The sequence below is a fragment of the Juglans microcarpa x Juglans regia genome, chromosome 1D (assembly GCF_004785595.1).
Source record: "Juglans microcarpa x Juglans regia isolate MS1-56 chromosome 1D, Jm3101_v1.0, whole genome shotgun sequence".
Classification (NCBI taxonomy): domain Eukaryota; kingdom Viridiplantae; phylum Streptophyta; class Magnoliopsida; order Fagales; family Juglandaceae; genus Juglans; species Juglans microcarpa x Juglans regia.
In genome coordinates this window covers 19,657,624-19,718,571 of record NC_054594.1, presented here as the reverse complement: position 1 = coordinate 19,718,571, position 60,948 = coordinate 19,657,624, and the positions used below count along the sequence as shown (strand labels likewise).

At 35.5% G+C, this 60,948-nt stretch overlaps 4 protein-coding genes across 9 annotated transcripts; 2 read left to right on the top strand and 2 right to left on the bottom strand.

The window, feature by feature from the left end:
• Window positions 1-1,812: 1,812 nt before the first annotated feature.
• Window positions 1,813-9,985, top strand: LOC121265956 (protein TRIGALACTOSYLDIACYLGLYCEROL 2, chloroplastic-like). Of its 3 annotated transcripts, XM_041169646.1 has the most exons (7): window positions 1,960-2,047; window positions 2,132-2,169; window positions 2,261-2,823; window positions 2,938-3,267; window positions 4,916-5,031; window positions 9,368-9,458; window positions 9,561-9,985. In XM_041169646.1, the coding sequence occupies exons 3-7, from the start codon at window positions 2,305-2,307 to the stop codon at window positions 9,651-9,653; spliced, it is 1,149 nt and encodes a 382-aa protein (XP_041025580.1). In that variant the 5' UTR covers window positions 1,960-2,047; window positions 2,132-2,169; window positions 2,261-2,304; the 3' UTR covers window positions 9,654-9,985. The 3 variants fall into 3 exon arrangements, with proteins under 3 accessions (XP_041025573.1, XP_041025586.1, XP_041025580.1); XM_041169639.1 differs by lacking the exons at window positions 1,960-2,047; window positions 2,132-2,169 and adding an exon at window positions 1,813-1,926 and having other exon boundaries at window positions 2,192-2,823; XM_041169652.1 differs by lacking the exons at window positions 1,960-2,047; window positions 2,132-2,169; window positions 9,368-9,458; window positions 9,561-9,985 and adding an exon at window positions 1,813-1,926 and having other exon boundaries at window positions 2,192-2,823; window positions 4,905-5,037.
• A 19,497-nt stretch (window positions 9,986-29,482) lies between these two features.
• Window positions 29,483-36,827, top strand: LOC121250835. Its single transcript, XM_041150067.1, is given in 6 exon segments — window positions 29,483-29,893; window positions 30,017-30,613; window positions 30,616-31,226; window positions 31,769-32,104; window positions 32,637-32,728; window positions 35,680-36,827. Coding segments are annotated over 5 exon segments (2,232 nt in total). The 5' UTR covers window positions 29,483-29,893; window positions 30,017-30,288; the 3' UTR covers window positions 36,548-36,827.
• Window positions 36,828-39,961: 3,134 nt separating this feature from the next.
• Window positions 39,962-41,789, bottom strand: LOC121250845. The gene is made up of 3 exons (XM_041150078.1): window positions 41,290-41,789; window positions 40,954-41,207; window positions 39,962-40,590 (listed from the first exon to the last, which is right to left on the bottom strand). The coding sequence occupies exons 1-3, from the start codon at window positions 41,434-41,436 to the stop codon at window positions 40,200-40,202; spliced, it is 792 nt and encodes a 263-aa protein (XP_041006012.1). The 5' UTR covers window positions 41,437-41,789; the 3' UTR covers window positions 39,962-40,199.
• A 910-nt stretch (window positions 41,790-42,699) lies between these two features.
• On the bottom strand, window positions 42,700-47,948 carry LOC121250810 (protein FAR1-RELATED SEQUENCE 11-like). 4 transcript variants are annotated; one of them, XM_041150035.1, is made up of 7 exons: window positions 47,732-47,948; window positions 47,366-47,627; window positions 47,211-47,286; window positions 45,874-46,881; window positions 44,822-45,265; window positions 43,228-44,730; window positions 42,700-43,192 (listed from the first exon to the last, which is right to left on the bottom strand). In XM_041150035.1, exons 2-6 carry the CDS (start codon window positions 47,395-47,397, stop codon window positions 43,873-43,875), a joined length of 2,418 nt encoding a protein of 805 aa, XP_041005969.1. In that variant the 5' UTR covers window positions 47,398-47,627; window positions 47,732-47,948; the 3' UTR covers window positions 42,700-43,192; window positions 43,228-43,872. The 4 variants fall into 4 exon arrangements, with proteins under 4 accessions (XP_041005969.1, XP_041005986.1, XP_041005992.1 ...); XM_041150052.1 differs by lacking the exon at window positions 47,211-47,286 and having other exon boundaries at window positions 47,732-47,947; XM_041150058.1 differs by lacking the exons at window positions 47,211-47,286; window positions 47,366-47,627 and having other exon boundaries at window positions 45,874-46,860; window positions 47,732-47,947.
• Between the last annotated feature and the right edge of the window lie 13,000 nt (window positions 47,949-60,948).

Below are 60,948 nucleotides of genomic sequence, written 5' to 3'. Positions count from 1 at the left end.
TCATCAAATTGATATTCAAAATGTATTCTTGCATGGCAATTTATCAGGGGAAGTGTATATGTCTCAGCCTCATTGCTTTCTTGACCTCAGTAGTCGAACCATGTCTGTAGATTACAAAAAGCTTTTCACAATAGATTACAAAGGGCTTCGTTTGCTTGACTTACTAATAAGCATTCTCTTTGTTGATTTATATACCTTCCTCAGTCACTATATTTATGCTTATACATGTAAATGACATCCTTATCGCCAGCAACAAACGTCTTCGATTGATGATTTATTATCTACTCTGCATCATGATTTTGTTGTAAAAAATTTGGGTCCTTTGCTTCTTTTTTTTTTCCTTGGTGTCAAGATACTTTTGAATTCCAGGGGACTTATTCTTTCTCGATATAGATACATTATTGATATTCTAAAACATACTAACATGCTTGAAGCAAAGCCAATTAGTTCCCCAATGGCTACCTCTACTCGGCTCCCCGCCCGTGAAGGTGAACAATATTCAAATCATACACCCTATCACAAGAATAACTTTGAACTACAGTAACTTGGGATCTGGTGAGTTATTGTAGTTCAATTAAAGAGTCGTGCTACACCCACCAAGGATGAGTCCCAATAAGGCCATTTGGCCTTTTTATTTTTTTCATTCATTTTTTTTTTACATCCTTACACATTTTTTAAAAATTTACAACTTCATTAAAAAATACTTCCTTAATTATTAAGTAAAAAAAAATAAAAAATTTGTTGGGACAACTAACATTTTCCTTAGGGGTGGGCAACGGGGCTCCTCACCTCGTTGCCGAGCCCCCGTTCGCCCCACCCAGCATCTAGCCTCCCTAGCGGGGGATGGAGGTGGGCAAGGCCCAACCCCGCCCCACATTTCCCCCACTCTGCACTTATATATTTTATTATATAAATATATATACTATACATATTTATAAATATTTATTATTTGTACTATATATAAATATAGTAATATGTTTTAAGTATAACGTTTACTTAATATTTTGTGTAAATTGTAGTGTAGTAGGGTGACCTTTTTATCAATTGCCAAGGGAATACAAGAATCTCATATTGCTTAAGTGTAAGAATTGTATTGTGAATGTAATCTATAAAAAGGCCACCCTACTACACTACAATTTACACTAACAAATTTAAAAACCACATAGTTTTAAATTATAGTCATATTTACAAATTTAAATTTACAATTTAGATCCAAAAATATGTTTTTATTACTTTTGGATCTAGGAATAATTTTTAAATCTAATAGATTGTAGTCCATTATTAAAGTGGACAAGACCGAGATGGATTGACAGTTTACCCCGCCTCCTGACATGCGGGGGCGGGGATGAAAACCCCACCCCCGGCCCATGCGGGCGGGGGACGAGAGGGGCTACCCCAGCACCCCTAAATTTTTCCTTCAACCAAAAACTTTTTTATCATGGCAACCATCCAGAAACACTCTCTCTCTCTTCCCTTGAATTTTCCGCTTATGTTTTCCACTTAAATAGTTGTTTTCAGTCGGTTTCTTGCTCCCTCGTTTCCTTTTCTCTCCCTTCACCCTCATCTCGTAGCATCTCCGTTTCCCCCTCGATTTCTTTCTTGGCCTACGTCCCCCTCGATTTTCCTGTGTCTCGGTTTCCTTATCTCGGTTCCCCCAACAAATTGAAACAAATGAACCTGGAATGCATTAGTCCATGTATTCAAATACCAAACCATATGGGTGGCCCCAGTTTGAATATACTAATAAATTGACTAATATGCCCTTCGACATCTCCTAAATAGACGTACAACATTTTGTATATTTTGGTAAAATTGGAAGCTGGGTTGGCCTTGTTGTCCCATGTGCGTGAAACAAAGCCCATAGAGCCAGACCTGGAGAAAAAAAGTGGCACAAGAGAACTCTCACTCCCCAAAACCTAGCTCAAGGTAACCTTACCTCTGTTCAGCTGATCTTATTGCTATTGATTTGCTAACTTTATGCCAGTTTTTTAATGTTGGAAACAAGAACAATGGAATCTAGTAAAAATGTTGCATATAATCTTAGTTTCGATATATTATTTGAATCTCCGTTGTTTTTCGCATATCCTTGTTGCAACTGTTGATATCCCCCCCCCCCCCCCCCCCCCCCCAACATTGATTTAGCTTTCTTGAGGTCTCATCACTCTTGAGGTACAATAAAACTCCTTTTCAGGCTGTTAGAAGTGATTCAAGAAGTCTGCAGTGAGCATAGGTATTGCCGAGAAATTTTCTGCTATTGCAGTAGGCTATTGGTGAATCATTTCTCCGTTTGAAATTTTGCAAAGAATGGTTGGGAAAATTTTGGTTCAGGTCTCCACACGCCCAACAGTGCTTTCTTCATCATTAATTACCCTCCCGCATGGTTCTTCAAATTGCTTGCCTTGTCTTCCATCAAGACCACGAATGAAATTCACAAGGGTAAGAGCTATGTCTTCTGATGCAGCACATAGCCAGCCATCCTCTTCTTCAGATAAAAAGAATCCGCTTGCAGTTGTTTTGGACGTTCCTAGAAATATTTGGAGGCAAACATTACGGCCTCTGAGTGATTTTGGGTTTGGCCGAAGGAGCATTTGGGAAGGTGGGGTTGGGTTGTTTTTAGTGTCTGGTACAGTTCTTTTGGCACTCAGCTTGGCTTGGTTGAGGGGTTTCCAAATCCGATCCAAATTCAGGAAGTACTTGGCTGTTTTTGAATTTTCCCAGGCTAGTGGTATTTGCACAGGAACACCGGTGAGGATTAGGGGCGTAACTGTGGGCAATGTCATCGGTGTTAATCCATCCTTGAAAAGTATTGAAGCAGTTGTTGAGGTTTGTATCAATGCCATTTTGTTGTTATGAATATGTAATTTTTCCTCTGTTTCCATCTTACAATTAAATCGGTGATGTGGTCCAGATTTCTATTTATCTTATTTTATTTTGTAGGTTGATGATGATAAAATTTTTATTCCTCGAAATTCACTGGTTGAAGTGAACCAGTCAGGTCTTCTCATGGAAACTATGATTGATATTACACCTCGAGATCCAATCCCAACACCTTCAGTGGGGCCTCTTGACCCAGAATGTGTCAAAGAGGGTCTTATTTTATGTGAGAGGCAAAAGATGAAGGGATATCAAGGAGTAAGTTTGGATGCATTAGTTGGGATATTTACCCGTCTAGGACGGGAAGTGGAGGAAATTGGTGTTGCCAATACTTATTTGCTGGCCGAACGAGTATCTTTAGTTATTGAGGAGGCAAAGCCATTGCTTACAAAGGTGTGATGTGCCCTTGTGATTTTATGTTCAATTTATGTGTGCCTATTCTTATGCATAAATCTTTGAATTGGATAACCATATCCTGTTGAAAATGTCAATCAGGTTGTAAAAATGGGAGGATTTGTTAGTAAACATACTATTTATTATGAGGTTTTGATTGTCTTTGTTAAAATGTCAATATATGATATTCTTCTTTTTTTTTAAAATGGCGTTATATGAGAACATGTTTATTTGGGTTAGGATGTAAAATAATTGATTATATGAAAATATGTTATACACTGTTTACCTCTGTAAATACATGATATAAGTACATGCTTGTTATCATAAATTTGTAAAGGTACAAATTACTTTTTATTTAATCGAAAAGCTTTGGTGACAAATGATTAAAAGTGGGTTGATCTCTCAAACTCAAGTTCTGTTGCTAATATATGTTGCATCACAAAAACTAAATACAAGTTACATGGCAAAAAAGTTATAGAATTACTTGTTACTTGTATTATCACTTTAATCATAATTGTTTCCCATTTCCATGAGTGATACCAAATGCAAAGTCGAATAATACGTTAAAAAATTATAAAGAGCGTAACAAAGAAGAGTGGGCCATTTGGCATCCAACATAAAGTATGGCCTTTCCTTAAGTTTGTACAAATGTCAGAAGGTCTTGGAAAATAAAAGCAGCAGCTTATTGTCAAATCACAAGCAGTAATATTCTTGAAGTTGTGGATCTATCAAGTAGATATGCGTGTCAATTTTGAATGCTATCTAAGTTTATAGTCGAGAAATAACCAAGTAGATATTCGATTATTTTAAGCCATATGCATTTATTCCTGCACTATCATTTTTTAGCAAAAACTGAATTCCTCTGGAAGCTTTCCTTGTTAATTTGTTGCAACTTAATATGATGTTTGTGGAAGAGGCAGGATTCAAACCTATGTAGAAAAACTTCTACAGATTACAGTTTGTTGCTTTTGACCACTCCGCCACTCTCCCCTTCCCGGGCTGAGCCCCCTCAATCGATGGGTTCTAAGAAGGATTCACATGTGTGTAAATTTTGCTTTTGCAAGAATGTGGGATGCCTTTTTTGCAGTTGGTTTAAAGCCAAAAGGAAAAAAACTTCCAATTTTTTTTTTATAAGTAAAAAAAAAAAAAATCCAAATTAAATGTAAGAAATTCATTTAGTCATGATATATGCTGGGAAAAAATTCAAATTTTATGTATGAAGCTCATCTAGGAAGTTTCTTTAACTAAAATTTTTAAGCTAGATGCAAACCCAGTAGGTGGTTTGCCATGTTTTCAAAGTTTTGACTTGGAGAAATATGAGTTCTCAGTTGACATTATTGGTCAGAGTAGGTCCCATGGATATTTAATTCCTTTTGATCTGCTTTCACTTTAAATTAACATGGATTTGAGCATACATTTTCCTCCTAAACCAACATCCAAATTTGCTGGAAGCAGCTCCATGTCATTGGGTCAGAGAGAACCACATCATGTCATAGTTTCCCCATACCTCAGATAAATAGATAATGTAAGTTTAAAAGGTTCCAAAGATACATGTACATGCTATGTAAATGGGGTTATATTGAATTTTTTCTAGATACATAATGTATTCTCATGCAGAATTATTTGATTTGTTGTAGTGATGTCTCAGATCAAAGCCATGGCTGATGATGTTCAACCTTTACTGGCTGAAGTTCGTGACAGTGGTCTGCTAAAGGAAGTTGAGAATCTTACTAGAAGCCTTACACAAGCCGCTGAGGATCTAAGGTGAATTGTCACAACCTCTGATAGCCATAACTTGAAGTGAGCATAGTTGCAAGGTTTGATATCACATCGTTGCATCTTACAAGGTGTCAACTGTCAGTGCCTCTCCACACCCTCCGCCCTTCCCCAAACACACCACACACAAGGAGGGAGAGAGGAGGGAGGCGGGAGAGAGATAGATCTTGACTCGTGAGCTCAACACTTTCATCACTTTCTTTAGTATGATTCCACTTGTCATGCTAGTACATGATTGATAAATTTTATGATAAAGTCGTCAATTGAAGTCAGGTTCGAAAATGAGATAAAATTCCATTCTGGATTAAACCATTGCTTAAGCCTCAAAAGAGACGCTTTTTCAGTCTCTCTTTTCCTCTCATCCATGCTATTGCTGCCACCAAAAAAATTCATGAAGTGATGACCCACAAGAAAACAAAGAGTTTAACTATGGTAAGCTCACCCTACTTCATGTATTAGAAGATCAATGATCTACACAGCTCTCCATGACCTAAATATGTGAAACTTATTTAGCTTTCCTTGTTCTGCTTGGCTGTAGACATAATTCATGAGCAGCTAATTCTTGGTTTAATTTTGAATTACATATCAAGTTAGTCTGATCTTCATTTCGTTAGGGGGTGAGTAAAATATCACCTGGTCTGCCTGACCCCCAAAGGGTATTGGCCGAAACTGGTCAATTATCAGATTGGTTGATTATCAACATGTGGCATGTTGTCTAGTTTTGAAAAGCATGTACCAACAAGGGTTGATAATGAGGGTGGGCAATTTGACACATGATATCTCAAACAACCCCTCCACCCCCATAGAAATACTTCGCACTTCCTACAAGTGTCCCTAATCCTCTCTTCTGCTTTTCATTTCCTTCTGCTTTTCATTTCCCATAGTTGTCCTTGGCCTAACCCATACTAGACACCCTCCCTCTCTGAACCTTGCCTCCACTTCACACCTTCTGTCCTTCTCTTTCCCTAGCACGCTGATTATCTTGTCACCTAAATCATACATGGTGTGCTTGTTGAACTTGGAGGTGGTATCGGTGACGGAATGTGGGTCTATCTAGATTTAGAGCAACTCACCTTTGATGACCATGGTATCTTCCTATACGGACACCAATGGCCTTTCCAAAGGCCTACATGAGGGCTTTGGTCTTGGACACCCGGTCACTACTATGGGCCTGTTTGGGATTGCTTTAAGGGTTTTAAAAAGTTTTTAAATAACCTTAAAAGCCCTTTAATGATAAATTAGGTTGTTTGGGTGTTACAGATTAAAGTACTTGTCAATCTCAAATAAGCTAAAAAGTAAGTTTGATTATTTTCCTTGAACATGTTTTTCTGGATAATGCGGAACGTAGTTTCAATTTTGAAAAAAGATTGTCCATGGGCAAAAATACCCATAAAACTTTCAGATAAATACAGCTTTGTTCTTTGATCTTATCACATGCACGACGCTACAACTTTCAAATGACCTTTTATGTCATTTCTGCCTCAAAAAGAAATTTTTTATATTGTTTCCAAACAAATGTAACATGTTTTAAAGTGCTTTAGACATATGGCTACTAAATAGTAAATAACTTTTTAATAGTAGAGCTTATTACTTAAGCTCTACAACTATAAGCCTTGAGCTAAAAGCTATATTACCCACCGCAATCCCAAACATGCACTATGTGCTACTATGCCATGCCATCAAAGGATCACCCATTTCCACCCCAAATCTGTCCCTCCAATACAATCTGAGAATGGATCGCCCAAGAAAGTCAAGGGAAACCGGAAAACCTAACTTGTCGACCAGCCAAGCCAACATGAGGCAGTTTTTGTGATTCAGCTTGGTTTGGTCACTTAGGTTAGTTGCAGCAGGTCAGAGGCGGATTCTGTCTATTCGCCCTGTCAGTTCTAACGTTGGAAACCGGCTGATACAATCTAAGGGGTTGAGGCTCACCCCTATTAATTTAATGTAGGGTATCACAATGGATTGGGAAGCCCTCTCCCAACCACTAGTCCATTATGATATCTTATCCTCAACCCCACTTGGGTTTGGGAAGTGCATCCCAAACCCAGTCCCATGTAATATAATATTTAGAAACCCAGAAGCAAAGTACAAACAAATAAATTAAGTGAAAAGTACAAACAAAACAAAATTGGATGTGCAAATCCTCATTCCATAGAATTTATTTGAAGGGAAAAGAAACTATCAAAAAATTTGGGGGAAGTGGTAAAGAACTGATGAAATGTAGCTTACTTTTCTTTTCTAAGCCAATAATTTATAGTTTCAGAGTTCATACCAATTTTGAAAATGTGAACATCTGGGGATGAAATTGGTTTGGTTCCTTCTGTTTTTGAGCAATTTCAAGACTGAAACAAACTGATTTTTTCCATGTTTATGAACCCCGAAACCAACTGAGAATTTTTGGTTCAGTCTATATTTAGTTTTCAAAATTCGGTTTTACTGGGATGATTCGGTTTGGGCTTTTTTGTTTGTCATGGTTGGTTTTGCGGCCCAAATGTATAATTTTTTAGCGCAAATATTAGTTGTATAATATATATAGTATATAAAAATATTAAAAGATAAATAATTACACATGGTTTGGGTTCGGTTCGATCCTTTCCAGGGTGAAAAATACATTCCCCAGACCAACCCGAACACTTTGAAAAAAAAAAAAAAAAAAACTTGAAATGTAAAACAAAACCAACTGGGCTAGGTCAAAAACTGGACCAAGCCATGCAACACCAGTCTGTCTGTTTGGTTTTACTGTTTTTATGAACAATCCTACAAACATCTATAAATGAAAAAAATATTTAATTATTTTAAAAATAAGGAGGAAAAAGGTCTCCTAGTTTAGAAGAGGGCACAGTTGTGGCTTTAGAAGAAGTTCGCACAAACTCATGCCAGCTGCCAAAGCACAATATGTATCATTGGCCAAAGGAAGTTAAAATTATAAGGATAAGCCTAGTTTTGTTATGTAATAGTAGTAAAATAACATGAGCGATCTATCCATGGTTTTGTGACGTCGCGTTTGCTCTATTCTCTTAACTCTGGGCTGTAAGTATAAATATAATTCACTTTTGTTTTGAGCACCTTATGGTCTAAAGCCAAAACCTGCCACAACCGCAATTAACCTATTGATATTGGAAGAGCCAAAAGATTGGAAGAAGCTCTAGGTTTAGTGGGAAAAACTAAACTATTGTTGGTGATGATATTAGCATTGTGCTACGCTAGTCTAGCAGTGAAAAGGAAAGGTTGAATAAAATCTTAATGAGTTCACATAAAATGTGTATTTATCTATAGGAGCACCTAGAAGAACTCTACCTATGTGTGTAAAGCCAACCGGTTTTGTTAGGGCTTGGTAAAGCCACCTATAGCACTCATGAAGTTGGGGTAACGCATGTGGCCAATAATGTGCAGTTGGAAAAGGAAATAGAAATATATATGTTGATATGCGTTAGTTTGTGAGTTCTATCAATAAGTATGATAGTTCAAGGACATAATAGTTGTAGAGCATAAGTAATAAGCTCTATTATTAAAAGTTATTTACTGTTTGGTAACCATGTCTAAAACACTTTCAAACATGTTACAATTGTTTGAAAACAATATAAAAAAGTGTCTTTTGAGGTAGAAATGAAAAAAAGGTCATTTGAAAGTTGTGGTGTCGTACATGTGATAAGATCAAAGGGCAAAGTTGTAATTATCTAGAAGTTTTATGGGTATCTTCGCTCATTGAGAGTTTTTTTTTTTTTTAAATTGGAACTACGTTCCACATTATCTGAAAAATCACGTTTAGGAAAAGTAACAAAATGATGTTTTTTCTCAAACGGATTTTTTAGCTTATTTGAGATTAAAAAGTATTTTAATATATAACACCCAAACAAACTAATTTTATTGTTAAAGAGCTTTTAAGCACTTTTTAACCCGTAACGCAACCCCAAACAGGCCCTAAATTTTCTCAAAATTGTTCCGCTTCTTAACCAAGTTTTACAAAAGAGTATAATACTTAACAATATAATTATTAGTAGGAATATGACAAAGAAAATAAAATTATTTTGGGAAATCTAATCCTTTTGAGTTGGATTAGATAACAGGGGAAACCCGAGCTTTCCTGTCCTTAGTTTTCTGCTACTTAGCTTTGTATGATATTGTCCAAATTTTACTCTTAAGCTTGTTCAAATACCCATCTGATTATAATAAAATGAGAGTTCTCAGCATGCCCCAGATGAAGCAAGGACTTATCTACTGTTATATTATGAAATTTAAGATTTCAATTATGTTCTCCACCCCCCACCTTCCCTCACTCACACACGGTACTTATGATGGTTGAGGTTATATGTTTCTGCAGAAGGGTGAATTCATCAATTATGACCCCTGAGAACACTGAGCTGATTCAAAAGTCCATTTACACCCTGATTTTTACCTTGAAGAACGTTGAGGTAAGATCCTATTCGCGCCACAGTTTACTTTGCTAATTGTGGAAGCCGAGTAATTTTTGTGCAAATCGGTTTTCCATTTTTTTCTTCTTTTAAACAATGCAGAATATAAGCTCTGATGTTTTGGGATTCACGGGTGATGAGGCTACAAGACGGAATTTAAAATTGCTTATCAAGTCCCTAAGTAGGCTATTGTGAAGACATTTAGGTGGTGGTGGAAATAATCTTGTAGCTTACAGCAGTAAATTAAAAACGCTATCCTCCATTTATCATTGTGGAGAGAAACCGTAGTGTTTGCTTCTTATGGCCTTTTGTGTATCTTGTTCGCACGGAAGCGCTCAATGGTATTATTCTACATGCAGCAATCTCTTGTCTCGGCGGAAATTTTAATACAGTTTTTGTTGACTGCTTTTCTTTCCTTCACTAGAATTAAAAAGGTGGATGACTTTCTGAGGAATCTGTGTTGCTATATTAAGAAAGAAACTAGTGGTGCACTTGCACAATATGCAGTAAAAAATTATCTTTTATTTATTAACTTGATTGTGAAGTTGTTTGCACATGATTTCTTTTGCTACTAATTTTAATATATAGTGTATAAATGGAAGATTAACTGTTTCAACCTTTAAAAGTATTTTAGATTTATGGTCGCTAAATACAGGAATGGATTTGTCTCAAAAGGAGCAAAAAAATTATTGCTTCAGAAATTATCTGTAGAGGAAAGAATACAAATGTTCTGGACATTATAAATTTATGATAATCTTATGTGTGATGAGAATTAAAGACCTTTCTCTCAAAAGTCTATCAAGCTCTCTCTCTCTTTGACTTCTCTCTCTCTCTCCTTTCTCTCTCATCGTGCTTCCTTCGGGCGAGACTGAGATGGAGGGGTTGGGGCAAGAACCAGTTCACTTGTTAGTGAACCCAATTTGCCACATAGGGTGTAGAGTGTGTGATAGTAAAGAGTGGCTGATGGGTGGATTAATTAGATTCCTTTCAAATTATGTATTTAACTCAACAGAGAGAAAACGAAATGTTATGTATGCAAGGAAACAGAGTGTTCTTGGTCTTTCAAATTCCATGATCTCTTACATTATTTTAAATTTATGATTATTTAACATGTGAATGGACAATGTGGCTCAACAGAAACATAGTTGCAAAAATTATAAATCTTATAGATAGATTGGCAATAGGTTTAGCTTGGAGGGACCGTTTGTTTCCAGGTGTTCCACTTCCGTTTGATGAAAGCTTATGGATGTTTCTCATGTTAATGGTGTCTATCAAGTATCAACTGTAGTTTAAGATTGTGACCAACTTGTAGCCCTACAAAATTAGGGAGGCTAGATAGTTTCTACACTACAACTTTTATGAACTCGTTAGCTGGCAAATGTGTTTTTGTGTTATCCGCTTTCCCTTTGTAGGCTTTGTTATCAATGAAGAATGCTTCCCACTTTGGCAATTTTTTTTTTCCCCAAATATATTAATAAAAAAAATTATTTAAATTACTAAAATTAAAATTAAGTGAGTTATTAATGTGGATTATGTAACTAACTTATTAAAAAAAATATTTAACTATAATTATATTTATAATGTTGATAGTTATTATTTACTAATTTAGACTTTAGTATGCATAATTATTAAAAATTTCCTATATTAAAAATTAAAATTCTAACATTTTATATATGGTTAATGAATATCAAATAATTTAATTGTAAATAGATTATTTATGCTTACTTACAACTTAGTTATTTAAAAACAAATTACCTAATTACTTTAATTAAGTGTAAATAGTAGAGTATGTATGAAGGTATTATGTATTTACATATATTATCATATGATTTATAGTACATTATTAATTGATAGCATATATTTTTTAACATTTTATATGGTCGGTGATAATAGATAATATGAAAATTACATAATTAATTTATACAACTACTATATAAAAAAATATATTATATATATATATAAATATTTCAAAAAATATATACACTAATTCGGTTTGTTTCGGTCCAGTCCAGTCCAAAAATCACAGACCCCTGGACCGAAACTGACCACAAGAATTTTTCCTGTCCGGACTGAAAATTCTTCACCCCTAGTTGTATGGATATTTTTGCTCATTGAGATAGTCTTATTTAAGATTGGAACTACATTCTGCATTATTCAAAAAAGCACGTTTGATGTTTTTCCTCAAACGTATTTTTTAGCCTTTTTATATTAAAAATTACTTTAATATGTAAACCAAATAATCTAATTTTATCATTAAAAAGTTTGTAAGGTTATTTAAACACTTTTTACTATTCCTAACGTAACTGATCCAAATAGGCCCTAAGTTCTTTAAGAACCACGGTTTTTTTTTTCTTTTCTTTTTCTTTTTTTTTTTTTTAACCACGGTTCTTGAATGCAAGAGAGATGGTCATGCATCATATGCATAGAAGAAGTCTTTGTTTCTGTAAGTGCTTCTACATACCCTATTTTATTGCTTGCGTCATGGCCCTTTTGTGGTTCTGATGCTTTGACATTAGCTGATAGAGATCAATAGCTAGGATTGCTACTGCTATTTCAAGAATTGGGTCATGAACGATTTCCACAAAGAGTCCTGCAGGGCCATCTTCCTCCTCATTATAATGATGGGAGAGGAGCCATCCGGTCTCAACGACGTGATCATGTCGCAGTGGACAGATTTGTTGGGAAAAAAATTATAGAACAACGGGATGTTTAACTGATAGAAGAAATGGAAGAGATGGATCAAGAGAGTTTTATTGATAAAAGTGGTGAGAGTTTTATCAATATGATAGTAGACTATACATGTCCTAGCCTGTTTGAACGTCTATCATACTTATTGATAGAACTGGTGAACTAACACATATCAGTACATAGATTTCTATTTCCTTTTAACTCATTTTCACAGGAAATAATCATTTTAACTAAAAATAACTGACAACAAATAAGTAATTTTCTTGTAGTGCATGTTATAAGTGGCTTTACCAAACCGGTCTAACTTTACACAGGTAGAGTTCTTCTATTATTAATAAACTTGGACGGGGCTGCTATGTGGGTGGCTACTAGTTCTTCTTTAAAAAAAAAGGATAAATAAAAAAAATAAAAAAGGTAGAGTTCTTCTAGATGCTCCTCTATGTAAATACACATTTTATATTATGCAAACTCATTAAGAATTTTAATTTGCTCAACCTTTCTTTTTCAGTACTGCAAGTCTAGCACTAGCTAGCACCATGCATGGTAATATGATCATCACCAACAGGACTTTGTATTTTCCCCACTGAACATATATAGGTTGGGTTTCTATTTTTTAAGCTCCGTTTGGATAGTGAAAGTATTTCGTTTCGTTTCATCTCATCTCATTATTATAACTTTCTCAAATTTTTAAACAAAATATAATAAACAATTCAACTTTTCAATTTTCAAAATAATAATAATATTCTAACAATATTTTATTTAATTTTTAACTTTTATCTCAACTCATCTTATTTCATCTCGCTATCCAAACCTCGCTATCCATTGATCTTTTAGAATCATCTCAAGTGTTATTGCCCCGCAGGCTTGCTTGCATGGGAACTTAGGACTTCTTTTTTTTTTTTTTTTTTTTTTTATGAAAGATGGGAACTTAGGACTTGAGAAGGGTTATTTGCCCGTAAGCTTGATTCTTTACCCCTCACTCATGAAGAATATGGCAATTAGGTTTGTCTCCTCTTTGGGCAACTTATTCATGTGAAGGATTTTCATTCAGAGTACGTAGGCTTACATTCTCCTTCCTTAGTCCTTCCTATATATATTGCACTTGGGCTTTTGGAAAGGGTAATCAATCTATTGATTTGTAGCAAAAGAGGAGGATTCATAGCCCATACATAGGCTTGTGCTTACCTTCCCCCAAACTTGAGAATGGCTATCAATGCAAAGCCTATGGATCATTGCATGGCCCGGCCCCAAGGAAATATTACTATTGTAAACCATCTTGGTCATACACGCCATTTTATATTTCCATTTGGGAGGACAACAGCTCGCCTGACTAGCCAAGTTGTGCCTCTTTTGATGTCTTGCACTAAAGAAAGAATTGATGTCCATAAACTTCGAACCTTTCTAGCAACACAACCTGAAATCATGAAATGCTTGAATTGGGCCCTAAAACAATATATTAGGCCATATGGATGAACCATACAAAAGATTCCAACACAAGTTCATTATAGGGAGAGCTTTTAAACATCTTGGAAGTTCCTAAATTCCCAAACAACCTTCCTCTAATGTCTTGGAAGCACTCTCCCAAGTAAACCCATTTTTCCTTGCCTTCCTAACTCTATCTCCCTAGAAAAGATTAGATAACAATCGATTAATTAAAGAAATACTTTTAAAAGGAACATGCAATATTGAAAGCATGTGGATAGACATTATTGTTAGGAAAAGTTTTTTTATAAGCGATTTCGTGCACTAAACTGCGCACCAATATTAAATGTAAGACATTCTTTTTTTTTTTGTAATAAAAAAAAAAGCTATGTGAGTGTTGGTACGTGGTTTGGTGCGCCAAACCACTTGTACCTAACAAGTCCCTTATTGTTAATACATGTTTAATAAATATAAGATTTCCTCCGGTTGACAATAGCCTATGCTTCCAACTCGCAAGCTTCTTCTTAATCTTTGAAATCAAAGGATAAATCATATTACTAGTTACCAAATAAGAAAAAGGTCCATGTGTCAAGTGTAAGACTGGGTATTATAAGATTCTAAATGTGGTAGAAGATCATCTATTCATTAAAGGAAGTGATAAAAATTACATGCAATGGATATTTTATGGAGAAGATAAACTATGAAATGGATATAACGTTCGTGACAATACTAATGAGAATGACTGGGTAGAAAATGTTGATGATGTTGAAGAAATGTTAAATGAAATGTTAGATGATATTTATATGAGAACATTTATGGATGCTAATGTAAAAAAAATTTCCACCAGCCAAGGTCCTACATTGGAAAAGTTGGGAAATAGAAATTTTGAATAGTCATGGGAAGATTCTCAACATCAACTTTATCTAAATTGTGTAAAGTTTTTACAATTATCTTTCATTGTGAGATTGCTCCATTTGAAGACAGTTAATAACTAGAGTAATAAGCCATTTGCCATGTTGATCGACCTGTTGAGAAAGACACTTCCCGATGGAGAAACGTTGTCAAAGTCATACTATGAGGCAAAATAATTAAGCTCAAGGTTGAACTTTAATTATGATAAGATAGATGCATGCAAAAATGATTGCGTGCTTTTTCTGGAAATAGTATGTCAATAGTCAAGAGTGTCCTATATGCAAAGAATCCAAATGGATTGAAAATGAAAGAAAAGACAAAAAAATTCCTCATAAGGTGTTGCGGCATTTTCCATTGAAGCCAAGGTACCAAAAATTGTTTATGTCAAAAAAGATAGTTGCGGATATGAGGTTGCATAGAGAAGAACGAGTTCGTGATTTGAATAATTTGAGGCATCCGACCTAATCTATGGTTTGGAAAGAATTTAATAAATCACATTAATGGTTTGTTCAAGAATCTTGCAACATTTGACTTGGACTGGTAATAGATAGTTTTAATCCATTCAGTAACATGAGTATCTCACAGTGTGTGGTCGGTAATACTTATGTCGTACAACCTACCTCATTGGAAGTGTATGAAAGATTTATACTTCATAAGACACAACATGGATGTCATACACATTAAGAAGAACATTTGTGATAATTTGGTAGGAACAATGATGAATATCAAGGTAAAGACAAATGATACAATCAAAGCACGAATGAATTTGTATTAAATGGGTCTCAAGAAGGAACTACACTTAAAAGAGATTGCAGTTCTTATTTAATGTCACATGCACCCTACACATTGTCAAGTGATGAGGGAAAAAGTTTTTGTACTTGGATAGAATCTATAAAGTTCCCTAGCAGTTATGTTTCAAGTATTTCTCGGTGTGTGAATTTCGCTAATCGTAGGATATTAGGAATGAAAGTCATTATTGTCACAACTTTTTACAATGGTTACTCCATGTTGCAATCTGTGGGTACTTATGAAAAGATATAAGGATGAGATTGATTGAGCTAAGTTTTTTTTAAAAGAATTATATTCACGGATGTTAAATTTATAAGTTTTGAAGCAACTAGAATGCAAGATTGCCATCATTCTTCATGGAAGCAAGAAAACTCCACAATGAGCTTCAGTTGTATGTTTAATGTTCAAAATTGAATTAGATGAATTGTGAAGTCAGGTGAATTGTGAGGCCAAAATGCAATTATTGAAAGTTTAGGGAGGGGGGAATGCAATTTTTGAAAGTTGATGGACTGTTTTGCTATTTTGCTGCTTTTGGAAGTCCATGAAATTTTTTTAATAATATCCTCATGATTAGTTAGGAAGTCTCTAACCTTAGTATACATTTATTTCAACTTTCGAAGATTTCAGTGTTTAAACTAAGGACAATCTGTAAGTTAGCTTCTAGCTTACTTATTATTTATGGTAGTATGATGGATAATAAATGTTATAGTATGATTTAATGATTATGCTCTAAATTTTCGTTGATATTTGAGATATTCATGTAATGATATTCTGTTATCTCTCATGAAGCATATGTACATGTCATAGAGCATGAGTCAAGCATGTAAAATATTTTGTCACGAACCCATTGCTAGGATGGGGATTATCCTAGTAGAACTCCTATGTCCACTCTGGACGAGATCCATTCGTGATGGAACTGATCTAGATGAGATTATGGAGTTAATACTTCAGTATTTGGATTTGGTTTTGATTTTAATGTCAGAACTACGAGACCTTTGGTTCTTAAGTTCGCTGTTTGAAACTATGAATGGTCTAGATGTTTGTACTTAAGGAGTTTCCCACTCCAATACGATATTTTATGTTTTTAGTTATGCCTTTTTTATGGATAATGAACAAGTATGTATGTTCAAAGTTATGAAGAATATTTTGAAATTTTAGTTTATTCTGGTACATATTTTAAGTTAAAAGAATTCCTCCTTGATTGGAGTGAAAATGAAGTCAAAAAGAATGATAAAGCAAAGTTACAAATAAATTACAATGACTATCACCATGCATTGCACAAGATATTCAAGAGATATTCAACAAAAGAAGAAGCGGCTGCTCATGTTCTAGATGATTTAAGTCAAGCTAATTGGGAGATATTGTGTGATTGAAGGCAAATCCAAAATACAAGATATCTCATATTTTAAAACTATTATGTTAAAGTTTGTCACGTATATATTTAATAGCTATTGTGTTAGGTAGTATTAATTCCATGGTCATTAACCAACATGCAAAAAAAAATTGTTTTCTTCACTAGAAAACAATATAAATTGATGTCTATATTATTTACGAACAATGTAAACTTTGACATTCATTTTAGCCCAACTTTGCAAGCAATTTATCATGATTTGTTTTTGTTTCAAAACCTAAAATTGGGTCTATATTTAATGGTGGGTGCTGCATATATACGCATGTGATGGGTTTATCATTAGCCCGACTTCTTGAAAAAAAAATATTTTTTGAATTGTAATTAATACATCGTGATTTTTAACAATGAGTGAGTTTTTTTAATCTTGTTTAATCTTTTGAAGCGTGGAGAAGATACTACTTTGATTGATTTATGTAAATTCACACACTCGAAAGATAGCTCTTACACCATTCCTATGCAGAAAAATATGTATTTTTTTTTCTAACAAAAGGTTTTACTTCAAATTGAGTCTTGATGTTTTCATCACTTCTCTAGCATGGAGACGCAATGTTTCTGGTTTTTTTCTTTTATTGGTGCGAGGAATCTCATATTTTTATTCACTGTCATTATCTAAGATATTATATAGAGTTCAATTTTGAGTTAGAGTTAGGATATGGCATCTTGTGTTATTTGCTTATTAGAGTCTATAGATGACCTAACATAGGTAATTTAATGTTCTATGCAAAGTTGTTTCTTATGTGCAAGAGTTTGGTCTTTAGATTGTTGTTTATTAGTTTTTAGATTTGGTGTTTTATGGCACAATGCCATTAGATTGTTCTTGCATTATTAATTATTGTGATTATTTTAGAAAAATGTATTGAAAATCTAAGATTGTTCACTTATTTTAAGCATGGTTGTAAACTATACTATGCAACAATAAATAAATAAATAAATAAAGTTTAGATTTCAACTTTGGTACCATACTTATCGTTCTTTTCTTTTCTGATATTTTATTTTGTTAATTGACTTTATTTTACTTGGGTTATGCATTGGACTTGGACAAGCACAATACATACATATACTATAACACCCCGCTCCTCACGGTTAATAATAAAGTCACTTTTAAAAATTCTCGGGAGCCGGAGTGCTACTACTTAACTTTGACTTAAAAATATTTCTTTTTATTCTCAAGAAAGCGTCAGGTATAAAGATTTTATAAATAAAATAATTTTTTATTAAAATACTGAGATCATAAAAAAGAGTGCGTGGAAGTATTTATTAAAATTTCTCAAAGTCCATGCCATAAAAATTATAACTTAAAATATCTAAACATGATCTAGGCCACTATCATACCTCCCTAGACTAAATCTCGTCTTGCAGCTCTATTGTCATAATTATCCTGACCTGGGTGATTTAAAAACATAAAAACAAACTAAAATGAGTTCATGACTCAGTAAGATCATAACGTAAACATACTTAACATAAGATTTTTCATAAAATATTTCATACTGAGAATTTAAAATCATGACTGATCATATTGATACTTATACTATGCATGATTGATTTAATAATAATAGTTATAACACTAGTTTTGAAAAAACTGGCTTTAATAATAATATATATAACTAGCTAATATATGTTAATCATAATTTATGATCAAATTACTTACCTTGTAGTGTTGCTTTTTAAAATTTTCGACACAAAATCGATCATGGTGCTGAACTGAGAGGTTTATGGTTTTTTTCCAAATAACACGCAAAACGGAGATATTTATAGAGAGATTTGGAAGAGGGTGACAACCAATTTGAGTTTGACTTGGTTAATACATGCAGTACACTAATTATGGTGAACAGTCAGTCGTAATCATCTAAAAAGAGAGTTTAAATTTAAAAACATGATATAGTAATTCATTCAATATAGAATTGGCAATGACTGAGATTGTATAGAGAGTTCAATCAGTGATGATTTTAAGTTGAAATAAACTTCTAATGGTCGCTATTTAAATTCTAAAATGAGTCTAATTTGTTCAATAAATAATAAATGAGATTTAACCTAGTTATTGAGTCTAATTAAAACTCATAATTAACCTCAATAATTTATCACTCATAGATTTTTCCAATATGGCCCATTAATTATAATTTAGGCCCAATAAGAATTTTCAATATTCCGACCTTGAAATTATTTGGCCGGGTCGTTACAAACTCCTCTCCTTATAACAATTTCGTCTTCCAAATTTGCTAGACTTCAAATAACGTACATACTTACGCTACATGTTTTTCATGTCTCTTTACTCCTCAATCATTTAGTTGAACCTAATATTAAAAAAAAATTCCGATCGTCTCATATTTTGGTCCAATGCCTCACTAATCTTTTAGGTGTATACGTTAGCACGCTACGTGTCAACCATCATACACTCCAAATTCAATTCAAACTAAACAAATATTAACCTTTACAATGGGATTGATTTAAAAGCCTAATATTGAATTCACCCAACAATTATCGTAACTCCACATACAATAATAACTAACGATCTCAATAGAAATACAACTCTGCACATAAAATAATAATAATAAAATTCACAACCTAAAATAATAACCTCAATAAATCGTAATCTAAGATTTTTCAAAGTTCAGGTCCTAAATCTTACAACTCATACTTGGTGATAGAATCGCAATACCTATAGAACATAAGAGTACCGACAATCATCATGAAATACCATACACCATACATAAATTTATGTCATAACTTCAAAACCCACTGAATTCATCCCTAATTTCTTCAAATAAAACTCTACAAAATATAAGATTATTTCCTTGTGAACAAAATCCATCATCAATCTTAAAACCAAATGTTCCTAACCTCATATTTAGAAACCTCCTTACCTTATGTGCTAAAACTTTTACACGTAGTAGGTGCATTTTGACATGCATATATTTTAAATTTATCATTCTTAATTTTTATTAGTACAATAAATATTAAAAGTTAAAAATAGGCTTGGACATGCTTTGAGGAGACCTTGGCTTAGATTTTTTTTTTTTTTCGTTTCAATTTTCAAAATTCATTTTTCCTTGTAAAAAGTTTTTTATTCTTTTGAAAAGTCTACAGAATCTTCGGTCTTGGCTTTGATACCAACTGTAATATCCCATTCCCCATGATTAATAATAAAGTTACTTTTAAAAATTATCAGGAGCCAAAGTGTTACTACTGAATTTTATCTTACAAATAAATCCTTTCATTTTAAAGGAAACGCCATGTACTAAGATTCTATAAATAAAATAATTTTTTATTAAAATATTGAGGTCATAAAATAGTGCGCGCGGAAGCATTTATTAAAATTTATCAAAACCCGTACCATAAAAATCATAACTTAAAATCTCTGTAAATGATCTAGGCCATTGTCACGCCTCTCTGGACTAAGTCTCGTCTTGTAGCTCTATCGTCATAATTATCTAGACTTGGGGTGGTTTAAAAACATAAAAACAAACTAAAATGAGTTAATGACTCAGTAAGAAACTCATCATAACGTAAACATACTTAATATAAGATTTTCCATAAAATATTTCATGTTGAGAACTTATAGTCACGACTGATCATACTGATGCTTAAGTTATGCATGATTGGTTTATCAGAATTAACTAACTGATCTGATTTATCTGACTGAATTGACTTATTTGGCTAGCCAACACACTTAACCATGTGTGCAAGGTTGTGCACTAACTTCCCTTGCTGCAGCAAAGGAAGCTGACTGTGCAGTACTCTAGCATACTACAATGGACCACGCTTGAGTCATTGGCTTGCACACCACCCTGAAATTACATTGGGGCTATGCATCTGAATGACCATCTGATTAACTGTTATAAGCTTATCTTACACTTAATCTTATGAAAGCTTACGTATCTTATGCAACATGAGATGCATGAATGTTTAATACATACATAACTATAATATGCGGAATGAAACATGATGAATGATGTGCTTGTAAATATCCTGACATACGTGGTACATAAATACTAGCTTCAAAAGAATTAGTTTTAATAATAATATATATAACTAGCTAAGGTATGTGTGAGAGGTAAAATAAACCAGGCCCAAAATTGTTTTCAAGGCCCAGCCCATCAAAAAGGTCATTACTAGAAGACAAAGGAAGAGAGAGGGAGAGGGGAAAAGAAGGGACAAGGAGGTGAGGGTGTCAGGAGGCAGGGGTGTTAGGAGAAAGTAGGAAAATAAGAGACGGTCAGACACACAAAGCTAACATCCTTCACCACTACTGGCACACGCATGAAGAGGGTCAAATAAAAGGGACGGTTACCTAAGGTTCTGGGGATTTCTTTTCTTTTGGGGGGACTGCTTCTTTAACCTCTAAATAGAGAGCTCTAGAGAGAACATTTTTTCAGCAAGTAAATCTCCAGCTCCCATTGTACAGTGAAAAACGAGAAGTTATGAGAGATTGTAAACAAGCATATTATAATAGAATCTCCCCTCCCCAAACCCCCATGGACTAAGCCTAATACCGAACCATGTAAATCTGTATATTTTTTTTATTTTTTTCTGCATTTAAATATTATTCACCGTCATGGATGTACATACCGACATCATACAGTCGCACCGGATCACCTCAGGGGCTCCACACCTCATTGATCGAGGCCCAACTCACTTCAGCGCTTCTGGGAATAGATCTTTCTTCCCTTACGGGCTGCACCGTTTTTGGGCATTAACAGTATGTTAATCCTAATTTATGATCAAGCTACTTATCTTGTATTGTTGCTTCATAAAATTTTCAATACAAAATCGATCATTGTGCTGAACTGAGATGTTTATGGTTTTTTTTTTTTTTTTCCTAAATAACTTGTGAAATGGAGATATTTATAGAGAGATTTGGGAGAGGGTAACAATCAGTTTGAGTTGGACTCAGTTAACACATGTAGTGACACTAATATGTTGAACACTTTGTCGTAATCATCTAAGAAGAAAGTTTGAATTTAAAATATGATCTAGTAGTTCATTCAATATAGGATCGGCAGTGACTGAGATTGTGTATGGCACTTCAATTAGTGATTGTTTTAAATTGAAATAAACTTCTAATGGCCGCTATTTGAATTCTAAAGGGAGTCTAACTCGTTTAATAAATAATAAATGAGATTTAACCTAGTTATTGAGTCTAATTAAAACTCCTAATCAACCTCAATAATTTATTACCCATGGACTTATCCAATATGGCCCATTAATTATAATTTAGGTTCAATAAGAATTTTCAATATTCCGACCTTAAAATTATTGGGCCGGGTCGTTACATATACAAATTTATTTTTCTAAAAAAGACTTGCTCTTGCTTTTGTAGTGTAAGATGAAAGATTTATTGAATAAGAGAAATGCTACCGGATCATCTTAGACTATATAACATATTTTCAACGAGGTTTTGGGCATAAACCTGGATATGCCAAAGGATTGAAAAATTATGATGTGCCTATTTCATCATGATCTTTGCATTTGTCCAAAAGTCATCCAACTCACTCAACAAGTAGAGAAATACAAGAATAAGATGAAGGTTTACAAGGAGAAATAGAAACAATGGTGAATATGGTAGAGAATAAAGTGAATATGATTGTCACTTCTAAGAAATTCTAGCACAATTAGATTCTCGGAGAGTCCTAAAGGGACATTTTATTTTACAATTTTTTTTTAGCTTGCAAAAAACAGACTTTATTTGAGTGTTTATGAATAATGGTAGATTTAAGTAATGACTTTCGTTTTATGCATCTTGCTTTATTACTAGAATTTGTTTAAGTTTATTTTTTCAATATTGATTATTATTTGGTTTAATGAAAAACTATGCAATCATATCACTAATTCTAAAAACACATCACCATTTATGATAATAAATATTTTTTGCTGATTTTAAATCATGGTACATAGTGATGAGAATTAGTCATTGCCAATGGTAGACAATACTGACAAATTTAACTTGTCACTCAGGCTAGACTCATTATTATTGTATTATTTGTGATAAATAGATTTTGAAGGCAGAAGTTAACTTCGCAACAACAAAATTTCCTCACAAATAGTTTTCTACTAGTGACAATTATTTTGGTTGCTATAAATTTTATATTCGCGGCGACATAAATTGTCTAATATTAGTGAGAACTAAATCTTTTGTCAAAATTACATTAGCTTTTGCGACAATTTTGATTTGATAGAATTTTTGGAGACCAAATATGAGATCCTTCCCATGACGAAAGACGAAAGTGTCGTCACTAAATGTGGTACCTTTTGTAACGGTGTACTTTTATTATTATTGATAACTTTTAACGACCTTTTTTTCAAAGAGTGTGCTACGATTTTTTCTCTTTTCAAAACAATATTTGTGATGAATATTTAATTTTTAGCGAATATGTTTTTTTTTTTCCTCGCTAAAAGCTTTATTTCTTTAGTATATATATGACATTTGAAATCTTTGTATGTTTATTTTTTTAACAATATATTAACTTGTGACCCCCACAAAGTTGAAAGTAGTGCACATGCGGATGAGATGAAGTTGACTCTCAAACCTCCACCTTAACATGAATTAATTGAGGAGAGAAAACCTCTCAAAGATGCATTAATTATATCAAAAGGTTTTAATATTGAATTGTAATTCCTCAACCCTAGCAAAGGGACAACTAGGTCTGCGGCCTTATCAAAACGAACCCAAGCTTCATAGGCTACCTTCAATAGGATGTGCTACACTTATCAAAGGAGTAGTGCGTGAGATTCTCTTATAAGGTTATTTGATTTTTTTTTTCATATATATATATATATATATATTATTTTTAAATATTTAAAAAAAAATTTTATCACTAAATAAAAAGTAAATAAAACATAAAAAAAAAAAAAAAAAAAAAATTGAATGGAAAAAATATCTCAGGACCACCTCTCGGCCCAATCATTTTCCGCGTGCAATACTGAAGTCGGCTCATTGTTGATTTCCAAGAATCTTTTCTCTTTTTGACGATTTGTCTGATCGCAACACAGTTTGCTATATATCATTATATTGTGCTTCTCTTGCTTTATTATTATTATTATTATTATTATTATTATTATTGAGTATATAAATATACTCACATTTACATTGTATTAAATAATAACATTGTGTAAAAAACCCTAGTGCTTCCTTCCCTCCTCTATCTCTCTCTTTCTCGTAAGAAATCAAGGGTTACAGATTTGATTTTCGCTAGAGGGATAGGAGTACTCCTCTCTCTCATTTCTTCCTTCCTCTATTCACTCACATTGTCTATCAATGTTTATTTTGTTTAGTTTTATTTTACTTTCTTCAAGGTTGAAAAAGACAAATCTACAGCTTTCCGGCAACTTCCGAGAGACACGCACGACATAAATAGGTTCACAGGTCGAAAATCGTTAGGAAGAAAGTGGTGATTTTGCAAAAATCACTGCTTGTAGTTCTTATGCACCGCCCACATTTGCGTGTGGTCCTCACTTGCCATCCCTTTCGACAATTCTTCTCAATACACGTTCCAAATTTCTAAACTCGTCATCGCTAGACCTTTCAGATTTGACCTTTGTGACTAAAAAGAGACAAGTGTATTGCCTTCGCGGGCCATCACAGATTCGAAAATCTACTTGAGTTAGTCAAAACTGTAATTCATCATTTTTTCACATCTATCTTCCTGCTTTCATTTTGTGTTTCCTTATTGTTAATTAAAATAAAGAAAGAGTTTGTCTCTCAAAAGTTTATTTGTATAGGCTGAGTCCTCTATTTCTACTAAGGGTTAAGTTTCTGTTTAGACAAAGAGTGTTGTCTCTTAGACGTTTGCCTGTAGAGAGTATCATCAATAGTGAAAACAGATCAGTCACAAAAAGAAATAATGTACTGGTACGTGGAGCTCTAAATGCATACTTTAGTTTATGATATCATGTTTGATATGGGGATATCCCAGAATGTATCTGGTCATGAATATAAATTTTTCTAATAAATGAATGATGACATTTTTTCTTAAAAAAAATAATGACATTGTGTACTCGTTTCCATGGAGAAAATTCACCATCAATAGTACTGAATTTATTGAGAGCAACATTGTCAAGGCAAATGAATATTATCAATTTAGCGTATTTTGATTATTGATTTCTGAAATTGATTAGTGAAATTATCAAAAAAACAAATCCTATACTTTTTTCAAAACGGAAATTAGCCATTTAAAGTGAAACGGAAAATATCATACTCCAATCTATGTTTCAACTAATGAAAAGTGGCTAAAACTCTAACACGTATGCATATACATATACGTATCTCGAGCTCATTTAAGCTTAATACTAATTAATTAGGGACAAATTATTGGATCATTGTCAATTAAAAATTATTGGAGTATTTTTAAGTATAGAACTTTTTCAATAGACTGCTCTGCTTAGTACTAAGTGTGATTAGGAAGCTAAGCTTCTTGCTTTATCTTTCATTAACTTTGGTAAAAGAAAATCATTACAGTGCTTTAATCATATCTCTAATATCTTAGAGAATACTTTTATCCTCTGTTTTAAGTAGTGCTGGAGCAATCTTCCCTGTCAAGACTCTACTATGATTAGGTAATAAGTCCCTGACTCATGTGTCGGCAAAGCCTGTGATGGTGGGTGATCATTGTAACAGAGGAAACTTCTTTTTCTTACCCTTTTAAAATAATTTTTTATTTTTTATTTTTTTAATAGCCATAGGAGAATCCCACTTATAATGAATGAAATTTATTGAAAAAGTACTGATGTAATGATTGAAAAATTTGATTCATCATTTTCATACTACTCATCATACGTAAGGATTAATAGATAATATTAGATAAACACAATATATATATATATATAGTGCCCGAGCTCTGTATATCCATTTTAAAAAAATATAAAATTCATCGTTAAAAAAGAAAAATAATATTTATAATAATAGAGTATACAAGCACAACATATTTTTTTTAAAAAATAAAAATAAAATGCTAGATATAGTTATAGATTGTACGAACGTCACGTATTCTTTATAAAAAAAAGTGAAGTCTACTATTAAAAAATGAGTAGTAACCTATCCTATCACTACCTATTTACTACCCAAGTATATTTCAAGTTTTTTTATTTTTTTATTATTTTCTTTTTAAGTATTTATTTAACATCATTAATTACCAAGAAAAAATTAAAAAATTATATATAATTTTACTAAAACTCACTTCCTTAATCATTATGTAAAATAAAAAATTAAAAAAAATTAAATACAAATTGGGTAGTAAATGAGTAGTAGTAGGGTAGTAACCCTATCATTATTCTTAAAAAATTAATTGTTTCACATGAGTTCTATATTTACTCACTTGTTTTCAAAAGGAGTACATGTTGCTTGCGCACCCTACGACTACAAATAGCATTTCTCGTTTCAAAATGAGTGCATAACACTTACACAATTCACAACTATATTTAGCATTACTTTTTTTCACACATATACATATACACATATACATATACATACACATATATATATATATATATATATTTATAGAATGAAAGAATGATATATAACATAAATTATTTCAATATGTTTTGAAATCCCCCACCGCCCATTTTCTGAATTAAAGCCAAAAAAAATATGCTGGAAACCAGTAGGGTAGTCTTTGCTTGCCCGCGTTGTTCATGTTGATGTTAATGCAGTGACCGAGTAAGTTAGGTAGATAAGCCTGCAACCATCTAAGGAAGGGAAGTGAATTGAGAATAGGAAAGCTGAATAATTACTACCTTTCTTTCTTCAATATATTGCTTGAGTTTTTTACTCCTTTCCATGGGCCCTTCTTTCACTCAACATGCTAAACTATACTATATATACTTCCAAAAGTGCTAATTAAACTGTTTTATTGAATAATTATTATATAATTTTGAACTACCGATACGTCGTATTCTTGTTATATACTAAAATTAATATTTATATAAATAATTCTAAGTATATAATATGTTATAATAGGATGAAAATACCAAATTAAGTATATTTTGAGAATATTTAATAATTTTTTCCCTTGTTACTTTTCAAGAAGTTGCATATGATGACCTATTTTCTGAAACGTTTTAGCCAAACTCAATTACATACGAATGGTAAAGCAAACCGACGTGTAATTCCTTTTCCGTTCAAGTTGTAAAATAGAATTTTACGTGTCTATCTCTTTCATTAACATTCAGAATTGGGAAGTAAGATAATGATCTTATGTTTCTACTTGGGATATTCAAAAATTCAACAAATTTTATCACAATATTTCTTGAGTAATGTTACAAAGAGTCGTGGAGTGAGTAAGCACTGTACAGTCATTTTGAAAAATATAAAATTTATTACTAAAAAATTAATTTTTTTACTGTAGATCTTATATTTATTTATTTTTTCAAAATAATTACACGAGACTTGAAATAATTACACGACACTTAAGAGTGATTTAGATTCAGAAATGAGTTGAAATGGATTGAGATGATTTGTAAATAATAGAATAAAAATTGAATTATTTATTATATTTTATGTAAGAATTTGAGAAAACTATTTTAAGATTTGAAAAAATAAAATTATTTATTAAATTTTATATAAAAATTTAAAAAAAATTATAATAATAAAATAAGATAAATTAAAATAAATTAAAATGAATTTTAAATGCAAACAACGAAGCCTTACACACCCACAACCGCCACTGTCCTTTCTCAGATTTCTTTTCATATTGGGTTATGAGTGATGTGTTCCTAACAATAAATACTCTTTGGCAAGTATTTGAAGCAAAATCAATACTTTTCCAATTAAGCACCTGAATCTACATTTGGCGACTAATTAAAGCGAAAAGCAGAGAGCATAATGAGTTAGTAACAAATTCCAGACAACCAAGCAGTACAGTGTCAGTGTAGCATTTATTATCTGTATGTATAGGCAATATGGATTAAAGGGTTTATATTTATAAAATACAATATTCCTACTGAATGAAAGCTATTTGCGTATCATATTATATATATATATAGCTAACACTTTTATCTAACTCAACGCTATACATTAAACAGCTGTTTTTGATCACCCATTAAAAAAAACTGGCTATTATAATATCTAAATCATGGCTTCTTGTCATTTGGAATTGGCAAATCTAGCTGGTGGTGGGCCAGAGTGTTATGAAATTTGGATATAATTCTATAAAACTAGCTATTGGAAAATAAATTTTAAAAAAGTGTTGTGAAATTTAAAAATAATATAAAAATTAGCGGTGCTACTGACACTTCCTAGATGGGGCCGCTAGCTCCACCCCTACTCCCCCTCGCATGGGATGGAGGGTGGGAGAGTTGGGCCCTCGGTGCTCGGCTCCACCCTCCGTGGGCAATTGCCTCAGTCCTCATGTCAGGGGGCGGATTGGCCGCCAAGGCTATTCGCATGCTAGGGGGTGGATTGGCTCCCAAGGTCGTCCGCCCGCCTCGCCCGAAACCCCCCACCACCCAAACTATCGTCAACAGCCAACTAAAAAAATAATCCAAAACAAAAATTAAGTACAAAGAGAGAGGGAGAGCAAGAGATACCTAGTGCTGGAATGTCAAGGTGACAACAAGAGGGGAAGAGCAAGAGACCGCAACAGACGACAACTAGCAAATGGCGAAACAAGGGAAAAGAGAGTTGAGATTGACTGAGACAGAGACCACGAGAGAGTGTTTAACTTTTAAACTAAACTTAATATAAACCGACGTTTATTTTATTAAAAAATTAGTTATATATATATATATATATATATACACATATACTAGGTTGAGTGACGGGGAAATCTCGAACCCCATCCTCTAGTGGCCAGATGTGTGCGGGCATTTGCCCACACATCCCCTGTTTGCGAACGGGGCACCCTAATAAGAGTTAGCAATTTCTTACACAACTCATGAATTTGATAAAATACCCTCACATGAAATCTAAGATTATGATTAAACGTTCATATCGATTTTAATAATCAAGTCAATTTCCACAATCATTTAGGTTATTCAATCTAATTGGATTCGAGTGCTTTTTGTTTTTTCATTTCATGTTAATGTTGACTGGAATCTCAAATATCAACTAAAAACTTGAAAAAGTTAAGTAATATTATTGTGTACAATTTAGATAGGTAGGCTGATTGGGTCCACAAGCGTTGCCTATCACATGTTAGTAAGAAACATAGAAACAAAATTAATAAAAATAGAGGAAGCAACCACTTCTATTATCTTGGGGATATCATATGACACCCATCTTTATCACAGGTAGCCGACACGCCATGTACCTTGTTCCTGCCTCTCCCAATCCATTTGCATTACAAATACACTCATTTCACTTATTAGGTATACACATAAATTTTATATATAAAGAATTAATTTGAGAGATGAGTTGAAATAAGTTAAATAAAATATTATTAGAATATTATTTTTTAATAATATTATTATTATTTTGTAATTTGAAAAAATTTAATTAATTATTATATTTTGTATGAGAATTTAAAAAATTATAAAAATGAGATGAGTTGATGTAAATTTTTAATCCACGTATCTTGATGTGATACGTTATATTATAAAATTAATTTTATTATAAAATAAATTTAATAGTTTATATAAAACTACTTCAGTATATAAATTTAATTTTGTAAATTTTCTTTTTATCAAAATGTCAGCTCTCTGCTGAATTAATATCCAGCACCCAACTTTTTTCTGAGTTTTTATAAAACTTTTGCCTGCCAAGATTCTCCGTCCAGTTCCAACCAGAATTTCCGAGATAAATTTGGCTTTCGCTGAAGTGTCGTCAGCTTCAAATTTCTGTATGCTTCCCACCATTTTTAAGTTCAATGTGTGAATATGTTTGTGTGTCTACATGTGTGTGTCGCAATCTGAACTCATATCATACCCTCGGACTCTGACATCTCCTTGTCTTTATTTTTTTTCTTCTCACTAACTTACAAGAAGCAGACATCAATGATTCTCCCCCGCATCTTTTTCTGTTTCCTACAAATTTTCAGCACCATCCCCATATCCAGTACAAACACTTTTACTCGAGACTTCTGCCCTTATTTTGTTCCGGGAAAGTGCCTTTTACCGTTCTGGATTTTTTCAATCTTTTGGCTCTCTAGCCTACGCTACAAAACCCTGCCAAAACAAAGAAATTTCGGATATGTTTGTGGATTAAAACTGTAGAGATTTAGCACTGCCAAGTGCCAATTCTTGGAACCCAGTTTTTTACTCTTCTGGGCTGGGTCCTATGATTAAGGTATTGTTTTGATAACTCTACCAGGTTGGTGTCTTTTTTTCTTTTTGTTTATTCTTTATTTTTTGGTACTGGAAGCTCAGACCTTACAAATCTGCATCTCAAAACGGTGCGAGATCTTTTCAGATTTGGTGTTCTACGATAAATCCCATTTTTCGTAACGGAACTTCATGTGGGTCTAAAGCATAATCCCGGTTTGCCTTCTCTGCAAGACATCAAAGTCCATACATTTGATACCTTTTCTCGAAATGGGGATTGAGGAAAACGTGTTGTGAGAAAATATTGAAGATGTCAAGATTATAAAAGTTTCTGCAAGATATTCGTGTTCACATCTAAAGTCTTCGAGATTTCTACATCTGGGCTTTCAGTGTAATGCAAACTGAAGGCCCCAAACAAACATGGCCAATCTTGTTCCTGGTGTCCTCCTCAAGCTTCTGCAGCACATGAACACAGACATAAAGGTTGCTGGAGAGCACAGGTCATCACTTTTGCAAGTTGTGAGCATTGTTCCAGCGCTTGCCGGCGGTGAGTTATTCCCAAACCAAGGCTTCTATCTCAAGGTCTCTGATTCCTCTCATGCCACCTATGTATCTCTCCCTGATGAACATGATGATCTGATTCTTAGTGATAAGATCCAATTGGGTCAGTTTATTCATATTGAGCGCCTCGAAGCAGCCTCACCGGTCCCGATTCTGCGTGGGGTTAGGCCCGTCCCAGGGCGCCACCCTGTGTGGGAAGCCCTGAAGATATTGTTGCTACACACGCATTGGGATTTCTGAATAATAATTCTTCTTCAGGCTTGAAATCTGGGGAGAAAGTGAAATCACCTAAGAAAGTTTCAGGGAATAATCATGTTTGGGAAAAGGAAAAAGTTAAAGAGGAACAGCAATTGGATAAGAAAATGAGATCTTTTACTAGATCGAACTCACAACCATCGAAACCGGCTTTGAGTTTGGATGTAAAGAAGGAGTCTTTGGGGAGACTGAAATCGTTAAATTCAGGGTCTATTCCTTCTTCTCCGACGAGCTGTTATTCGTTGCCGTCTTCTTTTGAGAAGTTTGCTAATGGGGTCAAGCAGCAGGCAGAAATTAAGGGGGGAAGGAAGGCGGCAGCCAAGTTGGGAGTGTTAGAGAAGGTGAATGCTGTTTGCACTAGTCCCCTTCCCTCAGGGAAGAAGATAGCCATGGGAAATCCAATTAAAAGTTTTGTTCAAGGGATTGAGCTGGGGGCCAAGGCTCTGAGGAAGAGCTGGGAAGGCAATATGGAGGTGAAGAGTAGAGAGAGTTCAAAATTAAGGGCCACCAAACATGATCTGACGCCTGAAGTACGGAGTTCTGTAAGTTCTATCATTCTTTACTTAATATTTTTTTATAGAATAGTTGCTTGATTAATGTACTCATCATTTCAAATGCTTTGGCAAATAAAGCAAGCGGTTAGAAACAAAAAGTAGCAAGCAAGGAATTCATGCTCCTATTTGTCACTGAAATGAGACTTTCTCAACCAAAAGATGCCCTGCATAATCGGGCTTGCTATAGTTTTCTTCTGTTGGCTCTTTCACGTCATCTCATCTTCAGTGAGGGTATTTTCAAATTTTGATGCGTGCAGTTCAATCAAATATCATCCCACTGTGCATTTCTCATCTGAAAAACCCGAAGTATTTATTTATTATCCTCATTTAATCTCGTTTATTTTGGCTCTGAAAATCCCAAGGATTGCATATTTACCCTTATCTTTCATGTTGAGATATGGGTTGTGGGAAATTCTTTCTTGCATTTCTCCGATTGTTTTACTTCCTTTTCTTTTCTTTTCTTTGCCTCCTTTTGCACTCCTTCAGGTCAAACAACTATAATTATCATCTAATCAAAATGTATTTGCCAGACTCCTAGAGTAAGTACGTCACCAAGGATAACTACATCATCAAGATTAAGCACATCAAGTGACAGGTTGCCATCCAAAGAGGAGAACGTGGTCCAATCATCTAAGGGGGAAGTTAAGGTTCAATTGTCTGCAAAGAGAGTTTCTGCATATGGAACTTGGGGCGATGAAGAAAAGCCAAGTAAGCAAACAACTTCTGCTGGAAAGAAATCATCCAGAGAAGTTTCTAGTAATGGACTTCCTGGAAACTTGGTGAAGGTTTCCCTAAATAGTAGAAGATTGACAGATGGAAATGTGTCATGGACTTCACTCCCTTCATCTCTTGCAAAGCTTGGAAAGGTATAAACTCCATGACATATTGTTTGTAGATATCTCGAACTTCAACAAGAGGAAAAGAAAAGGTTGCCTTTGAGTGTTTGCATTTGCTGGCACATGGATTAGATTTTTCACAGGATAATACACTTTAGCCCCTCCCAAATTACTACTCTTTGCTATATGACCACCAAAGTTATCACGTAATCCTCCAATTTTAAAAGTATGTTGCCATTGACCCCCTCTTTTAATATCTAAACATTAAGATGGACAAAATAGGTGACATAAGATCTTAATGGCTGGATCTCAAAGGAGGAGGCTAAGTGCGAAAGGAGTGATACTCTGAAGGATAAAGTGACAAATTTAGTAGTTTGGTCGACAAGTTACAAAAGAGTGGTAATTTGAGGGATAAAGTGTAATTTTCCCAATTTTGATTCACCCCGTAGTCTGAATTTCATATGCATAGGTACCTACTTAAATGATACCCATATTGGAAGATAAGCTCTATGACTTTGCAATTTCTTTTTCTTATTCTGTTCTTCCACATTTATTATGACAGGAAGTTATGAAGCACAGAGATGCTGCACAGCTGGCAGCAATAGAAGCTATTCAAGAGGCTTCTGCTGCAGAGACCTTACTTAAATGTCTAAGGTATACTTACTCAAATGGAAAAAAAAAGTATTTAGAAAATAAGTACGGGTGGTGAAACTAGAAATATCTTTGTTATGCTGGATAGTTGTAATGAATCATTGCTTATGATTTCTTGTAATTATTCTCAATCTATCCCTTGGTCAATACCTTTACCATCATATTCTAGATTGAACATTACTGATATTGCACTGGAGGGCATGATTATGTCAACTTTATATCCGGAATATGCAGCGGTGGTGATTATTGATACATATGCTATTATGTACACTGTGAAAGATGTGTTGGCTCTGCTTGATTAAAGCGCTCAAGTGTTCTGGCATAGAAAAACATAGATGTAAAAGTGAAACTGAGCAGAGAAACTGGTGGTTCTGGCGGGCTGTGTATAGTCCTACAGTAGCATTATGTTTGAATATATCCAATGGCGGACTGATTACAATCTGCTAGAGTAAAAGTTTCATCCACCAACCTACAGAAGCTAAGCTCCAAATTGAGTTTCTAGCAACCCAAACTTGAGCAATTTGGGACGACTTAGTTAGACTTGCAAATAGTTGAGGATGATAATGACATTTTGCAGCTATGGTAGCATTATCTTTTAATAAGCTTTCTTAGACTATATTTAAGACAATAATGTAAACTGGAATGGTATGGCAAGGAATTGAGTAAGTGTTTGGAGTTTGTTGATCTCTAGCAAATTGGATTCTAGACTCTAACGCAGACCTGCCTTTCTCCCACTGTGGCAAGGACCACAAATTGTGATTATGGAGGCCTTGTTCATGAGTTATTCCGAAGGAGTGAGGTTTTCTCGGATATGACCTGATTGGATACAAATCTTTGATCTTGAGTAAATATCATTTTACAGGAGGGTTTCTTTTATAGGTATGGTGCTCTTGGTTATAATATATTGTCTAGGCTAGGTCTCTTTTAGGCGCTGCATTGTAATGCATCATCCATCAATGTGCTTACTTCACAAGTTAATCCCTTCATCCTGTTATATTATTTTAGTTTAAGGAATCTAGGGAACGGAGAAGCCTGAATTAGGAGAGATGCTTTAAAATCTGAAGTTCTTTGGATCACTGTATCTAAATGACTTAGGCCTTGTTTAGTTACAAAGATGAGATGAGAAATTTGTGAATAGAAGTGAGATAATTTGTGAATAGTAGTGAAATGTTTTGAGTTAAGATGCTTTATGGGTTTTGCGAACGGAGAGAAAAAAAAAGTTGAATAAAAAAAATTATAAAGTTAAAAGAGGGTTAAAATATAATTTTTTAATATTATTTTTGTTTTGGGATTTGAAAAAGTTAATTGTTTGGAAGTTTGGGAAAGTTGTAATGACTAGGTAATGATTAGATGGAAAAGTTGAAAAGTTGAAAATTTGAAATTGAAAAATGTTTGTGTTTGAATGGTGTTTGGATGTTGAGATGAGATGGGATGGAATGGGATGGGATGGGATGGGATGGTTTGAAAGGTTTGTGAAACCAAACTAGGCCTGACTTTTGACCTTGATTCCAGTTAAGAGCAGTATGTCATATAAACAAATGTTGCAAAAAAAAGAAAAAGAAAAAAGAAGATCATGTCCGGTATGAGTGACAATACAAGATAGAAGGAGAATGATTTGAGTTCAGGTGAGGTAAATCTACCTCGGTTGAGGAAAGATTGGACAGGGTGATCAATGGCTTGATCATGCGCAATGAAACTAAGTGCTGTACCACTACAGAGTCATTCATAACAATGAATGGTGGTACAAGGGGTAAAGAATGCAAGTCAAGATGAGGAAAAGGTTAATTACCTATGACAAAATCATGGATAGCTGCTACATATGGAGTTGGTGCAAATACACAATTGTATTTGTGAGAATTGGGTGATAGGGCTTTTTCTTATATGGTGATGACTAGACTGGGTTATGAAAGAACTTGGATTATCATCTGATGGTGACAATTAATGATGTGTTATGTTAGTAAGGGAAAAATGATTAAATTGACAATCATGTTTATTGATGCTTTTCTGGGGCTAAAATGCAACACAGGCTTTCCATTGCAGCCGTGGAAAGCATAAAATCCCTAGTATTATGAGGAGTTACATTTAAAAGAAGTGATGACTTGGTTTGAGGCATATCTGACTTCACCTACCCTGGCGTTTCCTCCCCATAGCAGGAGCAAAGGTAGAGCCATGCTCTGGAAACTTCAATAAGTTTAGGAATCCAGAAAGTATGTTTGCAATGTATTTGCCTATTTATTTTTTTTTTTTTTTTCTGAAAAAAGGTATATAATTAAGAAGGGAGAACCTTCAGAATCCCATAAGATAGTGTAAGGGCTTAAGTGAGGGTCGGATTAGCTCCCTCAAACTGATTGGTCTTACCTCTGAGTGTAGAGTAGAAGCTGAGGAGCCCATTCAAAGAATTGTATTTGAAATTAAACTACGTTGGTCATCATGTTGCTGTTATCATCTCGGTATATGGAAGTGATTGACTTGATTTGTAGGACACCCTGTGCAAGACATCTCAGCTCTTAGATTTTAGAGAAAAATACAAATATGAAACATTGTATGATCAGTATTTATCATCATCTCCCTCATTTTCGACAGCAGAATCTACAGTAAGAACAACAATTCCTTGCATGAGAAAGAGCCCCTATTACTCAAATTAATATAGGGATTTTTTTATAATTTTGGAGCTTTGTCAGTTTTGGGATACTGCACAACCTTGATCTGTAGAAAAATATGGGTTTTCTTCTCTTGATGATAATGTTGGTTGTGAGACACTGATCATTTAGGCAAAATTAATTGGTCATGCTTTAGCTTGTAGCTGAAGTTCAACCCTACAGATCCATCGCCTTTATAGTAATTTTTTGGGAGGGGTATATTTTTATGTTTAGATTTTTAATTACAGTCTAATATTTGTAATCTGCTATATATTTCTGCTGAGATAATGCTTGTGTGAATTTTCATTTTTGCAGCATGTATTCTGAGTTAAGCACCTCTTCAAAGGAAGATAACCCTCAGCCAGCAGTTGAACAGTTCTTGACTCTTCGTGCAAGCTTGAATAATGCTCGCATGGTGGCTGATTCTCTATCAAAATTTATTCCAAGCGCTACCTCCCCAGATCAATCAGAAAGCCTATCAGAAGAAGCATTAAAGGCCATGCATGACAGGCGAAAACATGCAGCTTTATGGGTCCAAGCTGCATTGGCAACTAATCTGTCACATTTTTCTGTTTTCAGTAAAGGACCTTCCTTGAATCAAGTTCCAGCTCCAACTCCCACTCAAAGCCAGAAGACCCTTCCAGTAAACCAACCAATATTAGTCCTAGAAAACTCTACCAAGAATGCCTCAGCAAAAATTCAAGGTAAAACCCGCCAAATGGTAGGTTCTAAGCTTTCACAAGGAACTCCTCGCCGGCTAGGGGATGTGTCATCCATCAGTCCGAAGCCACAGGTCCAACCACCGCCAGAGTGGATTAGAGGAAATGGGCTTGACGAGGCAGTTGACTTGGCTGAAATGTTGCAACTGCAGTCCCAGGATTGGTTTTTGGAATTCGTGGAGAAGTTCTTGGATGCTGATGTGGACGCCTCAGCCTTGTCAGATAATGGTCAAATTGCAGGGATGCTGACTCAGCTCAAGAGTGTGAATGACTGGCTGGACGGAATTGGATCAAGCAAGGATGAAGGAGAAGCACTGCATATTTCAGCAGAGACGGTTGACAGGTTAAGGAAGAAGATATACGAGTATCTCCTTACACATGTAGAATCAGCTGCTGCTGCACTTGGTGGTGGCTCACAATTGTCACCTCAGTTCCAAACAACAGAAACAAAAGCTAGAAGGTGACTTAATTTTTAATTTTGTATATTGCACACAAAAAATGTGGTGTTTGCAATTCACTGTGGTTCTACCCCACTGCACTTGTGCACATTAATTGCCAAGCGGCCCCACTAGTTCAGTATATTTATTCGTGTATATATCCTACTTGGGTTTGGGGTATAGGAGGAGTAATTATATCTTGACAGGAAAAGCATTTGATGAGAAGAGCATGGATTTTTGTATCAGTTTTTTCGTTTGTTGGATTTTGTTAAATGAAACAATACAGATGGAAGCAAATTGGAAAGTGGAGAATGTCTTCTTCTTTTTTTTCTTTTTCTGGTTACTTTTAGCCTTATTGTCTATGTAGAACAAAGTTGTTTTCTTAACATTAGGTTCCAGTGTAAGGAGAGAGAACCTTGGGGAAAGAGAGAGAGTGGAACATTGCTATCTTTCCATGAACTTGAACACTTCAGTCTATCATCTTGTAAGGTGAGAAATAATATAAATCATTAAAGCAGAGTTGTTTTCTCTTTTATTTGTTGGATGGATTTGTTCTCTATTGGCATTGTTGTTAAATTTAGCAATCCGCAAGGAGAATGCAGTAGGGATGGATTTGCACCAAGTTTCTTCTTCAAGTGTTGGGATATTGTGGAAGAGCATATTTTGGAGGCAGGCCACTGAATTCTCTAGTGGTGTCAATCTTCCTCCTTTCTATTCCTTGTCATTCATTGTAACAATACCCAAAAAAGAGGGCTCGAATAGCTTCTCTAAGTTCAGACTACTCTGCCTTTGCTCAGTAGTTTACAAGATTTTTCCCAAGTATTAGTGCTACTGCTATACTGGTTCCCATTCTTCCAAGAATGATTTCCAAAGAGCGAGGGAGCAGCTTTCCTTAAGGGAGAAGCATCCCTGATAACATCTCTTTAGCACAAGACATGCTACAAAGCCTCAATATGATAGATTTATTTATAAAAAAAAAACCTCAAAATGATAGATTAGAATTAATGGGGACTATCTAGTGAATGTTCTAAGGCCTTCAAAATTTCATATTAATGGGTATAGCTAATTTTTATTAGTGTTGCCTCTTTTCCATTTTATATCTGATCGAGGATTCTTCAAACTTACTAAGCTATTAAACGAGGAGACCTATTGTCACCTTATCTTTTCATAATTGCCGAAGAATTGTTATGCAAAATGTTCTTATGCTAATGATTTCATAATTTTTCTTCATTGATATCAAATGGGAAAGGCACATACTCACCCGACATTTGCTGCTTAGGATTCTTATCCATCTATTATTTATGACAAACATGACTAGAAATGTTAGGGTTAATTCTAAAATCAGTACCTAAGTTTTTATGTTTTTACAATTGGAGACCTCAGTTTTCAATCTTTGTAAAATTGATGCTTCAACTTTAAAAAAATTGTAATTAGGTACCTCCGACAATTTTCTGTTTAAAAGTTCATGGAAGGCCACGCGTCAATCTTTGATTGGTTGACATGTGGCATTGTTATCCATGTCAACCAATCGAAAACTTACACTTAGCGTGAAGTCACATGTTAATCATGCCATTAATTTTCTAGCGACAAATTAACGGATATTCTTCATTACGAATTTCTTGAAATTCATGTATCAATTTTCAAATTGTAATTCTACAATTAATCCAAAATACATTCGGTACTTGTCCAAGCCTATGGTAGATTTTTCCTTGGAGTGAGTCAGTGACAAGGAAGAAATATGCAAGCCAAGCCAGCTGAGGAAGAAGGTTTGGGTGTTGGGGATAATAGAAGAGGTGGACAGGAAAGGCGGTGGTGCCTATGAAGTTTGCGTGGAAGTTTTTCTTTGAAGAGTAATGCTATATACAATTATGGAATACGTAAGTGCCTTTCAGTCGCTTTGAAAAAGAGTGAAGTCTACTATTAAAAAATTAAATTCTTTTTATGTGGGTCCCATATTTTTTTCAATTTTTTTAAAGTGCTTGCACAACGCTTGCGCATTTACGACTGAAACTATCATTTCTCTTTCTAGTAAGTCTTCAATATTAATACCATTTAGTAAATAAGTCACTAATAGTATGTACTTACGTGAAAATTGGATAAGTATTTATAGAAGAAAAATGATATTTACAGTTTTAGGATGTGTAAATCTCGCGCGCTACATTTGAAAAAAGTAAATAAATTCAAGATTCACATGAAAAAATTAATTTTTTAACGGTGTACCTTATATTTGTTTTTTTCAAAATGATTACGCGAAATTTCTACACCTTAAAACTATATTACTTCTTAAAGAAATATCGAAAAAAAATAAAATATTTAAAAGACGATGGGATGACTCCAGAAAATTAATTTTAGTAGAAGTCCAAGCTAATCAAAATGTCCACGTTCATAAACTTATGGGCACTTGTTGGATGATCATGAAAACATAGAAGGGAAATTAAATGGGGTAATTCCAGATGGCATTGACAATTCTCACAAATGGGGTAATTTGCCTGGTTTGGTTTGGTAGATGAGATTGATCTCATATCATATAATCATTATAATTTTTTCAAAATTTTACACAAAATATAATAAATAATTCAATTTTTTAAATCTCAAAATAAAAATTATATTTTAATAATATTTTATTCAATTTTTAACTTTTATGTCATTTTATCTGTATAACTGAACGAGACAATTCCAATTTCCATCTACGTTTGGCTATTATGGAGTTGGTATGTCTTTGACATGTTAACTACTGGTCCACATATTGATGTTGTAAGCCATATTATCAGTTTTGAAAATCTCACAGGATGATTCTCTTGAAGAAGCAGAGGAAATGACTAATGAGGACCAAATGAGCTGATCTCACAGGATGATATTCTTTAATGCGTGTTATTTTCTCAACATTATTATTATTATTTATTGTGAGATTGTTTAAAAAAAAAAAAAGAAACACAAAAGACTATAAAAAAGATATTTTTTAAAAAATATAAATAAAAGACCTCTAAAAAAGCTTATAGACAATGACCAATAGATGACTGAAAACTGAACATCTAGTTACAATCTGAGTAGTCCAGATTGTTAAGATATAAAATATATAATAAAATTTATATTTTCCTATTAGCTTAAGTTTTTAGGATAAATAATGATTTTCCATGGTATCGAAGTAGAGATTTTGAGTTCGAATCCTGACTCTATACTATTCCATTTAATTAAATATCTACGTGTTGGACTGTCTATTGAGGGGGAGTCTGGCCCACATGAGGGAAGTGTTAAGATATAAAATAAATAATAAAATCTATCTCTTCCCATTAACTTAATTTAAATTTTTGAAACAAGTAGTGATTTCACACGAATATCCGAATTTCAATCTTAGCCATAGTCCGATATTTACCCCAGTATAGCTAATTGAAACCGAGTGGGTATCTGAATATAGCTAATTGAAAACTAGCGGCTTTACAACTTGTTTTTTCACCTTTTAAATTAATTGTTCATTGCAAAATAACAATATATTCACATGCATCTCGATGTGTTTCTCTTGAAAGCTTGTACAAGGTTAAAATGCAAAAAATAAATGAATGATAATTTCATGAAAATGAACAACATACAGCTTCTCCATTTTACTTGCGTAGAATGGAGACGTAACTTGTGCCTTCAGCTTAGCTAGAGTCGCAAACAATCTATCCTTGGCTGGCTTGCGTCACACTGCATTTGAGTTCTTGCTCAATGCTTGTGGAAATACAAACAATGGTGGCTGAGTATGATTCTCTGCGGTGATGGGGTTCTCTCTTGCCATGGTTGCCATGTGATGTACTGGGGGCGACCTTGGTGGAGACTCATAGAGGATGGATCTCTCTACTATTTCACGCCGCACGCTCTCCATCTCTTGAGATACTCTTTCTGCACGCAGTGCTGTCAAGTATAAACCAGCAGCGAGGAAGACTGTAGTTAAGGAGAACACTCCAGCTGCAGAGAACAAGCCTTCTCGAATGACGAGGCAACTTGGTTTTGGCCTGTTCCAATTCTTAAGATGGCCTGACTCTACGCTTAACCCGACTAATAACAAAATCTCTGCTACGGAAAAGCAGATCCTGCAAGAACCCAGAGAAAGTTGTGTTAATGGGATTTGATATTTTTCAAATCATGTTTTGACAGTTTATGCAATGGATTTCATTTATGGCTGGCTCTCTTTAATAGTTTCCCTATATTCTACAGTTGATATTCCAAATCCTAAACAACATTTCAGTAAATTCAGCAGATGTTAGAGAAGCTTTAAAAAGCTGGATTATAATATTTATGCTCAGAAAAGCTAGAAAAATTGCTCGACATTCTGCCACTTGGATGAATATGAAATGAAAATGCAGAAATGCGCATCAGTTGAAAAGTCAAGTTGGAAAAGCGAGAATGTTTTAACAAGGTAAAGCAAGATGAGGTGATCGAAAATGACTCGTTACCAAGTTGAAACAAAGAAAAATCCGGCTAGCCATGTTAGAGACTTGGCAGGAGCTGAGTCAGGGTCCCAAGCAATTAGAGCTGAAGGTGGCGATATTGCAACCGCAATCAACAGGTAGGTGTGTTCCACCACCATGGCAACAGCTAGTCCAACAAATGCAGCAGCAGCACAAAACAATGGTGTTTTCCCACTGCCACTATACACACATTCATATTTCCCTTCGTCTCCTTTATTACCGCTTCCCACCCAAGTGACCTGTAATAAAACCCAACAAAAGTATTAATTTCATGACATCAATAATGTCATGGTTGGCTATAATATTGGTCTGTCATTGTACCTCAGAACGCAAGGCTTCAGCTATGAGACAAAGAACAAAGCAAAATAGGCCACAGAGAATGATCAATACTATAAGGAACGCCCAGGTTTTGCTACCAAACTCGGTGCTCCTGCGGCTTGGTTCAAGGTCGGAATGTGTGATGGCCATTCTCTAAAAGTCCAAAAGAGCCACAGCTCATGCAGCCTCAAGAAGAAAGGCAACATGGGGTTTGAGCTTTTTAGTGACAAAAGATAGAGAATTGTAGAATTGCTTGAAAGAAAGGTTGCTTTAAGGCCAAAGATTCTCAGGTTCCGAGCTTTAATGTTAAGTATCCACACAAAGACGATTGCTGGTCCTAAACATAAAGCTTTAAAGGTATTGTGCTCGTTAAAGACAAGTCACCAAGTTTTGTTCGGTGGAATTATGTTGATCATGAATTGGATACACGCGTCTCATTTCTAAGGTCCTTTTTTGGGCTTGAAAGTGTTTGTCGGTATCCTGTTAAATAGGTTATGCACACAGCCATATATGCATATATGTAGTGGACTTCAGCTCAACCTGCTCAGCCTCAGGTATTGACCAATATGATGCTTTTAAAAGATAGAATCTATAAAAGATCGCACCATTGGCGCTACAAAAGATATTACTCAGATTAGTTCAAACCGCAGAAAATGAATTTAAAAACAGTACTGGAGACTGTGCAGCTTCAATCATTTACAAGTGTAAAGATTTCCACAAATCTAATAGGATGACGGTTCTGGCTTCTGTTCAGTTTCCTGTGCAAATAGGACACTGAGATGCCAACATGTGTTCCCAAGACAAAACACGTGGGCACATGTTCTCATCCAGCTGCATCCAATCTGCACAGGAAACTGAACAGAAGCCAGCCACACGAGTAAATAGCAATCTTGAGAACCAAGATGTAATAAAAGCTGCCCGGGTGTACCTTTGGTTGCCAAATAGACAAGACAGCGCAAACTTATTCCAAGAGTGAGAATTCTTCCTGCACCCCACAAAGGTGGCTCTTCTTCTCACCCCCACTTGTTTCTAAAATATTCCGTTAGTGGACACCAATATAAAGATTGCATATTTGCCATACAGCCTTTCATCTCAGAGTAGTTCCTTCCTCCATACTTCTTCAACTAGAAAAAAAAAAAAAAATGGCTTCTGAGAAGGCCAAGGCCAATGGCAGTGATCTTGATGCCAGCACCAGCAACAACCAAGCGACTACAATAGATAAAAAGCCTGACACAAAAGGCACGGCCAACTCCAATTTGGGGAAAGCAGTGGCGCAGAGAGCACTATATGGGTCGCACAATCGTCGGGCTGGGGGCAGAAAAGTTACAAATACCGGTGCCAGATTGCTGCCTAGCAGGCTAAGCAAGGTTTCTTTGGGTGAAGATTCAGCTGAGTAGAGGGGTAGTAGTGTTGCACCATTTTGATTATAAAAAAAAAAAAAAAAAAAAAGTGTCTTGGAGTCCAAGACCACAAAATGCAAAAGTGTCATCCTTATAATGTTGTGATGTAGAAAGTGATGTAGTGTGGGAATTTTACATGTATATAATAATAAACCAGGTATACCGTCAATATAGATATATTTTTATCAACTTGATCTGAGAAACAACAGGCAGAAAACCATATTCGATCGCTCAAAGCCTCAAATGCAGCGTGAAATTTGAAAGGTTTCAGAAAGGAACTGCAAATTATATGCTTCCCATTGTCATTGACTATCGTAAGTTGATATCATTTCAATCGAGTTCCCCTAAGTTCTGACATGGACAAAAATAAAAACCCAGTAGTTAAAAGATTTGGTCAGTTGCATAGTATTGATATTTCGCAATCCCATTTTTCAAGGCCTAAGAAAAAAAGGCGACCTCTATCCCATTCACCAGAACCAGACCAAATGTGCTTACCATTTAAAAACCTCACAAGGAATTGAGAATCAGAAGCAAAGAGCACCTCACAAGGAATTGAGAATCAGAAGCAAAAAACATGGGATGCCAAAGCTGTGAAGTAGTTAATGATGGTCAAACAAGAGACTAGACATACATTAAATCAAATTTATGCCAAATCTAAGCAAATTGACACATCTGCAATCATTTGAAGATATACACAGGATTTAAATCTTCTCATACGTTCTGAACCAGCAGATTCTTGGTTCCTAAATTCCAAGCAAAGCAAGGTTAAGGTGCAATAGTGCACAACAGGGCATAAGCTAAACAGAGATCAAAGGGAACTAGCGAGAGAATAAGTATACAGTAAACTTTAATATGGTAAGATCTATTATAGGTAAAAGCCTAAAACAGATGATTTTAAGGGGGTTCACTTTATGTATGAACTCAACATGTTACCAGTGTGTCATTTTTTCTTGCCTGTGAAATTCACCATATCAGGAATGTCAAGTTAAACCTTAACTTGAAGGTTTATCAATGTAATTACAATGTGGTGCAGATCTTTAGTAGGATGTAACAAAATTTTTTGTATCAGCGAATCTTGAATGGAGAAAAAGAGAGAGGAAAAAAGCACCTTGCAAAGAGGTAATGGACACCAAGATAGGCGACACTATTTTTTCTACATCTAATAAATACCGTTTGCAGTGATGCATTACAAGTACCCTAGTGCATCTCCATGCAAATCATCATCTCCCATTATTGAACAAGCTGATCCATCATGTCCAAAATGCCCACAGCAAGAACAGTGCCTTCGTTTTCTGGTAATCTCAGTTCCATCTTTTGGCCTTCTCTCTTTAATCTTTCCTAAAGTGATCGAATCATGAGGATGACCGATCGTAAAACTCCGAACAATTCCATCAGCATCTTCCACCTCTGGTAGGATCAATGAATCAGATGGACAATTATAGGAAATCTCATTCATACCATGTGTCGACCTAGAAAGTTCTTTAACACGTGATAATGCTATGGCAATTTGCTCACAGGCAACATCAAGTCGTTCCTCCATTTCAATTGATTCTGTTATGAGTGTTGAAGCCATGGACTCTAATAACTGAATTTTCTCAGAATGCTCTCTTGTAGTTGCAGTCTGGAAGGGGTTGGTAGAAGAGGAACTGACAACTCGCCAACGGGTGGGTAGATATTGATCTGGAATGTGAAAACAGTTATTAGTTGACAGGACACGTAGAACATGTCTGCATAGGATGCCTGAAAATTCAAACTGATGGCAGCTACAGCTGATGTGCCCTTGACAAGGAGCCCAAATCACTTTGCACCCTCCATCCATCTGAGTATGGTGTCTGACCTGGAAACAACCTTCATCAATTGGAAGAGAGGCATACTGCGGTGCCAACACAAGCTCGTCTTGGAGTTTACCAAAGGCGTAGGGAGTAAGAAGACTGGCAGCATGGGATTCAATTGGTGAACCTGTTTTGAGGATCATTTTCTGCAGTCTCCATTGCATCTTTTGCTTTGCTCCAACCCGGTCATTAAAATCAACGACTTCAGCTACCTGAGGAAATAAATAGTGATTGCAAAACAGGTTGACCAATTACACATATAAAATAAATAAAGAGGTTGGAAATGAAATAAAGGGCACATACTTGCTCTACAAAACGGTCCAGCTGAGACTGCGCACTCAAAACCCGTTGGATGAAAGCATTAATCGACTCTGACTGACATGTACTCATTATTCCCGCAAAGAAGTACCGTCGCAAGAATGATATAACCCAAACTGTCCGTAATGCATACAAACTGGCAATGTGCTTATTTGCATTGAGTCCATACTTATTCACCATTTCCCTCCACCCCAGTTCAAAATCTTCCACCGATTCCAGGTTATAGAGCCGATAAAACTCAGCTTTCCAATCATCATAACGTAATCCAAGCAGTACTGAAAACCAATCTGAAAACTTCGCGACGATGTGCCAAATGCAAAAGGCATGTTTGGTTTCAGGCATTTCAATAGAAATAGCCTCTTTTAGCCACATGTTATGGTCAGTTAATATTGTCTGTGGAGCCTTTCTTTTCATGAAGCCCAAAAATGTCTGTATAGAGCAATCATATAACATAAATGAACTTTTATGCTCACCAAGAACTTCAGAAAGATAGCATAACAGAAATCTGGTTAAATTATTTATGGTGATGAATCACGTGCTATTTTATGATACTTCACATGCAGCATAGTCATATATCAGCAAAACACTGTATTAGACACTCTTAAGACAAAAACAAGCATAAATAAATCTTATGACTTCTATGGTGTTCTTATGGGCGGGGGTCATTGATTTAATGGACTATATGTCCATGATTTTCTACTTTCAGTTCTAAACCCTAGTTAGGTACTTCTCATGTATACTTCCTATGTACTTGGGCTATGCTTCATTTTCTTACGAATAAAATTCTTGATTGCCTAAAAAAAATGACTTCTATTGTGTATTTTGCATCCCATTCAAAATTCCGCACTAAATTGGAAGATCAGTTCAACACGATTTGGAAGATTAAGGCCAAGCTCATTAAATGTTTATTTCACAGCCCATTCAAAAGTTAGCAGTTCATGTCCGATGCAAATACTGAAGGCTCACAAGTAAAGTGGGTAATAGAGCCAAAAAAGATGATGATTCTGCAGTTCTTCATATGCCCACAAGCTTCTTACCTTCAGTGCCCAGGAAAAGGACTGCATATTTTCATCCTGTAGAAGCACACAACCAAAAAGGCATGTCATTCCATGGTTGTCCACTCCAAGCCAAATGCCTAACAGCATATCATAGGCATCCAGGCGGTGGGTTGTATCAAAAACCATCGCATCTCCAAATGCTTCATACAACTGAACTGAGGAAGCATAAGTCCATGCAATATGTTCCAGCCTGTTATGCCTGTCTATTTTGAAGTCATACTTGAAGTTAGGATTTTCATCTTTTAGTTTCTTACACATTGCAATAAGATCAATAGAATCACTATCCTTATCAACATTTCTAAAAGACTGTAAAAGATTTCTGACGTCTATTTCTGTAAATGGAAGACATCCCAACTTAACGCCTTTCTCTAGCTCCAATAATCTCAACATTTGTCGTACTGACATTCCAGCTTTTGCAAACATGCAAATCCGAATCTTGTCATCTGGAGATATGGTACAGTAGGCAGGAAGGAGACGTACTTCTTGGGGTTTCAGAAGTTCGTGGTTGTGGATGTTGCTAAATCCTGTAACACGCCACTCAGGGACTTCAAAATCTGCCCGCTTAACAATACGCATATATGCTTGACAACCACATCGTGATGATTTACGATTTCTCTGCATCTTTCCGTCTTCAGATGGTTTCATCTGTGGATATCCACCACGATGGCAAGCAAAATCCCTTCTCGTAACTCCCCGACCAACCCCATCCTTGCCTCGAGTACGATGGCGTCTAATCGAAAAGCCACATTGTTTTGCAAAACTGCAATAAAATTCATAAGCGGCTTCTTGGGAAATGAATCTCTGCCCTATAAATGGAACAAGGTTCACAGATGTTTGTCGCGATAAAATTGTGTTGTCAGGTGTTCCCTCTATGGTGCCGATATCATCTTGAGATAAATCTGTGCCATTTTCAGAAGATTCCATAACTACGCTTGTTCCTTCTGACATTATTTCCTTGATAGATGGCTGAAATGGAAAAAAAAGAACCTGGAGCAAGAATTTAACAGCTTAACAAAAAAGGCAACTCAAGAATACAATGTGCAAAGAAAAACACGCCTCAGGGGAATGCAACCTAAATATTTAATATTTGTGCTCTGAATCTAAATATTTGATATTTGTGCTCTGAATCACATAGGCAATGCAAAAGAACTAAATATTCTTTAGTATCAGAACTAAAACAGCCATGCTCTTTAGAATTAATTTTGACCAAATATTCTAGTTTCCACCTACTTTGATGGCAGCAAAGAACTGAGGAAGGCATGGTTGTTTCAAATTTAGAACCATCATCATTTATGGGTGTTCGGATAGCTCATTACCCAGATGGGACGTTGCGAGTGTAATGTCTTTACTTTCAAAAGGACAGCAAAACCCCAACAGAATGAACATAAACTCCTGCTATAGGAAAAGATTGCTTTGAAAAACATATGTCCCAGAATAACAACCTAACCAATCACGTCAAACGTTGACATACCTAGAGGAGGCAAAATGCCCCAGTTGAAACATAAAACATAAATAAAGCTCCAAACTAAACGCAGTGAACTTTACTTGAAAACTAAATTTCCCAATGTAGCCGTGATCTCCAACCCATCGGAATCCCCTGAAACTCACAGATCTCGTATGGATCTCTCAAAAGTAGATAAAACCCACAAAACACCTCATCGCACAAACTTAATCCATCCATTTCCAACGGTCGAAAAGACCGATATAAGATCTCGAATCCCTCCAAGTTTTACCTTGGGAAAATCCCACAAAAAATAAACAATCGCAAATATGAAAACTGAGCTACATTTCCAAGTAAATTCATTTAAAACATACTTTTAAAAATAAATTTACATACCTGGAGCTCGATCTGAGAACCTGAAATGTGTATTTAACGGTCAAAAAAAGGGCCAGAGAATCAAAGAAAGAGAACGAAACTGTGGAACTGGCGGGGAGGAGTAACGCGCATCCTGGGGAGAACGATAACCACTTTCAGGGGTTAAAAGCTATCATACGCCGTCCGGATGCACGAGGTTATCGAGTGCCCACTTAGATTGTGAGCCGTTGGATCACAATGGAGCTAGGATTTTGTTATGGAATAAATCTTAGTATCAGCCTATTGTGCGCATCAGCCAACACACACATGACATGTAGATTGGGTTCACTAACCACTAGACCAGTTTTCTTGATTTTAGCTGAGCATTCGACAAATTTGAATCGCACCCCCTACCAATTCGATTTTCCCCATTTCAAAACGCACCCCCAAAATCGAACCCTCCCGAAACTCCTCTACTTCATTCCTCCTCCCGACCTCACACTTCGTCTTTTTTTTTATCTCCTCCCTTGAAGCCAAGCAACCACCGACCCAGCCCTCCCCACCTTGACCTCAACCCTTGTCCCTAAGTCCACCAACCTGAAGCCCTAAGTCCATTTGATGTGAAGGGGACGCCCTACTCAGTCCAAATCGAGCCCGCCCTTAGTCCACTGATGTCCCTCAATCCACCGATGCGAAGTCCTCAAATTTGAGGGAGGGTAAATAATCTGTAATTTTAGGGTTTGAGTCATAGATTTTTTTTCTTTTGTTTACTCCATTATTTTTTCTCTCTGCATTTGCTAGATGTTGATTGTTTGTTATCTGGTACATAAAGGGAGTGAATTTTGAGTTGGCAGTTACATGATTGTATTGTTTTTGTTTTCAGTTTTTATTTTCTTGACTTTACTGTTTTACTTTATCAGCTACTGGAAACGTTAATTACCTCAAGATTTTTTTTCAAATATTGTTCGGAACTAATGTCTTGTAGTGTAAGAATATATATAAATCTTAACCAATGTAAAGAAAAAAATGATTAATTAGATCCATCATCATTTGGTTATTCCTGACTTATGGTGGTTGGGGGCTGATTGTGAGAATGAATTAGGAAGAAAGGTGGGTTGAGAACCTTGAAGGTTTTGTTGGAGAATATTGGCTATAGTTTTATTCATTTATTATTCTTATTATCCGATTAAGAAGTAGAAATGAATGCCTTCAAAACTAAGGTCCTGATTTCTGATATCAAACCTAATACATTAAAACTACTTGAGTTTGTGATCTTGCATAGAACTTAGGAAGGAGGAAAACAACCTTATGGTTTTACTGTTGATCCTTGGATCAAATGGCATTTCCTCCACCCACTTGACCAATGGTTGGAGGGTAGGATTGTAGGTTCAATCATATCCATGAGTTGAATTTGCCGATAAAAAAATCTTAGCATCAGTCTATGATAGGTCATGGACACAGGTGAACTAATTTGCATGTTCTTTGGGGGAACCAAATAGGTGGACATGGTTGCCGCAAGTTGTGTTGAGGCCTGTTGTTTTTAATTGGAGTCAGGTGGTGTACTAGTTGTAATGAAGATAAAAAAAAATAAAGTATGAACAATTCAACTCTAGCCTTTCTAACCAATCATTTTTGGGTAAGTCTGCCTAACCAATCTTTAATTGGTTTCTATTTTGAAGCTATTGGCATCTTATTAGTGACGATTTTGACAATTTAATCTGTGGCAACTTGGGCAATCATTAACCCGTCGGCTTGCTCAGGCTGATAAGAAGACTGTTGCTCGTCGATACTTTTCTGCAGAATTAGAGCTGAAAAAGACAGTGAGATTCAGGATGCCATTTGTACCAACAAAATACTACAAGCCATCCCTTTAACATTGGGTTGTATCTATTGTAATTTTTCTAGTTGGTTTAGATCAAATATGTAAATAGTTGGGAGCATGGTGTAAAAATCAAATATTTAATTTTTCTGGTTGGTTCAGATCAACAAATGAAAGCATCATGTCAAATTCACATTAACATTTCTATTGAAAAAGCCTTTGGTCTTGATATGAGTTTTTGCCTGAATTTAGCTTGCACATGATATTATTACTTTTCCATCCAAATAAAATGGTTCTTGTTTAGCTAAAAAATCAACAAGCATAACTGTATGCATTCCTCTTGTTCATCAGGCCATTCAAGTCATCATGCCAAAATGGAAATGGATGCCACAATCAGTAGTTTAAAAAACAAAATCCAACAAAAGAAAGAAGAAAAGAACTTGTAAAAGTAAAACAAAATCATGGCTATCGATGAGCAATATTTTCATGCTACAATTGTCACAATTCAGCCCAGCTGTATTCATACTTTTAAGATGAAATGTTCTGAGTATAATTTGGAGATCTTGACTCTTAAGATACAACATTCTTCAAACTAAAAAGGGCAAATTTACAACCACAATTTGATAAAAACTACAAATTTCAACATTCTCAAGCTTCAAATTACAAATTACACTCTCTACAAACTACTCCACAACCACATTTGGGAGTGCTGCCTTAACAATTACATTACAATTCCTACAGTGCTACCTTACACTCGAGATGGCTGATAACTGGAAGGATCTTCAAGTCAAAGCAACACTTGAGCAAAAGACTTGTAAGTAAATGTAATGGTTGGAGACTCCCGATTTGATTTTGGCGAAGCATGTCTTGCATCTCAATTCCGCCCAGCTTCTTCGTTTCTACTCCCTTATGATTACTCTGGCGAAGCATGTCTTGCATCTACATCCTGAAATCTTCCCATCTTAAAAAAAAAAAAAAAAATCAAGGATGATAGGTAAAAAAATATTCTTTGATGATGATGGATGGCTATAATATGTTTTCAAATTGACTTTTCAATGCTTTTAGCTTTCATTTTTCACTTGAAGAAGCTTGGAATTGATTAAATAAGCCTTAAAAAAAATGTCTTTTAAGGATTACTAGTAATTGCTGACAAGCAATTCTATTAGTCAAATGGTAAATAAAAAAGTTGCTACATAATTCAGTGAGATGATAATGGGATGCAATCAAGAGACCAACATGAGTTATCTTTTTATGACTTGTTTATTTTCAGGAATTAGAGCCTTTAATAATAGAAATGGGAACTCTGAGACACTGTAAAGACTCAAAGCACCCAGGCAGCTAATATTTTCAAGATAACTCGAAAATATCTAAGGCTTTGCACGTTTGCAAGAACTGCCTGAGCCAATCTGTTGGAGAAGGGTGCAATGGATGCAACCCTGGACCAAGGAATGAAGAAGATCATATATAATTTATCAAATAAGTTCATGATAGATAGACAATAGTTCAAAATGTAGGATATGTAACTGCAGATAACACAGTTGTACAGAGCAACCGAAAGCAATGGTAATGATTGAGATTGCTTTTCTAGCAATACATGAAGCATCTATACATGAATGACAACAACATACAAACCTATAGGCATGCTTCCATACCTGTGTGTGGCATGTATGTGCCTACATCATCCAAGTAACACCAAAGTATGCATCATCACTGAATCTAATCAGGCCAAAGTTTCGTATAATTCTCAATAACCAAGTTCTATTAACTACCACAGGCCAAATCTAGATGATATAAGAACAAAAGCAAAAGAAAAAAAAAAAAGGTTCACAGGTGATAAATATCACCAAGACAAGAGAATATTGTGTAAAACGAGCTTCTATAGACTGGTGTATCTTAGATAATTATAGCTGAATGATAATGCTAGACCCCACAATTGTCAATACACTAAATACATGCATATCGCATTCCTAAATAGAGCAAGCATCACATTCAGGGGCGGAACTACCTTAGGGCTTGGGGGGGCTTTGGCCCCCCAAATGTTTTAAAATTTGATGAAAATTAAGTTTTAGAAGGTGTTTTTTAGAGTAGATTATATAAAAATTAGTATCTAGCCCCCCCAAAATTATTTTTTCTTAACTTAGCCTCCCCAAACTAGATTTTCTAGTTCCGCCCCTGATCACATTTTTACGAATGCTATCAATTGTCGTCAATTAATATTTTTTGGTTGTTTTATTCATGCTCTGGTAGCCTAAGCTGGATTGCTATTCCTTGAGATTTTATAAGAAAAAACAAGCGAGCAGTTGGAAAAATTATATAACCTTCATAAGTACAAAATACTTGGCTAAACGACAACAATGATAAACAGAAATTTACCAAATTCAGTAGTACAATGGTTGGAGTAAGGCTTGACCTATGATGTTTATGTATTATGCATAAAAGCTGACTTTGGGGAATGCATTTTGATAAGGTCACCAAGGGCTTTCATCCTATTATGCATATCTAGGTCTTCTCAACACCAAACATTATAGCTTAAAACCTTTAATGAACTAGATATTGTGCCCGAACCTAAGTCCTTGTCACACAATTTTAGTCACGTGAAATTAAAAACACCTAATATTCCATTGTATAAAAATTAAAACCAAAATACGAAAGAGAAAAGTCCATCACAGTTGATCTAAAGTCCAAGTCGTGGAAAACTAATCGTGTATTGGAAACCAACCATATCCAAAAAATAATTTCTGAGGTCCAATATGCTTTCTGATTGCTCTGTGTAGACAACCATTAACAATTTCCATAATTACCAATCAAGACATTGCCACAAAAAGGGACAAAGCATGGCATGCTAAAGAATCAATCATCTTGTAGAAAGGAAAAGAAAAAAGAAAGAGAAACTACCATTAGACCACCCACAATCGTTTACGGTGTCCAGCAATATATAATCCCAAAAACAAAAAAAATTGCCCTAATAAAAATTGTAGACCCTACATAACACATTTACAACAATAACAAGGAAAACTAGGCAAATGAATATCCAAAAATAAAAAAATCCAAACTTGATCAAAATTCAAAGTTCGTGTTCCTATATGTGTTCAAGAAAGTGCCGGCCTTGCATGCCCATTTTGGAGTTGAAGGAGAAGAAGATGGAGAATCAGAAGAAGAAGAAGAAGAAGTTTAGTAGATTTGGCAGGTGGATTTTTTAAAAGGTGGGTCGATGAAGGTGCGTTTTTTACAGGCTGAAGAAGACATTGAAAATGAAAGAAGACGAGAGGGTTTTCTACGGTGTATTATGCTACCGTAACTATGGAAATGAGGTGAAAAAGCTATACCCTTTATCAGCTCGCTGGGAGTGGCAGACGGAGGAGCGTCGCAAAGTGGTGCTGACAGAGAGGCGCCGTCGCGGGGTGGATCTCGGAAGAGGAAGTCGAGGTGAGTCCTAGCGAGGGAGGAAAGTGGGAGCGGGATGTGAATCAAATTTTGAATGGCTTCATAAATGTAAAACCTACAAAACGTGCGTTTTACTTGGGAAAAAAAAAAGAAAAGAAAAGAGCCACGTATGGTGTGCAACGGATGATGAGCTACAGTTGTTGATCCCTAGTATTACTCTTTTGTTATGACCGGGTGCCATCGGGGCACTCATAGTTTCGAGTGTGGTGCTTGCGTGCGCATGTGGCGTATGACATGGACAGCTTGGCAAGAGAACTTCGTGTTATTGGCTAATATGCCTTGAGTAATGCTAGAGAGAAGCTATTGTAGCAGTGCACACTTTGTATTTATTGCATGGCTGCTTCTAGTTGATTGTTCCTAACACTCACTTGGGGAGATGTGTGGTCTAGATAATGCCACATCATGTGTGCAAAATGGATGCTCCTAATAGTGGCTTCTATTTATATTTATTCATGTGCTTTATCCCCGGTGGCGTACGTTAGAGGATACCCTAATTTGCATTCTGTATCCACGAGCCGTTGGCCCAAGGCCCAAGCACGATACCATCCACGAGGTTTTCAATTTGAGAAATAATATATAAAGAAAAATGTCCAATGCAATCGACCAGTGTAATCGAGGAGAAATCGTTGCCAACGTGTAAAATGAGAAAGTGAAACGTAGCGTTTCATACAAATGATTCACATTGAAGCCTCCCTCCCTCCATTTATTTTTTCCCCAAAACTTCGCTTCCCCTATTTCAGACCCCTTTGTCTTCTCCACAGATACATTCCCCCCTCCTCATTTCTTTCAGTCATTCCAGAGCTAGGTTACAAAGGGGAGACAAGTAGCAGTTCAACTTTATATTCCTCGAGCACGAATCTTCCCATTCCACCACCTTCCCATGAAGATGGCGACCTTCGAGATGACCCACGAAGCCGAAATCTGTAACCTCAGTTCCCCTTCGAAACCAAAGTCTTCCCACTCCCTTCGAAGCAGAAAGCTCTATCTCTCCCTTCGATCCTTTGCCTCCCCTATTTCTTCCAGTCCTTTTATGGTCGCGGGGTCTAGTTTTTGTGGGAGGAAAAAAAATAAATGCTTCGAGTTTTGGTCGTGGGGTCGTCAACAAAAGGGGATATAATCTAGTTGAGGGGACATGATTCTCTTATATAGATCTTACCCGATGCAAATGAATATCATTTATTGAATTAAGAATGCAATTGAGTTTATCTCTCTCCTGGTCGATTGTTAGTAACTTGTTGCTGCTCTTTTGACTGCGTCTCCTGCACCCATTATCGGCAAAACATCATTTTGAAGGGAAACGAATGGGAGAGACATGGGGTAGTTGAGGAAGGAGAGAGAATGGAGAGAAGAGAGGGATTTGAGGGTGGTGAAGGAAAGAATGATGTCGTCCGCAGAGCAGTTGGAGAGGGAGAGGAAAAGGAGGTGGAGGAAGGGCTTGGAGGAGTTACAGAGGAGGGTGGTGTTGTTTTTCCTTTGGCATGGGTCCTCAAAGGTTGGGATGTTGAGGGATTGCAGGGGCTTGGGTTGCTTCAGATCGAGCGTCGAGGGTGAAAAAGATGAAGAGGGAGTGGCATGGGTCTTTGCCTTTTACTTTTTAGTTTCTATTTTTTGTTTTTTTTTAATTCCACGCCAGCTTTACGTACGACCGATTACCTCCCGATTCTACATGCCGGTTGTATGTAGTAGGGCTGATATATAAATGCCCCGAATGCAGCCCTTTATAAAAAAGTGAATCTCTTCATGAAAAAGTGTGATTTTTTTTTATGAGACTCACATTTTTATAAAAGACTTGTATATTTAAAACTTATACTTAACATTACTCTTTCAATTTTTTTTTACAAGAAAACATAAATAGTTCATCTACGAATAGATTTTATAAGAAGAGCACTACTACACGTACGTATAATAATAGAGAAATCCTTAGGGCCGGTCCGGCTGGTTTTCACACAAAAACAGCCTGCCACTTATACAGATACACGTATGCCTTCCACCACATCTATCCTAAACCAGCAAACATTAAAAAACTGATTTCAAACAAAAACTCCTCTCACCCCCCTTCGCCCCTGGTGCCCCTTTTGTCCCTCGTCCCTCGTCCCTCGCATAGGCTTTTGTCCCTTGCACCATACCAAATCGCAACACCAAATTGCATCCGCACCCCCCTTCGTCCCTCGCACCATACCAAATTGCAACCCTGAATCACACCCCCTGGGTCGAAGCATAACCTGAAGGAAATCAATTGCACCCCCTTCGTCGAAGCTCAACCCGAAGTCGAAGTTCAATCCTAGATTGTGAGTTTGTGATGGTCTCACTGTGATTTTGAGCATATTCTCTATACTTGATGATTTGAGATTGCGGGTTTGAGATGGTTTTCACTGTGATTTTGAATGGATTATGGTTTGATTGTGGGTTGATTTTGGTTTGATTGTGCATTTTGGTTTGATTGGGTTTTGATGGAGAGGAGATGGAGATGATCGACGAAGATGGGGGAGATCGGCGATAGAGATGCATCGGACTGAGATGGTTGAGTCCGTGTCGACATCGAACTGAGATGCTTGCGTCGGCGTCGGCGTCGGCATCAGCGTCAGACTAAGGCAGTGCACATAGAGCAGCGACGAAGAGAAGGGTAGAGGACGATGCAAATGAGAAACGGGCTAGGACATACAAATTGATTCTCTGTGGTGGAGTGTATTTCTCTTGGAGTGTTTTTTCCTACGTGGCTTGAGATGAATGGAGGGTTGTTTTTGTAAGATTTGCAGCCCGATCGTTGTGAAGCGCTTCTCATAATAATATTATACGCGTTGATTGACAACCTCATTTTTATTAGTATTTCTGTTTTTCAATTTGAGTTTTAAATTTTAAGTTTTAATATTTTCACAATTTTTAATAGCTTACATGTCATTGCGAATGATTATGTAAGTAAAATTATTTATATAAATAATATTTTTCTTATAATAATGAATTTATAAATTGACATGACTTGATATGAGATTTCAAGTTATAAAACTTCTTTAATGCCATATAAATCAAACGGCTCACATTAAATTATATTAGCTTGTAAATTTACTTTTATAAGATTACCTTGTAAACCTATCACTTCTAGTTAAAGAAACCTAACGAGGCTTGAAAACTTAATTTAGGCATGTGCATAAATAAAACAAAGAAAAATTATATTCATCATCCCACACACTACACTTATTTTTATTTTATTTTTCTGTTATCAAATATGTAGTGTATAGATGATGAGCAGAAAAACTCAATTAGTTTAAAAAGAATAAAGCCAAAAAATAAAAATAAAAATAAAAACAAGTGTAGTGTGTAGTGTGTAGTGTGTGTGGATGATGAGTAACAAGCTAAATCATTGCAAAGAAATGTTGCAACTTATCCCTTCACAAAATTTTAAATTCAAATATATGGTTCAACTTGGTATGACAAACATAAGGATAATGTTAAATACAGTTATAGGATGTGTAAGTTCTGTGTATTCCATTTTAAAAAAGTGAAGTCTATTATTAAAAAAATAATTTTTTCATATGTATATAAGATTTATTCACTTTTTTAAAAAAAGAATACGCAAAACTTACCCACCATAAAATTGTAAATATCATTTTCTGATAAAAGCATGCGAACACGACAAGAACTCTTTGCTTTGAAATTCTAAGTGGTCTTAATTGGATATGCAGGAAAGTTAAAGAGCAAATGTTTTGAGAGTACGTAGCTGAGGTAAGCAAGATTGTCTTGCCAAGTCATTCAGTTCGCTATATATAGTCTCACGCCAAGTCACTCAACTCACTCCAGCTCATGATCAGTTGGTCAGCATAGCAGTAAAGACAACATTAGATTGATATCTTCCCATTGTGATCATTTAAAATTTATCAGCAGCTAGCATATGTAAAAGGCTTCAGTTGTGATTAACATTATCTCTTTAATCTTCTTTATATATATATATATATGCACTATTTACCATACATTTAAATTTCTGGAATAGAATTACGGGTGAATTAACAGTTTTAACTAGCTAGGTGTAAAAGAGAATAACACTGCTATTGGAAGAATTCTAAACTCAAATGTTGAGTATTCTATCAATGGAAGGTAGTAATGTAAATCTACAACATTTACAAGTAAATAATTACAGAAAATTAATGCATTACAACCAAATCAGAAACTGATGCTAAAATCATGTGTGCACAGATCTTGCTGATTGACTCTGAGTTGTTTGTGAGTTGTCTTCCTTGATACGCCCTTGCAAGAATGGGCTACCATTGGCAAGTCCGATCTTGTTTTTGAGTTGATCTGTTCTTTGACGCAAGAATGGTTTTGTTAACAAGTCTGCCAGCTGTTCATTTGTATGGACATGTCGAACTTGAAGAACATTTTTTTTGAACTAAATCTCTCACAAAATGAAGGTCTATTTGAATATGCTTCATTCTTGAATGGTGAACCGGATTGAAGCTTAGATGTGTCGCACCTAAATTATCGCAAAGCAGTAGAGGAGACTTTTCAAGAGTAAACTTCAGTTCTTGGAAAAGTGAAAGAATCCACATTAATTCAAATGCTACAGTGGCCAACGCTTGATATTCGACTTCCGTGGATGACCTTGCAATGGCTCTTTGTTTATTTGAGCTCCACAAAATTGGATTCATGCCAAGTAAAATAAGATATGCTAAAGTAGAGCTTCTATTATCCAAATTGCCTGCCCAATCCACATCAGTAAAGCGTGTGAGTGCAACATGTATGTTTTTCTGAATGGTTATTCCATTAAAAATGGTGTTCTTCAAGTATCGAAACAATCTTGTTATGGTTTTCCAATGAGTCATTGTGGGCCAATGCATGAACTGAATAATTTATTGACAGCAAAACTGATGTCGGGTCTAGTAAGAGAAAGATACTACAATGTTCCAATGACACGAAGATATTCTGTAGAATCCACGGTGGGGGTTCCATCATTTAATTTTAAAGGAACCGAGGTGGAAAGGGAAGTGGTAACATCCTTAGCTCCATCCATGTTTGTTTTTGCCAAAAGATCTTGGATGTACTTATGTTGAGTTAAGAACAATCCATGAGTAGTAGGAATAACCTCAATGCCAATGAAGAAGTGCAGTTGTCCCATGTCCTTGATGGAGAACTGTTGTCCAAGTTAAGTAATAATGCTGGCCACAAATTTTGAATCATTTCATGTGACAACCAAGTCGTCTACATATACCAAGTAGTAGACTATCATGGAACCAGCACTGTACACAAACAATGAAGAATCAAATTTAGTATTTAAGAAACCAAACGCAACCAGTGCTTGTTTAAGGGCTAAATACCAAACACATGGTGCCTATTTAAGACCATATATAGCCTTTTTAAGACAACAAACATGGTTTGATTTTTCTGGATCTTGAAATCCGAGTGGCTGTTTTATGTAGATTGTTTCTGTAAGATATCCATGCAAAAATGTATTATTCACGTCTAGTTGTCTCAGTGACCAACCCTACATAACAACAAGAGACAACACATTGCGAATAGAACAAGTTTCACTACTGGACTAAAAGTCTTTTTTGTTGTCCAGACCCGATCTTTGATTGAGCCATTTCACAACTAACCGTGCTTTATACCGATCTATAGATCCATCAGCCAATCTTTTGATCCAAAAAATCCATTTGCACCCCATAATGCTACATCCTTTTAGAGGGATTGCTAACTGCCATGTACCATGGCGCATGAGAGCTGTTAGTTCTGAGGACATAACATTTCGCCAACACGGACCAGAGAGAGCTTCACTCACAGTGTTGGGTTCCAAGGATGGTGGAAGCGAATTCTTTGTGACAACAAATGATTTTTTTGGTCTATAGATATTATTCATTGACCGTGTCACCATAGTATACGATCGGGGCACAAGGGAATTAGAATTTGATGACACATTTGGGAGAAAGACTTCATTCAAAACCAAAGAGGATGGTTGAGAAACACATACTTGGTGAGGAATCGGTGAAGGGGAAGTCTCCATCAAGGGTGCCGAAGAAGAAGAAATACCCAATGCTTGAGAGACAGCTGCTGGCACGGATTGAGCTGAGGGTGTCGGCAGAGTGAGTTGCATGAGAGGTTCAATGGGAGAAGAAGAAGTAGGACCTAGGGTTGCACTCGGTTTAGGGCCATTTCGGAAAAGGGAAATTTCCCTTCATCAAACAAAACATGTCTTGAGTGGAAGACACGATGGGTTTTGGGCTCAAAGCACAAATATATATTCTGAGAGAGAGAATAGCCCACAAAGATGCACGGTATAGCTTTGGGCTCAAGCTTATGCTTGTTATATGGTCGGGTCAAAGGATAGCAAAGCCATCCAAAAAGTTTGAGTTTTAAATAGTTGGAAGTCTGATGGAAGAGTTTTTCAAATGGTGTTTGATTTTGCAATGTGGCGGTTGGCATTCTATTTATTAGATATGCAGCCGTTTGAAAAGCTTATGGCCAAAACGAAAGTGAAAGATTTGCATTTGAGAGAAGTGTGAGCCCAGTTTCAACAAGATGGCAATATCGTCGTTCAGACATGCCATTTTGTTGGGGTGTGTGAGGAGCGGTTGTGTAATGACCAATACCATGAACTGAAAAATATGATTTAAGAGCAATGTATTCACCTCCGTTGTCAAAGTAAATACTCTTAATTCGAGTGTTAAATCTATTTTCCACAAGATTTCGAAATTGAGGAAAAATGATTTGAACATTTGATTTGTGAGACATCAGATAGAGCCAAATATATTTAATATGATGGTCATTAAAAATGACATAATATTTTGATCCATTGATACCAACATTATGTAAGGGACCCCAAACATCGGTATAAATTAACTCAAGAGGTGCTTTCCTAGTTAAACCATGAGAATGAAAGGGTTGACAATGAGCCTTATTTTGAGAGTATGCATTGCATAAAGCATTATTGTCAATTTTATTGGTAGGTAATGAAAAAATACGAATTAAATGATTGACAATTTTAGAAGATGGATGACCAAGTCTTTTGTGCCATCCAGCTTTAGAGATACGTTCATGAACATAAGCAACGACATTTTTGGAAGCCATAGCTAACTTCTCCAGCAAAGGGTATACACCATCTTTACATGCGCCTTTGAGGAGCGCCGCCTCCATAATCCAATCCTTCATCAAAAAATAAGATGGATGAAATTCAAGATAAACATCATTTTGCTTGATGAAATGATGAACATAAATCAATTTTTTTTTTTAATTGTTGGAACACATAAGGTATCTTTAAGATGAAAGATACGTTTAGAGGATTTAGAAGATAATGAACCAACATGAGATACAGGCAAACCTGATCCATTTCCAATTACCACTTCATCAGTACCACCATATTCAAAGTGAATTGAAAGATTGGAAAGATCAGTCGTCATGTTATGATATGCTGTTGAATCAATAAGCCATTTTTTTATCACTGTTTTTAGAAAACGCTGTACAATTGGCAGTAACTTCACAGGACCCAAGTTTGGAGCAACTTTTAGCTGTGTGGCCCACCTAGTCGCATAGTTGGCATTTGGGCTTGAATTTTCGGGGCCTAGAATTGGAAGCCCACTTCTTTTTGTTGTCACGGCCTTTGCTGGAAGAGAATGAAGAACGCTGGTTGTCATTGTTATTCGGTCCTCCATGCCGATGCGAATAATTTGCAGTAGCAATTAATTGTTGCGCAGAGTTGGTTTCAATCCTCTGAAGATAGTTTTCATGGCCAACAAGAAGGTCATGTAATTCCTAAAATTTTAATGAAGTTTCTTGAGCACGAATTGGAGCAGCTATTTCCCGAAATTATGGACCCAACCCATTTAGGATGTAGAAGGTCAAATCGTCATTCAAGATAGGATGATCGATTAATGCAAGTTCATCTGCAATTATCTGAATTGCATTGAGGAACTCAATAACTGAACGGTTGCCACGACTTTGCAACGTGAGGTCCTCTTTAAGTTTCATTGCATGTGTTTGAGATTTTCCCGCATAGAGTCGGGTGAGTGTTGTC

Excerpts from the sequence above, each read along its gene's own strand:
- LOC121265956 (XM_041169639.1), top strand. The coding sequence starts at position 2,305 with ATGGTTGGGAAAATTTTGGTTCAGGTCTCCACACGCCCAACAGTGCTT. Across the intron at positions 2,824-2,937 it reads GTATTGAAGCAGTTGTTGAG|GTTGATGATGATAAAATTTT; the intron begins GTTTGTATCAAT and ends TTTATTTTGTAG. Across the intron at positions 9,459-9,560 it reads TTACCTTGAAGAACGTTGAG|AATATAAGCTCTGATGTTTT; the intron begins GTAAGATCCTAT and ends TAAACAATGCAG.
- LOC121250845 (XM_041150078.1), bottom strand. The coding sequence starts at position 41,436 with ATGGCCATCACACATTCCGACCTTGAACCAAGCCGCAGGAGCACCGAG. Across the intron at positions 41,208-41,289 it reads CTGAAGCCTTGCGTTCTGAG|GTCACTTGGGTGGGAAGCGG; the intron begins GTACAATGACAG and ends GTTTTATTACAG. Across the intron at positions 40,591-40,953 it reads TTTTTCTTTGTTTCAACTTG|GATCTGCTTTTCCGTAGCAG; the intron begins GTAACGAGTCAT and ends GGGTTCTTGCAG.
- LOC121250810 (XM_041150035.1), bottom strand. The coding sequence starts at position 47,397 with ATGTTTCAACTGGGGCATTTTGCCTCCTCTAG. Across the intron at positions 47,287-47,365 it reads GGGCATTTTGCCTCCTCTAG|GAGTTTATGTTCATTCTGTT; the intron begins GTATGTCAACGT and ends TTCCTATAGCAG. Across the intron at positions 46,882-47,210 it reads ACTCGCAACGTCCCATCTGG|GTTCTTTTTTTTCCATTTCA; the intron begins GTAATGAGCTAT and ends TTCTTGCTCCAG.